Source organism: Medicago truncatula, chromosome 1 (assembly GCF_003473485.1).
Source record: "Medicago truncatula cultivar Jemalong A17 chromosome 1, MtrunA17r5.0-ANR, whole genome shotgun sequence".
NCBI lineage: Eukaryota > Viridiplantae > Streptophyta > Magnoliopsida > Fabales > Fabaceae > Medicago > Medicago truncatula.
The window spans coordinates 12,687,730-12,759,818 of NC_053042.1; the positions used below are offsets into that span (position 1 = coordinate 12,687,730).

Consider the following 72,089-nt stretch of genomic DNA (forward strand, 5'->3'; position numbering starts at 1 on the left):
CCTCTTTTACTTTCTTGCTGCCTTCAAAGTTTGCACATAGAGAAGCAAACATAGCCTTCGCAGTAGATTTGTCACTCATCTTCATGTATTCGGTGCGAGGTATAGAAGCCACAATGATTCCTCTTATCTTGTGGTGTTTCTTATAAAGCTTCTTCTGAGCAGGAGTATGTATTCTTCTGTCTATAGCAGCTCCTTCTTCATCCAAATCCAGATCATCAACTCCATCTTCCAGTATGTCCCATAACTCTTCATCCAATCCCATGATAAAGCTGTACATATTAGTTTTCCACCATGAAAACTCTTCTGCATCTCCATTAAACTTTGGAGCTTTTCCAGAGTCTGTTTTCTTGTCAGCAGTATCATAGTCATGCTTGACACTTGTGTATTTTGTAGTAACTGATTCCTCATCTCCAGACATGTTTTTCTAATAGATCTTGAACTGTAACACGGTTAAGTGCTGTGATAACAGAGCAGGCTCTGATACCAATTGAAGGTGAAAAACACAAGAAGGGGGGGTTGAATTGTGTTTTCTTTTTCTCTTAAAAAATACTTCTTCTGATAAAACTTCAGAAGCAGTTTGATTGCTTCTGATGAAATGATCAGAGTCAGATTGCAGCGGAAAAGAACAGAGCAGAGAAAAGAAAGACAAAGACACAAGCAGTTATCCTGGTTCCTTCCACGACACGGAAGTAGTTCAGTCCCCCTTGCACTTCCAAGGAGATTTCACTATAATCACAAAGATTACAACTGCTCAATACTCTCTAAGTATGAGACTTCACAAAAATGCTCAAGCACACACGCAAGAGTCTTCCAATGCTCAAGCACTAAGCAAGAGACTTCTAATGCTCAAGCACGCAGGCAAGAGACTTCTAATCAAACAAAAATACAGAGAATTGAGTTTGAATTGAACACTTGATATACAATCAGTGGTGTTCACAATACAATACAGAAAAGACTCTAGACTTTGAATTTCTAAGATGTATCAAATCAGTGCAGAAATTCAGTGTGCTTTGTAGAATCAAATTGACAGAGTTTTGGCGCTTTTGAACTTATGTATCTCTCACTTTAATCTTCAAGTCTTCACTCCTTTATATAGAGGCGTGAAAGAGACGTTGAGATAATCAGCACGTCTAAAGAGTCGTTTGAAATCCTTTGATTATCCACCAGTGATCCTTTGCCTGATTTGGGTGTAGTCCTTTGAAGAATAAGCTTCAAATTCATTCCCATCTTGAGTGTACAAATTCTGCAGGCATGGCTGTTGTTTTGTCTTGTAGCGTAGACAGAAAACAAAGTAGTGGAGGTAGTGGTTGTACACTTGTACTTTGTCAACTCTATTAACGAGAGACAAGTGCTCAGTGCTATCCATATATCCGTTGATACCTCCCTTTCAATTCTTCGTTCTTCTTGGATAAGACTGAATTGAGAATCAGCTACTTTGAATCTTCAATTTGATTAAAGGATCAAACGTAGCTTCTGGTGAAGATATTGCTTCTGATGAAAACTTTTGCTTCTGAAGACCTTCTGCTTCTGATGACGTCATTACTTCAGAAGCACTTCAGCTTTAGGAGCAGTTTTCTTCAGATGCTCAGAATTTCTTTTACATTCCATTGTTCTTCCAAGACCTATTGAAATAACTTGAGTAGCCTTTGGTCCTGTACACTTGAACAATTATTAGTAATAACCAATTGACAATTTTTAATACCTTGTTATCGTCAAAACTTAATAAGGTTCATTGTGAAACACATTTTGTTCCAACATCATGATCTATGAGAAAATCGAGGCTTGGATTGATGGACCCAATGAAGAATTTAGTTTAGTGGATTCATGATCTTGCTTGTATTTAATTATGTTTCAATTATTACCACTATTGTTTTACTTTGTTGTATTATGTTGTGGTTAAATTATGTTGTTGAAATTGTTGTGGTTTAATGGCAGATTTTTCTCCTTTCGCATTATGAACACTTTTAGATTATATAATCTAAAATATCCAAAAACTATTTCGGATAATATATTTTAAACGAAAACAGAACAAGGATTTTGGATGGCGTGAGAGATGTATAGGATGGAAATGATTCTATATATTTTTCCTCTGATATGCAATCAACTGTACCCGCCTATAAGCACTTTGAAAGTACACATACGAAAAGAAGAAAGAAAAAGGAAAAAGAAGAAACAAAATACAATGTTTGTCCATCCAAGAGGCACTCTTTAAAAACTTGAAATGATAAGCTTTTATAAAAAGTTTGTTTATTTAATTTAATGCGTTGAAAATTGAAATGTTTAACTTTTTTTTTAAAAATAATTTCTTAAATTAGAATGCTTAGAAGAGTTAACCTGAAGGCATTTGTTAGTAAGACTCTTTCTAGAATTATTTGCAATTTTAAAAAATATGGTAAACTTGGATCACTTAAATGCTTATATTTGTATAAGATCAAACATTAGAAAGGGCTTTAAGACTTTGACCCTCATTTATGAGAATTTGCCTCTGAAACTCAATTGTGAATTGATTAAGAGATGGGATTAAGCTTTATTCGGTACATTAAGAAAATAAGTTAGTTGGTTTGCATGGACCTTTTCATCATTTGATTGATTGCTAAAAAGAATAAAAAAAACACTAAATTAACCGTGTCTGACCTAAATTTTAAGATGATATCATAGCCCTTCTAATATCTATTATGCCACCCACCATCAGGTCACTCAGATCATGCGTCAGATGTTTAGAACTTGACGTGAGGGGAGTGAGTTGAGAGTATTACATTGAATAAGATATGACTTGAAAACATCTTTATAAGTGGGTCATTCCACACCTTATTGTACATTGAGTTTGGCCTAATCTAAATTTTCAAGAGATATCATCATATGAGTATCTATTTCTACTTGACCCACCTATTTGCAACATCAAATGATTGTTTTGTAGATTTTAAAATCAAATATTTTTTTTTGCAAAACTTTCAAAAAAAAACTTTATGCACATTTGGTGAGCACCAGGTCAAATAGTACACTACTGTCAACAACCACCCTGTCAAACAATGATTTAGTTGGCTCCCCTGGCAACATAGCATTGGCATCCCCCCGAGTAACAAATAGGGGCTGGAAGGAGATCAATTTGGCAAAATTTACCGGTAGGAAGGAGTCTACAGAGATACATTTATCCACACATGCTTGAATTACAAACTTCAGAGGGAGGAAATATAAGCAAGAGAAGGGTTCATGTCCCAACAGTATCTGCATACCAAAGGCCATCATGATCGTTGACATGCATTTGCTTCAGGGTACTCTCCCCCAAAGCGGTTGAAGGTCTTCCTTCCTATCAGCTTTTGCTCACCATCAGACATATTCAAAAACTAGCTATCAAATCACTACAATTGTTGATTGTTCGCCACAGCTAGTTGTAGTCAAATTTTAACTAGTTATAGATCTCTTGGATCTTCTGTGTTCTGTACTACATAATTAGGAGGATACAAAATGGACAATCACCATAATGTTGTACAAAATCGAGTAAAACACAAACATATTCAATGAATTGAAGAGTATGTTAGATCTTTTTGTTGGTGATTTTCAAAATAATGGAATCACTTTAGAACCAAAAGTTGTATCTCTTCATGGGAACCATTCATATACATTGGAACATTACTATTTATTATTAATAATGAACCATGACATTGATTCAAGTATATATGGTTATAACCTTTGGCAAAAGGGTGCTTAATGAATCATGGCATTGATTCAAGTTAAAGAGGTGTTTTCTCTCATGTGAAGAGTCATATAATGCACTATAAATGCTTGACATTTGGGCATTAGTTGAATATACAAAAACCACACAACTACACACAACTTGGACAGAATTTTATTACATTAACAACATAATTCTTCATCATTCTATTATTCTAAATCATCCATCAATTCTCTAATGCATGAGTGAATTGCTGGAACCATAAATCTGTAAAATACTGTTAGGAGATACGCTTGGTGTGGTTGTGCAATACACGTCAAGGAACTCATAGTATCCTGAAGGGGATTCGCCGGTCATTCCTATTGCATCCAATATACATTTATTGGTGGGGGCGAATCGAACCTAAAGGTTAGTGTGGCAACCCCATACGCTTTGAGTTTTACATGCATGATCATTAAACATTTCAGGTTTCAAGTGCAGCAGCCTCTTCCCAACAAACAAGATATATAACAATCTTTAGGTTCGATTTCTATGGCTGCTTCATTGAAAGAAATGACTTCTGACTTTGTTAAGTTGGAAAAGTTTGATGGGGGAAATTTCATCCGCTGGCAAAAGAAGATGAAGTTTCTTCTTACAACATTGAAAGTGGCATACGTTCTGAACATGGCAAGGCCTGAGGAGAAGGATGATGAAACCGTTGCTGAGACAAGAGACAGACAGAAATGGGACAACGATGATTACATCTGCTTAGGACACATCCTGAATGGTATGTCTGACTCTTTGTTCGATATCTACCAGAGCAGCCCTTCTGCAAAAGACTTATGGGACAAATTGGAAACCAGATACATGCGTGAAGATGCAACAAGTAAGAAATTCCTTGTCTCTCATTTTAATAATTACAAAATGGTAGATCATAAGTCTGTTATGGAACAATTATATGAGATTGAACGTATTCTTAACAACTACAAACAACATAACATGAATATGGATGAAACAATTATTGTATCATCCATAATTGACAAACTTCCTCCTTCTTGGAAAAATTTCAAACGAACCATGAAACATAAGAAGGAAGACATTTCTCTTGAGCAACTTGGCAATCACCTTCGTTTAGAAGAAGAATACCGAAAACAAGAAGGTATTAAGAATCATGTTACTCAATAGAAGGTTCATGTTATGGAAGAAGGAAATTCAAGCAAATCTTCCAAAAAGAGAAATCATGAAAATGATAAGTCTCATCATAACCACAATGGTAATAACAACAAAAAGAAAAGGAAAGGTGAATGTTACTTTTGTGGGAAAGAATGACATTTCAAGAATGAATGCAGGTTCTTTAAAAAGAAGAACAAAGAAAAGAATTCAAGGGCAACAAATGATGATTTTGTTGCGGTCATTTCTGAAATCAACATGATTGAAGATGTTGATTCATGGTGGATAGACTCTGGTGCTACTCGCCATGTGTGCAAAAACAAGAAAATGTTCAAGACCATCAATAAAGATGTGAGTGTTTTGTACATGGGAAATGATTCAACTGTGCAAGTCCAAGGAAAAGGGACCATAGAGATTGAATTCACTTCTGGAAAAACACTTACTCTTAAAGATGTATTTTATGTTCCTGAAGTTAGGAAGAACTTGATTTCTATACCATTACTTAATAAGAATGGGTTCAAATCTGTATTTGAGGGAGATAAATTTATCCTCTCAAAGGGGGTGTGTTTGTAGGAAAGGGATATTTGTGTGAGAATATGTTCAAATGTAATGTTGCAAATATTAATGATAATAATAATAATATGATTTCTGCTTATATTGTTGAGTCTTGTGATTTATGGCATATGCGATTGGGACATGTTAATTTTAGAAAATTGGAGGATATGATGAAATCAAATCTAATTCCTAATTTTGAAAAAAAATAAAAATTTGATTCATGTACTACTTGCATGTTGACTAAAATTACAAGACAACCTTTTAAAAGTGTTAAAAGAAGTTCTAGGGTGCTAGATTTAATTCATTCAGATGTATGTGATTTACATGGTTGGCCCACCATTGGTGGTAAAAAGTATTTTGTTACTTTCATTGATGATTGCACTCGATTTTGTTATGTTTATTTAATGCATTCAAAAGATGAAGTTTTAGATAAATTCAAAATATTTAAAGCACAAGTAGAACTTCAACATGAAACTTTCATTAAATGCTTTAGAAGTGATAGGGGAGGAGAGTTCTATCATCCGAGTTATTTTGAATCCACTGGTATTGTGCATCAAGTAACTGCACCATACACCCCACAACAAAATGGAATAGCAGAAAGGAAGAATAGAACTTTGGTAGAAATGGTTAATGCCATGTTGTCCTATTCTGGATTATCTAAAGGATATTGGGGTGAAGCAATGCTAACAGCATGTTACATCCTCAATAGGGTTCCAAACAAAAGGAACAAAATAACCCCATATGAACTTTGGAAACAAAGAAAGCTTACTCTTAATTATTTGAAAGTTTGGGGTTGTAGAGCAATTGTGAAAGTGTCTGAACCAAAAAGAAAGAAATTGGGTGAAAGAGGAATTGAATGTGTATTTTTAGGCTATGCAGAAAATAGCAAAGCATACAGATTCTTGACTATTGAATCGAATGACTCATATTCTGTTAATACAGTAATTGAGTCAAGAGATGCAATTTTTCAAGAAGATAGATTTAACTCAATTTCTTATCCCAAGGATATTGTTCATTCTAATGTTCAAAATTTAGAAAACAATGAATCTGATATAGATACATTGGATGGTTCAGAACTTAGAAGAAGTAAGAGGATCCGGAAAGAGAAAGATTTTGGATCTGATTTCTTCATGTTTCTTGTAGAAGGAACAGGTAAATCCATAAATAGTTATGGACCAATTTGATTTAACCTTGAGAGTGATCCGGTAACATATGAAGAGGCTATAAAATCTCAAAATTCAGCTTTTTGGAAAGAAGCTATTCAAGAAGAAATAGATTCAATTATGGGTAATAAAACTTGGAAAGTGGTAGATCTTCCACCCGGATCCAAACCGATAGGCTGTAAATGGATCTTTAAAAGGAAAATGAAAGTGGATGGTACCATTGATAAATTCAAGGCTAGACTAGTTGCTAAAGGGTTTACGCAAAAAGAAGGCATTGATTATTTTGATACATATGCACCTGTTGCAAGAATTGCATCAATCAGAATGCTAATTGCACTGGCATCCATCCATAAGTTTGTAATCCATCAAATGGATGTTAAAACTGCTTTCCTAAATGGAGAGTTGGATGAAGAGGTATATATGAAACAACCGGAAGGGTTTGTGATCAAAGGTCAAGAAGATAAAGTGTGTAAATTAACTAGGTCTTTATATGGGTTGAAACAAGCACCCAAACAATGGCACCAAAAGTTTGACCAAGTTGTGTTAGCCAACGGATACATCATAAATGAATCTGACAAGTGTATTTACAGTAAATTCCAAAATGGAAAAGGTGTCATGATTTACTTATATGTAGATGACATGTTGATCTTTGGTACAAGTATAAATGAGGTTGAAGAAACTTAAGGTTTCTTATCCAACAATTTTGATATGAAAGATTTAGGAGAAGCTGATGTGATTTTAGGAATTAAAATCATAAGAGATGGTAACCATATTGGTTTATCCCAATCTCATTACATAGAAAAGGTGCTTCAGAAATTCAATCATTTAGATTGTAAACCGATCTCTACCCCATTTGACCAAACTATCAGTTTGCAACCAAACAAAGGTTGTCCTGTGGCACAACTTGAATATTCTAAAGTAATCGGATGCTTGATGTATGCTATGACTTGTACTAGACCTAACATAGCATATGCTGTTGGAAAGTTAAGTCGGTATACTAGCAATCCAAGTAAAGAACACTGGCACGCTGTGAAAAGAGTATTAAAATACTTAAAGGGAACAATGAATTATTGTTTAACATATAGTGGAGACCCTTCTGTTTTGGAAGGATACACAGATGCTAGTTGGGTAACGTATGTTGAAGATCATGTTTCCACAAGTGGATGAATCTTCAACCTTGATGGAGGTGCAGTTTCTTGGGGTTCAAAGAAACAAACATGCATTGCCGACTCCACCATGGCTGCAGAATTTATTGCATTGGCTGCAGGGAGTAAAGAGGCAGAATGGCTAAGAAATTTATTGTATGACATACCAGTTTGGCAAAAGCCAATGGCGCCAGTATCCATACATTGTGATAGTCAATCCACACTATCAAAAGCTTATAGCCAAGTTTATAATGGGAAATCAAGGCATATTGGTTTAAGACATAGCTATGTAAGAGACTTGATTTCTAATGGAATAATTTCCATCATGTTCGTAAGAACAGAGAAGAATCTTGCAGATCCTTTGACGAAAGGTCTGACAAAGGATATGGTGTTGAAGACATCATTGGGGATGGGACTCAAGCCCATATCTAATTGATTACCAATAGTGGAAACTCAACCCACACTTGAGTAGCATCAAGTCTTGGGTTCAATGGTGAAAGTACACTATTAGAGTAATTGTAGTACTTGACAATAGATACATCCCAAAGGTAAAAGTACTTGGACCATAAGAAGAAAAAAGGTAGGATGAGGTTTTCCTCTTAATGGACATATAGCATATATTTGCTGGAATGCATACTTATGGGGCATTCCCGATATAGTCTACCTATGTGAGAATGAAGTTTGGCCGCTTCACGAAGTTCAAGGGCTTGACTCTTAAATTCTCATGAAAAGGGATATATGACACAAGGTCTTCTTAATGTGTCATCTTACAAGTCTCTTTATCAATGGTACCGAGATTCTATGTGTAAGTTATGCACACTTGTTCTAATGGATAGTTGGTTCAAAGCTTGCCTACCATACTATTTGGGAATGAGCGAAAACTTAACTTACTAAGTAATGGTTCAAATCGCGAGATACCATTATCTGAAGGCATGGAATTTCCGGATTTATGTGATTTAGTATTTTGAAAATGGTGGGGGATTGTTGGTGATTTCCAAAATAATGGAATCACTTTAGAACCAAAAGTTGTAACTCTTCATGGGAACCATTCATATACATTGGAACATTATTATTTATTATTAATAATGAACTATGACAATGACATTGATTCAAGTATATATGGTTATAACCTTTGGCAAAAGGGTGCTTAATAAATCATGGCATTGATTCAAGTTAAAGAGGTGCTTTCTCTCATGTGAAGAGTCATATAATGCACTATAAATGCTTGACATTTGGGCATTAGTTGAATATACAAAAACCACACAACTACACACAACTTGACAGAATTTTGTTACATTAACAACATAATTCTTCATCATTCTATTATTCTAAATCATCCATCAATTCTCTAATGCATGAGTGAATTGCTGGAACCATAAATCTGTAAAATACTGTTAGGAGATACGCTTGGTGTGGTTGTGCAATACACGTCAAGGAACTCATAGTATCCTGAAGGGGATTCGCCGGTCATTCCTATTGCATCCAATATACATTTATTGGTGGGGGCGAATCGAACCTAAAGGTTAGTGTGGCAACCCCATACGCTTTGAGTTTTACATGCATGATCATTAAACATTTCAGGTTTCAAGTGCAGCAGCCTCTTCCCAACAAACAAGATATATAACACTTTTAAATCGTGTGAGTGTAAAGATACCTCCTTCAATAGTTAGTTTAGCAAAATTGACTTTTCTTTTCAAATTTATATTGGCTAGAGCTGTCTATACATTAATAGCATTATAATCCAATTCTTATCGTTTACAGTAGCTAAGCTGAAAAAATATCTAACCTGAAAAAAAATAAAAAAAATCTTTCGTGTAGCGCATTTCAGCTGAATGTCCAACTGATGCATTGGAAACTAACATGTGCAATGAGACCTTTAATCTTCTTGAACACTTGTTTCTGGCGAATCACTGGGTTTGAGAGCATCAAGGCTGAGAGAAATTTCACCCCAGTAAGAACCCATTAATGAAAAAAGCATACGAAGAATGGTAAACAAAAACAAGATTAAAATATAAGTATGAAAAAGCTGGAGTACATGGCCAACCTGCATTTCTGAGGAACCCTCCAGGATATAATTGACAATCTCTTTAAACTTGGAGGCAAGGTCAAATAATATCTCCAATCTTGAAGCATAATTTTAAGATCGTGAAGCTTATTATCCATACCATAACAACAATTTGCATGCATTGTACAAACTTGATTCAAATCTCTACTTGGTTCACAAAGCCCACCAAAATAAGCTGTATCCAGGAATTTCATCTTCAGTCCAATATCAAAAATGTAAGGGTCAACCTTGATAAAGTTGAGGACATCCTGATCGTGGTATCCGGGATAGGTGTCTTGTGAGGAGTACCAAAATTTGTAAAACTCTATTGACCTATTATTGGACCTGACAAAGTTGAACCCTCCATTGGGTCTGTTATGTACATCGTCAAAGAAACCTGTGAAATGATCACACGCTATCTGGAAATCTGCATCGTCGTAAAACCGTGGAAATGGGTCCCTAAACCACATGATATCGGCATCCTAGAAGAGAAATACAGACAGGTTTCTAATTAAGACACTTTAGGAATGTACCTAGCTTTTTATATAGATTTTTTAAGATACCTTAGGAATGTACCAAGCTTTTTATATAGATTTTTTCAGTTATTTGAAAAATGTTTTTATCTAAAAAAGAAAATAAGCACCCAAGATACATTGATATAAAAAAACATAGCTGTAAATTTAACTGCAATGGAACTATTTACTGTTATCCTACCACTTGTGATTAGATTTAGAAAAATCTAGAGGATATTTGAAAACTTCATATTTTTTGAAAATGTTCCCAAGGTTCACAAAACAAGGCACTACACACAAAAGGTCAGTGATTGAAAATTGAAATACATACCGTGAACACAAAATTGTATCCCAACTCAAGAACTGAACGCAGGAAATCAATCCTTCTCCACATCATCTTCAAATAGAGAGGAGTCATAAAGAATGCCTCTTCATGAAAATCATTACCTTCACTAACAAGCAAAAAGCAATAGGTGTGTATAGCCTGACAGCGTACAAATGCCTTCTGGTCCAATGCAATAATTACTAAATGATTCAAAAGCCTACGAGTACGAACTCCAATTCTAAAGCTATCCAGGAAAAGATCAATGACTGAATTTGGTGCTGCCCATGCTTCATTTAATGTGGTCAATATAACAGTTCTATCTTCCATGGCAGCCTCATTCAGAATCTTTTCAAGTGGATACTCATTCCTAGTCTGCAGAACAATCAATTCCAAAAGAACAAAGTATGTGAAAACTTCTTGTGGGGGTGAATTACACAAAAAAACCACAATAACAATAAGATCTGTCAGTTGGGCTCAGACTGTCCATTTTGGTACATCTTCCCAACTTCAAACATGAAAAAAGGTTAAGGACAATCCAGTGTGTCCTTACGGTTACGGAAAAGTTCGGCCCAATAATTTCACTTGGCCTAGCCAACTTTCCAAAAGCATGTTATTTTGTCGGACTAGCCCAATCTACTTTACTAAAGAACATGCCCCATGATTGACTGGTTCAACTGTAGTGGTGGAGAGGGAATGGGATATAAAAGTGCCAATGGTAATCAAAATCTAGTTGAAATAATGTTTTTTGTCAGGCATGCTATGTTTATGAAACTAAATTGAGCAAGAAAGAATTTAGTGTTGAAAAACAAACAAGATTGAATTGACTATATTCACAAGACCAAAAAGTGACCTAATTATAGAAACTCTTTTGCATCTTGCAAGGACAATTCTGTCCACTTCCCATCTTACTGACCAACAATACAACTAACTAACGATAATTCAATATCAGGAAAACATAACTTAAAAATTTATGTATCTAAAAATGATTAAAGTGATTTAAAACGTCTAGTCTTGCTCATATTTTGCAATGAAGAAATCAATATATTTCCAAAGCAGCAATCTTTTTTTTTTAAAAAAACTCGGCTTGACAAATTATAACAAAAATCGGCATATACACTTATCTAATCATTCACATTTGATTGCGTTTCAAATATTGTATTTAAATAACCCATCCTCCACCTTCAACTACTCCACAACCACAACCAATCATTAGAAATGTAAAAATCCCAAAAAAAAAAAATTAAAATATTCTCCATTTTCATGACAGTCATCAATCTTTCTCAAGCAAACAATTAGTAACTAGCCATTTTGGTATTTGAGTGAGTCGATGTTGATACAGTGCTTGGGTGTATTAGAACTATAAAAACATAAGGTAAATATTTATTTCAGTCCCTGAATATGCGAAGCATTTTCACAGTAGCCCTTGAATATATGAAAATTACAAAACCATACCTAAATGTGTCCTTTGTTAGTCATTTTGGTCCTCAAATGTGTCTTTAGTTAGTTAGTTTAGACGTCGAATGTGCTTTTCCTTGGCCTATTTAGTCCATAAAATTACTAACAAAAGAGACACTTGGGACGTGTTGTAAATTCAACACACTCGAGGACTGGAGTGATAACTTCTTTCACATTCAAAACCAAAATGACTGTTTACCCTAAAAACATAACTAAATATCTCTTTTGTTAGTACTAGTAGTTAGCTAGTACGACCCTCGTATGTGTTTTTCCTTGGCCTATTTAGTCCATAAAATTACTAACAAAAGAGACACTTGGGACGTGTTGTAAATTCAACACACTCGAGGACTAGAGTGATAACTTCTTTCACATTCAAAACCAAAATGACTGTTTACCCTAAAAACATAACTAAATATCTCTTTTGTTAGTACTAGTAGTTAGCCAGTACGACCCTCGTATGTGTTTTTTGTATTGTTATCAATTGTGAATCGCAGAAAATAGCGGTTTGTTCAAATTCTGCTATGCAACAGTATTATAATGCCTCTATAGCCTCTACTTTACAATATTTTATACTAATTAGTTTATCACAAGAACAATAATGATTTGCTCAAATTCCGCTATGCAATAGCACCATAACGCTGCTATTTAACAACACTGGTTTTTGGTTTGTTAGTTTGGTTCTTGGATGTCTTGCATTAATAAGTTTGGTCCGCGAAATTACTAACAGAACACACACTCATGGATATTTTCATAATTTTGATACACTCGCGACTAAAGTGACACTCACACATTCAGGGACCAAAATTACTATATCTTGACAACTAAGAAGTTGTTTGTTGTTCAAATATCACTCCTCAATAAACGAACAAAAAGAGGGAGAAGGACACTTCCTCCTTTTGAGAGTGAACTTCATCAACTATATGAAATTATTCATCATATTACAAAATGATACTATACTACAATCTAAACCTTGGCGCAACTGGTAAAGTTGTTCTATGTGACTGAAAGGTCACGGGTTCAAGTCCTGGAAACAGCCTCTTGTGTAAAACAAAGTAAGGCTGCTTACAATACACCAAATGGTGGGACACCTTCCCGGACCCTGCATATGCGGGAGCTCTAGTGCACCAGGTTGCCCTTTACTACAATCTAAATTCTATATATTGTTTCAATTTATCCAATTTCAGCCTCAACAACCATCACATTTTATTCTTACTAAAACCAAATTAAGATAATCTAATCAATACACATTCTAAATCACAATTTCAACAGAAAAACGACGTAACTCACCGTGGCGGAATCGTTGGAAGCGGAGGGAAAAACGGTTGGAAAACGGAAGGAATAAGAGGAAGCGAAGTAAGAGTAATCAGCGTCTCTGAAGAGGAGTAAGGTGGAGAGAGAAACGGCGGCGAAAAACAGCGCTACGATGAGGATGTGATGGGGATGGAGGGAGGGGGATTCCGGCGGCGACATGGAGTTGGCGGAGTTAGTGGCGGTATGGAGGTGCGACGACGAAGAGGATCGTCGGCGATGAGATGGTAGCGTGCGCGGCGGCGGGTGTGATAGCGGCATTTGGTGTCGGCGGTGCGGTCATGTTCGGTGGTGTCGTATTTGTAAAAACGACGGTGAGAGTTTAAAAATGGAAAGTGAGTGGGTTATAAAGGCATGATGATTGTGATAGTACTAGTAGGTAGATACACATTAAGGAAGTGGGGTAAGAATTTGCTACTTGCAAGTGTAACGTGGGATTTGACATATGGGTTCCACTATAATTGTAGTCGATCGTCTGATTGAAAATGAATAGTCGAGATTGAAACATCGCGAAAGAGTCAATCTCGACAGTGTAAATTAGAGTTGTTGGATTGCAAATCTACGAGTTAAGATCACATAATGCATGAAGCAATTAAAGTAGGCGAAGAACCATATAAATAAGGGATGGTTGGTTGTTTAATTACTTATTGTTATGTCTTCATTTTTGAATTTTGTTTAATTAGGTTTCACCTAAAAAGATTGTTTAATTTGAATCTAATTTGTGTTTGGTGCGATCACAACTGTGTCACTACATGTAATCAGTTGAATTAGAATTATTCGATTAAATTATGTATTAAAATCTAAATTGTTCGATCTTGATCAGATGAATCATATATGACTGACTTAATGCAGTCACAATAGACATGATCTAAATCTTTTTTAAGGAGCAACCTAAATCCTAAATGTGTGGGACAAAAGATTTTATTATTTAATTTGATAGAGATGATAGTCCTCTTAAAGAGGGGTTGCAATAGACCCTTACTCGTTCACGTGTACACATCAAATTATATATTTTTTAATATTAATGATTAATATATTAGAAAAAATTATTAATGCTAAATAAACACTTAATTAGTAGTCTAACTCAATACCTCCATAAAAATATGATAGATCTCATAAACAATCTTATTTTGACAACTCAAATTGGAGCTTTGTAAATCTTAGATGAGGTAACTTTGATTCCCACCAAGACCAGAAGTGGTGTATCTAGTGTTCATCCTAAGGTTCCAGCCCTCCAAGAAAAGGAAGATCGGGCAGCTTTGATTGTTGAAGAAGAAGAACAACAATTGGCGAAAAGAATCAAATAGGAAGTTCAATAAGTAGAAAAGGTTGTTAGAGGTTTAATGTTTGTAAGAGTGGTTTATATATTTTCTCATCTGATGCTCATAGTGATGCATGAACAATGGTCTTATGTAACTTCTCGTGCTCGCTATAAATAATTTGTCACATTTATTGTTGATTACAATCACTTTTAGTTGGATATATTTTCTTGCGACTAAATTTAAAGTGTTATCTATGATTATGAATTTTTTGACGAAATTAACGTGCTAGTCTAACATACAAATACAATTTATTCAGATGAATAACAACGGGAGTATAATTCAAGACTCTTGTCGTCCAACACAACAAAAATAAAATTGAAAGGAAAAAAACAAGTTGCAGTAGCAAAAACAAGGATGCGGGAAGTAGATCCCTAATATTTGAGCTGAGAAAAGGATCCTATAAATTTGGTACTATCAAAATGGAGGAAAAGTGTTCAAAACCAAGCATATGTATTTCTTTTGCAGCGACTGCAGTCTTATACAATCACGATAATTTTCACATGTGTTCTATTTTGCACAACCAAAAAACAAGAAGCTAATGTTAAAAGAAATAAGCTTAAAAAAATCAAAACTGAAAGGGTGAAAAGTAAAATCTTCTTAGTGAAAAGACAAAAGAAAGATGAGTTCAGATCAATAGTAATGAGAGAGATAGTGGAGAAAGGTGATTAAGTAGTGAAGATGATCATTGGTTGCTCTTCGGTTAGTTAGCTCTCCTCTACTTTGTAATGAATAGGAGCGCCATTTGTACTCCATTTCTACTTTGTCTATTAATGTTAAATAGATGACTATGAATCCTTGTGAATAATGTGTTTAGATGTCATTGATTATTTGAAATTAGTATGTCGTTTATTTTCAATTGATTATGCTTTAATTGATTTGAATGACCGCCTGCCTTATTCTTATGAATGGGTACGTAGACGGTGTGCAGGATTAGTTGCTTAACATTACTTGCTGAGTTGCTTGATGATAGCGGAAGCTTCCTCCTTTATCTGTTTTGGAGTTTAGTAGTGTCGACCTCTGAAAATGAGTCGAGCTGAGTCGAACTTAGCTAAGCTCGGCTTGACTCGATAAAAATTAACTCGGCTCGAAACTCAGCTCGAGATCATCACGATCTTTTTTTCTTTTCAAGCTCGAACTCAACTCAATTCGAGCTCGCGAACAACTCGTTTCAGCTCGATAGCTCGATGAACCAAGAGAGAGACAAAGAAGAATATGGTTTAAATGAGCACAAAAACAACTCATAACCCTCTTAATTGTCTAAAAACAGTTTAAGTAAATGGATAACAATATTATTAATTTAATTAATTAATTAATATCCCTGTAATTCCAATGCTATTTTGAATCACTGTGCACGCCTCTTTTTATAGATCACTTGCTTTGTATCCATCATAAAACTGCATTTAATTTTTTTCTCGACAAACAAGCTTAAATCTATCAAGTGCATATGGACTATGTCATACACTTCTCTATCAAAATTATCGTTGTGGGCATTAACATTATTTTTACTCAATTGGACGTTTTTAGTTTATATTGTTAAAGTGGTATGATAAATAACTTTGACAAAAAAGGTAGAAATAACCTTTCATTTAAAATTATTGTAATTGATTTAGGAAACATATATATATATATATATATATATATATATATATATATATATATATATATATATATATATATATATATATATATATATATATAGTTGTCTCGTGAACCAAACGAGTCGAACTATCCATAACTTAAGTTCGGCTCATTTATTTGACGAGCTTAATTTTCGACTCAAGTTCAAATCATTTGGTTCATGAACCAAGTTCAATGAATCAATTACCGAATCGAGTTTCGAACTATTTTCGGGTTGGTTCGGTTCATTGTCAGCCCTAGATGTACTTGAGGATGACTTAATGTCACTGAGATTTTTATGTTGATTGTTGAAATTTTCCGCTGCGATGTTTATGAAACTAAATCTTTGCATGTTTTTGAAATGAATGATGACGTAACGTCTAAACTTTTTGAATATTTATTCTTTAAATTGCATGATTATTGTTTTCGGGGTTTAGAGCGTTTCAGTGCGCATATCTTCTTGTGATGCAAAAAAGAACTCGTAGAAACCTCGGCTAAGGGAAAGCATATGCCATGGTCCTTTGACTTTCCATAATTTATGAAGTTTGGCAGTGATGTCTTTGGTTGCATAGGGTTTGTCGCCTTTGTTTAATACCAAACGACCACGAAAGTTAATTTTATAGAAATCTAACCCCCGGGAGTAAGCGGTGGGTGTAATTGATATGGATAGCGTTTCTCCACGGATAGAGGGCAGCGGGAGAGGATCAGCCGTTGACAGAGTGCCACGTAAAGCTTGTGCGAATGAGGGTTTTGCAGACGGCACAGGTGCGGCAATCGGAGCAGGAGCAACAATTTGTGTCGGAACAGCTGTAGCATCATTACTATTGCAGGATGGAGTCGCCGCATGGATGGAAGAAGGAGCAAGCTCCGCCTGCCAGTCAAACATGACCAGGCACGCAGAACTACCAATCAACTAGGGTAAACACGTAATGATTTGGAAATTCAATTCTCAAATGAATTTCCCAACTAGCACTTCACGTGAAATTGAAATCCCGATGGTGAATGGAACTAGAACTCACCGTGAATGAAACTAGCACTCACCTTGAAATTGAATGAACGATAAAATAAAAATTTATTCAAATTTATTCATTAAATAAATGCAAGTATAAATAAAAAGAAATTAAGAAAATTAATATTTATTCGAATTTATTTATTAAATACAAAATCAGAAAATAAAAGTAAATATAAATAAAAAGAAATGAACAAAATTAATACATATAACATCACATTTTATTAATAGAATTCATACAATAATTCATACATTTGATTCGAATTCGCTGAATCTACTTATTTTCTTTTTACCCTCTTGGGCTAAAAAGTGATCAACCTTGGGTAAATAATGAGCAGCCTTCTTGGGGGAAAATACATCATCAACTATTGGGCTAAATCTAAATCTGGTTCTTTTTATATCTCAAGAAGATTCTTTTTACCCATGGTAAAAAAAATTGGGGTAAAAAGAAGCAAATTTAATTTTATCCCAAGGGTTGATCACTTCCTCAAGTCAGCTACTCACTATTTACCTCAAAATTTACCACTTTATACCTCAAAGGGGTAAAAAGAGACTAGAGACTATTGGAAGAAAAAAATAAAAATAGGGGGAGAGAGTGAAGAGGAGAGAATGTGAGATGGTGTGAGGAAATGAGGAAGTTTGAAGGGGTATTTATAGGTGGGAATGGTAGTATAGGTTATAACTACCATAAGTGTAATAAAAAAAAAACATGTAAAGGTTGTAAAAAATGTGTAGATTGAAGGTTGAAAAGCTGACTAAAGTCCAAAAAACGTGTGTTTTTGAGCTCTGACCAACCGGCCAACCTGCGTGAGTTAACACGCGCACAGGCCACTGGAGCGTGACTTAAGTCACGTAGCGTGACTTAACTCACGCAGGGGTATAATTGGCAAATCAGCTGGGCGCGAGCAAAAATGTGTTGGTAAAAGAGCAGAATTCAAAAGAAAATGAAGAGGACGTTATTCTTCTCTCTTTTGGTTTTGCTCGAACCATTAATTCAGCATGAGTTACTTCACGCTGTCACTTTTAAGACCGGTTCAATTACTTTTTAAATCGGTTCAACCGATCTTAAAAAGTATCAGCAAGAGTTAACTCACGTTGAAAATACCGAGCGTGGGTTAACTTACTTGAATTTAAGGGAATGATCAATTTCATAACTGAGAAGAGCAATTTTCTAAGTAAGAAGCCAAGAAAACATGAAAATGTACTGGTTACTAATTAATTCCTTTGTTAGCCGCACACATACATGTATTTATCCTTCTTTTTTAAGGAAAACATGTATTTTTCTTTAAAACTCTTATACTACTGTTATATATTGAAATATGAAAAAAATAAAATAAAAAAATGCTTGATTTAAATCAGATTTTGTGATAGCCTTAATTTGTTTTGTCATGCAAAAGTATCTAAAATTTGATTTAAAAGTGATTGTTTCAAATGACATATTTCAATAGTTGAGTGACCAAATATAACAAATGCATTCCTTTAAAATTCAAATGTGCAATTCTCAAGCACATAAGGTTAAAAATTAATCCCATGGTAAGGAGCTCCTTCCAAGGATGCATTCAGGGAATATTGGGTTCAATTCTCAGGGGAAACAACGCTTGGTCAGTGCGTATGTCTCTACGCACGAGCCAGATTAGTCGCTCACCTTTGGTGGGTTGGAAACCGATGCGAAAGGCAAAAAAAAAGTTTAAAAATTAATCCAGTAATTGAGTTAACAAAGCTACTAGAAATTTCATTAATTAGGATTTCACCTTTTGTTTCCCTAAGCTGACATCAAATTTCAGCATATATACCATATGTTTTGTTCCAAGAGGTATAGTACCTTTCTAGAATGTTAGTACTAAGTCCAAATGGCCAAACATGCATCCATATGTGTATTAATAATAATATTCAAATGGCCAAAGATAGGTCCAAATTAGTTATGTTTTTTTGGACAGTGGAACAACCCATATAGTTGCTAAATCCAGAGTTTCTCATATCATTGGCTGAAGAAGCATTACTTCTCTGAGGGGAAATATGGGGCAATGAAATTGATAATGACAACTCACAACCCCTTATATCTTCCTCATCTTCTGCACGTACACTCTTAGTCTTGCCAATTTCATTCACATGTTTCTTTTCATTTAACTTGGTAACCTGCAAAAAGAAGTTAAAAAAGAATAGAGATAAGAAAGTGACATGGATATTATGAAAAAAATGTACTCTTACCATCTCAAAATCAATGTGGTTTAAGGTTTTAATTCACATAGATTTCAAAAAACTATATAAATGAATAAAAGTCATAATTTTCTTAAATTATTTTTATCAATTAATGATTGTATTAATTAATATCATAAGCACATTTTTTTTAAGGAAATACTCCATCATAAGTACATATTAAAGTATAAATTAAAATAATTGTTTATATTCGGTGCACACATTAGATTAAAAGAATTAGTATTAACATTATACTAAAAAAATAAAACCTTTAAAAAAAATGACAATTGTTTTGAAACATTTGTTCTATGCAAAACTACTCTTATTTGGTAAAAAAAAAAATAGTCTTATTTGAGACAGAGAGGTATTAAATATGGAAAATTAGATTTATAGTTAATCCAACATATGATGACTTTTCGTTGAAGATATATTTTTATAGGTGAATCTTAATAAAGTTGATGAAAATTTCATGATATTTTGATTTGGTACTTTTTTATTAGTTAGGGAAAGAGGAAGCTCACTCTTTTTGTTTCCTTTTCTCATTAGTTCCCTCTAAGGAGTATTGAGTTAATCAGGCTATCGGACATCAAATATAAATACTTCTCTTTATTGAGTTAATCCTATTTGTTACGCTACCAAACACTAAATGTAAATACTTCTCTTATGAGTTAATCCTATTTGTTACGCTATCGGACACTAAATATAAATACTTCTAAATACGTTCTTTTATCGAGTTAATCCTAGTTGATTCCTTATGTTGTAAGAGACTAACTTCTTCCACTAAATTCAACCAACGTTGTAATAGAAGTGAATCGGGAACTAAAAGGGGTCTATTGTTGAATTATTGGAACACTATGTGTGTTTGTGTGTGAATTGAAAAATTCCTACAAGTCCCATATACATCTATTATTGAATGAAATTGTAAAATGATGATATCTAAAGAGACCAAGGAAGGGAAAGACAATTAACAGAGATAACAAACAAACTAACTAAAGAAAACATTATTAACTAACTAATCTTATCTCTAGTATCTTTTAACTGTAATACTTGTCCTTTTCATTTTAGTTAAGGTAGTACTAAAGTCTTATTAGTGAAAAGGTGTTTTTGACATAAATGCAACAAAAGGACCACTCTGAATTTCCATTAGAACATGCCACAGAAACTCTCAATTTCAATTCAATTGCTCAAAAAAAACTTTCAATTTCAATATTTTAACAGGACCACTGAACGTGAGAAAGTCTCAATTTTAATAATTTGGTTGGACCACTGAATGTAGAAATGATTAGTGTACAAATTCGATGCAATGATTATAATTTTTTGTCACAATGCAACTCATGGTCAATATCCCCAATAACAACTCTCTTCACATAAATTTTATTAAAAAATCATCAAGAAAATACCAACAAGGGGACCCCAAAAAATTATATCCACTTTGAAAGGTGAAATCTACAAATTTTTCTCATTATCTTAAACCATCTTAATTAAGTAACATTGTGACAATGAAATGGGAAAGGTACACAAAATAAAAAAGTACAGGGCATCAAACTGAGGTCTGAATGATGGAGCTTGAGAGCCCCCGCAATATTATTTATTTTAAAAAATTAAACTTTAAAAGAAGTGATATATATTTGAATTTTTCTCAAAAAAATAATTTGATATAAATTTGGTATATGAATTTTTACTATGTAAAAACTTGATCACTAAAGTCTAACGCAGGTGTTTGGTGTGCAATGTGTGTAAGTATGTAAGTCAGAGTTACAAGTTCAATTTCTATTCATAAAAGAATATAAAGTAAAAACTATTTTTAAAGTCAAATTTAATTTTGACCTAATTCTTTTTTTATATATATAATGCTAAAGTAATCTAATATCTAGATTTTAACCAAAGTTATGTTTGATTCTATGAAGCACTAACACCAGACATGATATGGACACTGATACGCCAACACCATTTATAAATTGAAAAAATCACATAATTTAATGTAATTTTATGTGTGATATCGTCTTAGTGTCAGATGTAACACGTGTTCGATATTGAAACACGCCTAATTTGTGAATTGTATGCGATTCCTATCATCATATCTTAATTGGAAAATCTCCACCATGGTAGTGAAATAATGCCCATAACCTAACACCCCTACCCAAAAAGCAAGTAGTAAAGTAATAATAGTAGGACAAGAAAGCATGGATTGATTTTGTATGGAATAAGTACCTGGAGCAAATCAGTTTCTTGTTTTGGTAGCACAGGAAAGATTGTGCAATATTGTGGTTGAGGAGTATGCCATATTGGACCAACAAAACAAATCTCCTTTATTCCCTTCTGCTGTTGCTGAACCATGTCCTGCACATAATCATAAAAAGTAGTGTATGGATTTGGAACTTCTTCACATATTCTTTCTCTGCATTCAAGGATTCCTGAGAGGGAATTTCTCTTCTCGATTCTAGCTCTGATATATATCAAGAGAATCCAAATGTTAATCAAATTATATTATTTTTAAACCATAAAATGGAAAAGTAAAGCCTAAAATCAAGCAAAAGTCCAACCACTTTTTCTTAATCGAACAATCACTAATATGGCTGACTTCGTGTGGTCACGATATTGTGATCGCACCTATGAAGCACAGATACGGACACCGGACACGACACGGACAATGACACGCCGACACAGCTAATAATTTGAAAAAATCACATAATTCAGTGTAATTACAAGTGTCAGTGTCGTGTCGGTGGGACACGCCTAATCCGAGGAGTACAGTCCGTGCTTCATAGGATCACACACAATATAAGCCCGGACTATTTTAAACCATGCCCCCACTATACTACTTTTAAGTCCTTTGAAAAGTTTGAAATTATTTCTAAAGAAGAAAATAAAGCTATGGTGACCTTTTTGGGGAGAAATTTCTGTAGCTAAAGAGAGAATCAGATTCCATTCCAAGAGATTCATGATCACCAAATCCATCATCATCATGCTCCTGAAAAGATTGTTTTTTATGTACGGAAGTAGTCCTATCTGTCAAATATAAACCAACACATATTAAGGAAATTAGATTGGTAAGTTTGGTTAGTACATGTTCCAAATAGCATTAACAATGTTTTTTGATTTGAAGTAACACAAACTATAAATGAACTCATATTAGATACTAAAAAGTTTCATGAAAATATCATCATAAGAAGATTTAAAAAGGACATTTTCAGTAACTATTCTAACATCAATACATATATAAGAAAGCTATAATAACAAAATGGGAGTATAAAGTTGCAGATTTTCCAAATTTGTGCATGAAGCTAGCTCATAGGCTTTGATTTTTAACCACAAAAGTCATGTAAGCATGCCTAGCTTGAATGCATAAAGCATCATGCATCAAATGTATCATGACATTCTAATGAATAAAATTTTAAACAAAACAATGATCTGAAAACACTCTAATAAAGAATAATAAATATTAAAGCTTTATACTAAGGAAGGTGAGAGACATTGTTTTGTACCTTGTTTGCATGAGTCACCTCTCATACTCCTATACATCTGGTTTAAACAAAACAAGAGAAACCCAATAAATTAACACTGCAAAAAAAAAAAAAAAAAATACCAAATAGACTAAAATATAATTTTGAAAGCATATAAAAATCAACCTGCAAATGGCTCTTAACATGTGAAATTGTTAGCCCTTTAACATCCATCAACTGAAGAACAAGTTTAGGAGTAGCCTCTAAAAATGAAAAAAGAAACATAAATTTTGACAATTTTTTTTATCAAAAATTCTATATATAAATGAAACAAGAAAATAACATCTAATAAAGTAATGTAGAAATATACATACTTTGATGACCACCAAGAGTTTCAATGGCATAAACAAAGCAACGATGAAGTTCAGGTGTCCATCTTAAACGAGGAACCTTTGATCTTACATATTGTCTCACAACACCTTCCCTTCCACAACTACTCATTCTTTCAAATCCAAAAGGGTCCTCAAAAAAACCCTCAAAACACTCTTTCTATAAGATTCTACTTTGCTTCATATATAAGAGTATGAAAAGTAATAGAAGAAGAAAACAGAATCATGATTGTGAAAGGTTGAAAATATCGAGAGAAAGGGACTTGACAAAGGAAGAGTCTGCAAATTCCTTAACATGTCACTGATAATACCTTATGCCCTATGGTAGGTGCTGTCCCTTAATGTGTCCCCCCCTCCCTTCCCTATAGCCTTAGAAATGAAATCTCAAAAAAGCATTTAACTTTTTCAGAGGTGAAAATCACGGGGAGGTTTCTGATATTGTATATGATTGTGCCCTATGCACCAATATATAGGTGCTTTTAAGTGTCTTTCGTTGTTACCATTATACAAACTGTCAAAGTTTGACCTTTGTTTCTCTTTTGGATTGACTAGTAAATACTAGTAATAATGTATAAGACAAGATCGTAATAATCACTGTGTAAGAATATAATAGATCCCATCAAAATACTTTTTATATTTTGTTTTGTCTTGTTTTCTACTATACTATGTGTGTGAATGTGATATATCATAATATTCTTTGTATTGCAGACAGTTCTTTATCAGAGAAAATACGCACACTTATCACAATCAATATCTCATTTTATATTAACATTATGGAAATGTTAACAAGGATATTGTTTAAACATTTAAAAGTAATAATTTTTACATTAAAAATTATGTAGTCGTAACTTTTATATGTATTTGACTTATATTTTTAAGATAAATTTTATTTTTGTTACTTCCTTACATAATATCTAGGGACATATGTTAAGTAAGATTACTACGATCCTAACATTATTTTGTTTTGTCTTGTTTTCTATTATACTATGTATGTGAATGAGATATATCATAATATTCTTTCTATTGCAGAGAGTTCTTTATCGGAACATACACACACTTATCACAATCAATATCTCATTTTATATTTACATTATTTATTTACTCCCTCGTTTTTACAATGGGTGTTCTTACTTTACCAACAAAAACTTTGTTTCAAAATGATTGTAATTAGGTTTTGGTTCTTTCATAAATTCATTTTAAAAGAAAGTCTAAGTTGGTCACAAACACAAATAAAATATATTTAGGCACACTTAATTCTACAGGCAAAATCAATTCTAATAATAAACACTTCCAAAATTAAATCCAAGCATGCACTTAGTGGAGAGTAGGGTCAGTCCAAAGAAATGCTACAAAAGCAAGGGATTTAGACCCCAAATTTTTTTACCTTGGTATATTAGGCCCCAAAAAAAGTAATTAAAACATTATATATATATATATATATTTTTTTTATTTTATAAAACTTATTAACTTTTATCTTATTATCTCTCACACACTTCAAATATTTTAATTTAACATTCGCTTTATCTTTCAAAAAAAAAAAAATTAACATTCGCTTTAGACATAAATACATTGGGTATCTCATAAGTCTTAGCTATTGGCAAAAATGCCGAAATTGTTAGGCCGGACGTCATGACTGAGGATCGAACCCCGGTACCTCCACTTTGTGTGTTTGAGTTTATGATGGTTTTGTCATCCCGTCTATCAAACAAAACAAAAAAATAAATTAGGTAGACCTTGGTGGGTGAGGTGGTATCTTTAGGCTTTATTTTCGAGTTTTGAGGGGAAGGAAAGGAAAGGCTAAGAAGGGGAGGGGAAGGAAATGAAGGGAAGGGAGAAAGGAGGGAAAACCTTCCCCTTGTTTACTATTTTACCCTTTTTTTTCTCTTAAAATTAATACATTATGTTATACTTTGTAATTTATCTTCTAATTTTTTCAAAACAGCTTATCTCATGAAAAACAAATTATTACGATCTTTTTTTTAAATAAACCACTTATTCAAAACAACTTATTTATGCAAAACAACTTATTACGATCTCTTTTTTCAAAAACAGCTTATTTATGCAAAACAGCTTATTACGACATCTTTTTCAAAAACCGCTTATTCAAAACAACTTATTTATACAAAACAGCTTATTACGACATCATTTTCAAAAATAACTTATTCAAAACAATTTATTTCTGCAAAATAGCTTATTAAGACCTCATTTTCAAAAACAGCTTATTCAAAATAGTTTATTTATGTAAAACAGCTTATTACGACATCATTTTCAAAAACAGTTTATTCAAAACAGCTTATTTATTCAAAACAACTTATTACGACATCTTTTTCAAACACAACTTATTCAAAACAGCTAATTACGACCTCTTTTCAAAAAACAGCTTATTCAAAACAGCTTATTTATGCAAAACAACTTATTACGATCTCTTTTTTCAAAAACAACTTATTTATGAAAAACAGCGTATTACGACATCTTTTTCAAAAAAAAGCTTATTCAAAACAACTTATTTATACAAAACAGCTTATTACGACATCATTTTCAAAAACAACATATTCAAAACAGCTTATTTCTGCAAAATAGCTTATTACTACCTCATTTTCAAAAACAGCTTGTTCAAAACAACTTATTACGACATCATTTTCAAAAACATCTTATTCAAAATAGCTTATAAGTTGTTTTTTGAAAAGAGGTTGTAATAAGTTGTTTTGCATCAATAAGTTGTTTTGAATAAGTTTTTTTTTTAAAAGAGGTCGTAATAAGATGTTTTGCATAAATAAGTTGTTTTGAATAAGTTGTTTTTGAAAATGAGGTCGTAATAAGTTGTTTTTGCATAAATAAGCTGTTTTGAATAAGTTGTTTTTGAAAATGATGTCGTAATAAGATGTTTTGTATAAATAAGTTGTTTTGAATAAGAGGTTTTTGAAAAAGATGTCGTAATAAGCTGTTTTGCATAAATAAGCTGTTTTTGAAAAAAGAGATTGTAATAAGTTGTTTTGAATAAGTGGTTTTTTTTATAAAAAAATATCGTAATAAGTTGTTTTGCATAAATAAGTTGTTTTTTGAAAAGAGGTCGTAATAAGCTATTTTGCATAAATAAGTTGTTTTAAATAAGCTGTTTTTAAAAATGAGGTCGTAATAAGCTGTTTTGCATCAATAAGTTGTTTTGAATAAGTTGTTTTTTGAAAAGAGGTTGTAATAAGTTGTTTTGCATCAATAAGCTGTTTTGAATAAGTTGTTTTTTGAAAAGAGGTCGTAGTAAGCTGTTTTGCATAAATAAGTTGTTTTGAATAAGCGGTTTTTGAAAATGAGGTCGTAATAAGTTGTTTTGTATAAATAACTTGTTTTGAATAAGTTGTTTTTGAAAAAGATTGTAATAATTCATTAATGTATAAAATTGGAATTTTGAATTATTATGAGGGCAAAATTGTCAATTTGTATGTTTAATCCCACAAAACCCCCCAATTTGGGGGAACTTTAAAATTGGACAAATGAAGCCCTTCAAAACCCCCCCAAAATATTTCCGTTTTTTTTTAAACTCGCAAATAAGGATTTACCACTCCATAAGTCTTTCCTTCTCCTCCCTTCCCCTCCAAAACCGAACTCGCAAACAAAGGCTTAGTGCTACGACGGTTCAGATTGGAAGGTAGTTACAATAATTACAACAAAATCATCTCTAAGAAAAGCGAGGCAAAATTTTCTTTCGATTACGTGCATTTTCTTTCGTTCTATGATGATTTTAGACATTGTTGCTAACTAGTTAGATATTTTCTACACCGCACAAGAATCCAATGTTTTGATGTTAGATCTCACAAACTATTATCTACAATTGAGAAGATCGTAGATAGCATTAGTTGGAATTCTAGGTCTTTGTAATTTTTCTTTTCATCACCAAATATTAATAATTGTAAAATTTACTTCTAATTTTTAGATTTATTAAAGGTAGCCCTTTGTACTCTTGGAAATCCATATCTTGGAGAGTTTTTATCTCAAAATTGCTAGATTGGATGAAAGGTCAATTCTAAGTTGGAAAAATTGTATGTCCGATTTATAGTGGTGTTGTAGTTGCATAATTTTTGCCAATTCTTGTGTGATCTTTTTTACAAGTGATGTCTGGTTTCCGTTTTCATGATGTGAATTGTAGAATAAAATATATGACTTAGATGAATCAATGGTAAACTAAAGTCGATTCTTGGATCGAATACCGAATTTAAAAATAAAATAAAAAAAAGATAAACAGTCATTTTAGATGCGGGACATCAATTTATACCTTCAAGACAAATATAAGCAACAAGCATTGTTTCAAATTATTGATAATTGATGTATCTGGTTTATATTATAGACCGGTTACAATAGTTATTCAATGAGCCTTTTTCTTTTTACTTATATTTAAGATAGGAGGAGTAAAAGTGAAGGCTTTCGATTTTTCTCAAAAAAAAAAAAAAAAAAGTGAAGGCTTTCGAGTATGTTAATAATGAGAGCAAGAATCGAATACTTTAAAGGAAAATATTGACTCATTGCGTAATGTGGAACAAGAATCTTAGCATATTTCGTGCAAGAGAGTTACGTTCTACGATTAGCAAGAAATTGATAGTCGTTAAGGCACCACAATATGTGAAGGAAAATTCAGTTGATAACTAAATATTTGTGCACCACAAAGAATATTATTCTAGGACTTCTGTATGTTATTATTTCATTCTCATGAATAAACAATTTATGAATTATTGCTAAAATGAGGAGAAAATAATTCATTTTTTCTTTGTGAACTGTCGAGCTTATTAGATTTTTTTTGGCTCTCAAATATCTTTCTATCAACTAGGTCTTCCTTTTATCTATTATGGTGTCTTAACCACTATCAATTTCTTGTTAATTAGCACTTCCTCTAATTCTATGTTTAAGAGAGTTGAGTCAACATAAATTTATGTATATGGTTTAAAATTTGAAAGTAGTACACAAAGAAGCCATAATTTCTTTTTAATTAGTAGTAGTCCTAATTTTCAGAAGTCCTAATCAGTGGCTGCACAAAGAAGTCCTAATTTTCATATTTGAATATCAAACTAAAAATCTGAAATCTGAAATAGTAACTCAATTTATATATTACTCAATTCATATAATAGATAAAATATTCTCTTTCTCACGTCCTATTTCTAATGTTTTGTTTGAATGAGAAGAGAAAGTAAAAGGAAAGAGTGTTAAAGAAATGAAAGTTGGTGGAAAGTGAGAAGAAAGTAAAATGATTTTGTAGTTGTTTGATTGGAGTGATAGTAAAAAGAAAATAAAGGAAATATAGATATATGTAGTTCATATTATGGACCACATAGATTATTAATTGAATGAACCTAAAAAGTCAAATTTGCTTATAATAGCTACGGATGGAGTAGTTTTAATGAGGACCAAAAAGTTCTGGATAATATTTATATAACTGATAAATAATAGAGCAATAAATAAAAGGACCACAACACTCTGGATGAATATAAAAGTTAAGCAGTAGTAATTAATAAAGATCAAAATATTCTCGATAACAATTATATAGTAAAGTTATAAGCTGAATAATAAATCAATATTAATGGTTAGTTGAAGGACCAAATAACTCTGGATACATAGCAGTTATATTTGATTAGGACAAGAATATTATAGAGAATTAATAAGGTTAATTAAACGTGATAGTGTGTGTTTAGTGTTTAACAAATAATAGAGACATAAAGGAAGAAAAATCGCACAAGGTATTTAACCTGACTCACCAAAGTCGGCTACTTCCAGTCCCCATACTTCGTGTGAGATTATCCATCCACTATAGTATCCAACTATCAGAAACTTCTTAATAACACTATATGTTCTTGATCACACTAGATCAATTCGTTACACTCTGTATTATCAACCTCAGCAGGCTTATTACAATTCTTTGCTTTCGCACAAGAAAGGTTGGAACAATTTCTCTCTCAAACTATTGTACACAAATAGACTTGAGAACTAGATTACAATTTTGTAAGATGAAGGGATTTGTTGGATCGATATTTCTCAACACATGATTGAGATTTATATAAACAAACTCAAAAGGTTATGATCCAAATATAGTGAGAGAGTAGGAGCTTGTTTGTTTGTGAAGAGCTTTGGAGATTTGTGATAATTTCACTTGAAAGATATTTGTATACTTTTCAAAATTCTTGCTTTAAGACTTCATAGCCATCCTCTATTTATAGATGAGAGACTTGATGCCACTTCTGAAAAATATCTATTTTGAATTAATAAAAAGAGATTTGAGCTCCAAGATAATGTTTGGAGAGAAAGTATGATATTTGCTCTTTCATAACGTTCTCTGCGTACAATCAGATTTGAGAACTTCTTCAGACGTTATTGCAAGCTGTAATGAGCTGTGGAAGAGTTGTAAAGTATTCCAGCCATTTCATGAGACTTTTTTTTTTTTGAAGGAAAGCCATTTCATGAGACATGTTGAGCCCATTTAATGTCATATGCTTTTATCACAAAGATTACATTTGATATGCACTTTTCATGGATCCTTTATTTCTTTTCTTAATGGGTCGAAATTCTATTGAGCTTTTGTGTTGAATTTGTTCTTTGTGCTTTTCATGGCTCATGTGCAGTAATACCTTGATTTGTTTATGATGTCTTGCCTTTTAAAGTCTTTTAGTCATTTTGATTTATATGACCATATTTAAAGAGAATGATATTTATTCTTTAACTTAATTATGCAAATCTTGACTTTTGTTCAAAAGCTCATATTTGTCTCTTGCATTGTTTATTGTTTGGATTAATTAAGCAAATGGTCCCTATAAATATTTAAAATTTTATTTTTAGTCCCTACAAAATAAAATTGCACTTTTTAGTCCCTGTAAAATTTTCCGTCATCATTTTTAGTCCTTATAAAAATTTTCATCAGCATTTTTAATCCTTGTAAAAAAATTCCTTCAATATTTTTAGTCCCTAAAATGCTAAAGGAAAATGTCACAAGGACTAAAAACTGAGATTTTATATTATTGGGACTAAAAACAAAATTTTAAATATTTATAAGGACCATTTACTTAATTAACCCTTATTGTTTTGATGAAATTGCTTTGTTATCTTTGTGAGGTCAGAATGTTCTCAAGAACGTTCTTAATGAAACAATATCTCAAAATACATTAATAGACAACAAGATAAAAATTATAAATGTGGTTGTTATCTTTAAAATAGGGGTGTTCGTGGGTGGTTTGGGTTGGGTTTGGTCAAACACAAAACCAAACTAAATAGGATACTCTAGTTTGGGTGAGGTAAGATGTAACACCCCGTTTTCCCAATATCAAAATTTCATTAAAAACATAGCATTTATCAGAGTAAGCATCAAAACAACGGGATATCACATATAACATAATCCAACAGTCAAATAATAATTTAACCAATATCTTAAACATTGCAGCGGAAAATCATAATCATAATTCGTAAAACGTTTTGGCACGCAGGCCCAACAAGTATCTCAAAAGAGTTAACCAAAACAGTAAATATTCATGGCAGTTCACGTAAAAGAATGAAGCATGTTATAGCATAAAACCCCATCCCGTTACGTATCAGAGCGACCTAGACGAAACAGTGAAGGCAAGGCCACTCACGACGGCAACTGCACACTAAGCACGATCACCTGCAAGTTACCCATACGAAGGGCAACATTTTCAAGCAGAAGGGGTGAGATTTCATAATAAAATAACATTAATCAATGTAATTGCGAATCATAATTAACATCATAATCATTCCATTATTAACTTTGCATAAATGCTAAACAGTTATCACGTAATCATATATCCAATTCATTATGAACAACGTAACATAATCAATAAGCACTTATCACGTAATCACATATTCGTTCATTATCAACAGGGCATCTTAATCATGACAATGTGACAATGCTCCTAGACTCCTTATATGCATGTGGTACCAATCGTCATCATAAGTATTAATATACTTTAATCGTGCGGAGGACAAAGCTCCTATAAAACGTGCGGAGGACAAAGCTCCTAATATTCGTGGTGAGGACTAAGCTCAATGATATGCTATGCATGGACACATATGAACAAAACATCGTAATCAATTATCAACATGCATCCAATAATTTGGAGCTAAACTTCATCATATAATTATGCACTTAGTTAAATAACGGAAGCAGCATAAACAGGTCACATAACAAGATGATATCATTATATCAAAGCACATAATTTGTATCATTATCACATCTCCTTATCTTGCATGAATATACAATACAATAGTTCATATTCAATTAATATTAATATAACTTAAACAACTCTACAGTCTGCATTAAACGACATCACTAGGTCTCATTACCAGCTAGGGGTTCACTCTTAATCAACAAGTGCGACACAGATCACATAAACACATAAACAAGTTCATCCTGGTTGTACTCGCGAGGCGAGAGTACTTACTCGCCATGGCGAGTACCTCTCAACTCCCAAACTAAGCTTGTTCTGGGTTCCCTCTGATCCTACATTCATTCCTAATCAATACTAGGTATGTTCAGGCACTCATAGGCATCCAAGGTCCAACTAAAAAGGTCGAAACACAAAATATGACATGCACTCTGCCTAAGCTCGCGAGGCGAGGAGGGGTTGCTCGCCATGGCGAGTTGAACCAAACAACTCGCGAGGCGAAAAGGAAGGGCTCGCGTGGCGAGCGATGAAGATCATCACTCGCGAGGCGAGGATCATCACTCGCCGTGGCGAGCGATGAACAGAAGCACGGGCAGACTAGGGTTTTTCTCAAAAATCCTTCACACAACATGGTTCAAAGCCTAATTTTGATTCAATAATCCATCCTAAACATGTTCTAAGGTTAAAGGACGGTTTCTACATCAATCTAAACAAGTTTTACCGTTTGATCATCAATTTTTAGGGTTTTGACCTAATTCCAAAACTTCTCTAAATCAATCCTAACTTTGTCAACTAATCATCAGAATTACAACAATCAATGCTATTGAATTATTAGTCTCACCCTTACCTTGTATGAAGAAAATCGCAGCACTCTACCTTGGTTCCTCTAGACTTGGCTTTTTCTCCCTTTTCCAAAAGTTTTCACGTACAAAGAGTTTCTAAAATATTAGGTCTTCTCCTATTTATATCTTTTTCTAATTACTTATCTTATCTCACTTCCTCCCCCAAAACTATCTAAAATATCAAAACAACCCTTAACTAAATATTTAATATTATTTTCAAATCTTTATTTTATTTAACAATAAAATAATTCTCATATCCTTATCAAATCTTCCAAAACTCATAACTTAACACGTCATCGATCAAATCATCATAAATCATCAAAACATATCAAAATCATGCATATACTATATAATTATAACATAATGGCCTAAACTCGATTAAATAACGATTAAACGAAAGTGGGCGTTACAACTCTCCCCCACTTAAAAGATTTTCGTCCTCGAAAATTTACCTCAAGCAAACAACTCTGGATAAGACTCCAGCATCTTACTCTCAAGCTCCCACGTCAAGCTTTCACCAGTCGCTCCCGTCCAAACGACTCTCACGAGAGGTATCTCCTTGCCTCTCAACGTCCTCACTTTACGATCATCAATCCTCACCGGTAAAGTCTCTACCGTAAGGTTGTCTCTAACTTGCACATCGTCACTTTGGATTACATGAGATGGATCCGGAACATACTTCCGAAGTTGCGACACATGGAAAACGTTGTGCAAATTCGCAAGATGCGGTGGTAAACCCACTCGGTAAGCCACCGTTCCAACTCTTTCCAATATCTGATACGGACCAATGAACTTCGGGGTCAACTTCTTTGACTTCAAAGCACGTCCTACACCAGTCATAGGGGTGACTCTCAAAAACACGTGGTCTCCTTCCTGAAATTCAAGATCTTTTCTACGCTTATCATGATAACTCTTTTGTCGACTCTGCGACGCCTTCATTTTCTCTTGGATCATCTGAACTTTCTCAGTAGTTTGCTGAACAATCTCTGGTCCTAAGACCACTCTTTCTCCTGATTCAAACCAACACAACGGAGTTCTGCATCTCCGACCATACAAAGCCTCGAACGGTGCCATTCCAATACTAGAATGATAACTATTATTATAAGTGAACTCGATCAACGGAAGATGACTATCCCAAGTTCCTCCTTGCTCAAGAACACAAATTCTCAACAAATCCTCTAGCGACTGAATTGTCCTCTCCGACTGACCATCTGTCTGTGGATGATACGCCGAACTCAATCTCAACTTCGAACCCAAGGCCTCTTGCAAACTTTTCCAAAATCTAGAAGTAAATCTTGGATCTCTATCTGATACAATGCTCGAAGGAACACTATGCAACTTCACAATCTCTTTGATATAAATCTCTGCCAACTGGGCAACAGGGAAACTAATATTAATAGGTAGAAAATGAGCTGACTTCGTCAACCTATCAACAATAACCCAAATTGCGTCGTTCCCTCTAGGAGTATTCGGCAAACTCGTCACAAAATCCATCGATATACTATCCCATTTCCATTCTGGCACATCTAAAGGTACCATCATCCCAGCAGGTTTCTGATGCTCAACTTTCGACTTCTGACAAACTAAACAGGAATACACAAACTGTGCCACATCTCGTTTCAAACCAGACCACCAGAAAATCTTCTTTAAATCATGGTACATCTTCGTAGCTCCCGGATGAATACTCAAGCTACTTCTATGACTCTCTTCAAGAATCATCTTCTTAATCTCTTCATTGTCTGGGATACAAATCCTTCCTCGGAATCTCAACACATCTTGATTATCGATTTTAAAATCAATGTCTTCAGTCTGATCTCTAGCAACCAGCAAGTCCACAAATTTTACATCAACTTTCTGTGCTTCTTTGATGCTTTTCAGAAATTCACTATCAATCTTCAGCATACCCAGTTTCACACTCTGAGGTGACCATTCGCAAACCAAACTCATATCTCTAAACTGTTCAAGCAATTCGAACTCTCTGACCATCATGGCGGACATATGCAATGTCTTCCTACTCAAGGCATCTGCAACAACATTAGCTTTACCTGGATGATAATTCAAACCAAAGTCATAATCTTTCAACAATTCGAGCCATCTTCGCTGTCTCATATTCAATTCCTTCTGATCGAACAAATACTTCAAACTCTTGTGATCACTAAACACCTCAAATCTCGAACCATACAAGTAATGTCTCCATATCTTCAATACAAAGACTACAGCCGCCAACTCGAGATCATGCATAGGATAATTCTTCTCATGAATTCTCAACTGTCTTGAAGCATAAGCTACCACTTTACCTTCTTGCATAAGTACACCTCCTAAACCCAACTTGGACGCATCACAATATACCACAAAAGGTTCATCTGACTTCGGCAAAATTAACACTGGAGCAGTCGTCAAACGCTTCTTCAATTCACCGAAACTTTTCTCACAATGGACGTCCCACACAAAAGTTTTACCTTTACAAGTCAACTGCGTTAGCGGAAGAGCTAACTTAGAAAATCCTTCAATAAACCTTCTATAGTAACCAGCTAAACCCAAAAAGCTTCTAATTTCAGTAACGGACTTAGGAGTCTCCCACTGTGATACCGCTTCAACTTTAGACGGATCCACTGCAATACCATCACCAGAAATAACATGGCCTAGAAAACTCACTTCTTTCAACCAGAATTCACACTTAGACAATTTAGCATAAAGCTTCTTCTCTTTCAACACTTGCAAAACAATCTTCAGATGCTCAGCATGTTCTTCTTCAGTCTTGGAGTAAATCAAAATATCGTCGATAAACACAACCACAAACCGATCCAAAAATGCATGGAAGATGCGATTCATATACTCCATAAACACTCCAGGTGCATTGGTCACACCGAAAGGCATAACTTTATATTCATAGTGACCATAACGCGTTCTGAAAGCTGTCTTCTGCATATCTTCATCTTTTACTTTAATTTGGTGATGACCTGATCTCAAATCAATCTTGCTGAAAACTCGTGCACTCACTAGCTGATCCATCAAATCATCAATTCTCGGAAGTGGATACCTATTCTTGATAGTTACCTGGTTCAACTGCCGATAATCAATACACAACCGCATACTACCATCTTTCTTCTTTACTAGCAAAACCGGCGCTCCCCAAGGTGAAACACTTGGTCTAACAAACTTCTTCTCAAGCAAGTCTTCCAACTGTTTCTTCAACTCAGATAACTCAGAAGCAGACATACGATAAGGTGCCATCGAGACCGGCTTCGTTCCAGGAACAAGATCAATAGAAAACTTAACTTCTCTCTCTGGAGGCACATCAGGAATCTCATCTGGAAAAACTTCGGGAAAATCACACACCACCGGTAGCCTATCAATCACTGCTTGATTCTCAACAGATAAAGAAGCCATCAATGAAAACATCAATATACCATCGCGTTCCAGTTGCTTCAGCTGCTTAGTAGATAAAAACTCTGCACCACTTTCCTCTTCGACGGAAGAGAAATGTACTGACTTGCTAAAACAATTAATAAGAACGTGGTTGTACTCTAACTAGTTCATACCCAAAATCACATCCATACCACTCAAAGGTAGACAAACTAAATCCATTTCAAAATCGCGACCGAACATAGACAAGGGACATTTCAAACATACGAAGTAGTCACCGAACCCTTAGCTGGAGTTTCGACAACCATCTCTCCATTCATATCAGACAAATCAAGACCCAAAGCAGAAACACAATCGAAAGCAATAAAACAATGCGTAGCACCAGTATCAATAATAGCAACTAAAGGAGTATTATTAATATAGCAAGTACCTCTGATCAAACGATCCTCGTTTTCTGTCTGAGTACCAGTCAAAGCAAAGACCCTACCAGTAGTCGGCGCCCTCTTAGGCTGAGTACACTGTGAACTAATGTGACCCTCTCCATTGCAATTAAAGCACACAATGTCCGAACGATTGCAATCAGCTACAACATGACCTTTCTTGCCACACCGGACACACTTCTTGGTTTCCTCAGGGCAGACGTTGCTCTTGTGGCCTTTCTCACCACAATTGAAACACACAATCTCTGCAGCATCCTTCTTCTTAGGCCGCCTGACATCGACCATCTTCTGTTTCCCTTTATCAGCAGGGGCACTGTACGGCTTAGGACGACTCTGCTGTCCCTTGCCCTTTCTCTCATTCACTACCTTGTAGTGAGCCTTCGTATCCTCTTCATAGATCCTGCAGCTATTAACCAAATCCTGAAAAACTCTCAGCTGTTGGTATCCAATCGCCCTCTTGATGTCGGGCCTCAAACCGTTCTCGAACTTGATGCATCTCGAGAACTCAGCATTCTCTGCAGTATAATGCGGATAGAACTTAGACAGCTCCACGAACTTGGCAGCATACTCTGTCACGGACATATTTCCTTGCTTCAGCTCAAGGAATTCGATCTCTTTCTTCCCGCGAACATCTTCCGGAAAGTATCTTCTCAGGAACTCCCTCCTGAAAACAGCCCAAGTCACAACAGCTCCCTCCTGCCCAAGGGTAGGCAGAAGAGCAACCCACCAGTCATCAGCTTCCTCGGCCAGCTGATGAGTACCAAATCGCACTTTCTGATCCTCCGTGCACTGCATAACCCGGAAAATCCTCTCAATCTCCTTAAGCCACGTCTGGGCTCCATCAGGGTCGTAACGTCCTTTGAAAGTCGGAGGGTTCTTCTTCATGAACGTCTCCAACATCCTAGCTTCAGCATTTGCACCAGCATTCACGTTAGGTTGTTGTCCCACAGCTTGGGCAACAGCTTGTAGAGCAGCAGCTAACGCAGCATCGTTCCTTCCAGCCATTCTGATATTCTACAAAAGTAGCAACAACAACATAAGATAGTAATATAAATATTACTAAGACTCGACACGACTCTCTAATTGACCGGACGGACCAACCTGCTCTGATACCAATTGTAACACCCCGTTTTCCCAATATCAAAATTTCATTAAAAACATAGCATTTATCAGAGTAAGCATCAAAACAACGGGATATCACATATAACATAATCCAACAGTCAAATAATAATTTAACCAATATCTTAAACATTGCAGCGGAAAATCATAATCATAATTCGTAAAACGTTTTGGCACGCAGGCCCAACAAGTATCTCAAAAGAGTTAACCAAAACAGTAAATATTCATGGCAGTTCACGTAAGAGAATGAAGCATGTTATAGCACAAAACCCCATCCCGTTACGTATCAGAGCGACCTAGACGAAACAGTGAAGGCAAGGCCACTCACGACGGCAACTGCACACTAAGCACGATCACCTGCAAGTTACCCATACGAAGGGCAACATTTTCAAGCAGAAGGGGTGAGATTTCATAATAAAATAACATTAATCAATGTAATTGCGAATCATAATTAACATCATAATCATTCCATTATTAACTTTGCATAAATGCTAAACAGTTATCACGTAATCATATATCCAATTCATTATGAACAACGTAACATAATCAATAAGCACTTATCACGTAATCACATATTCGTTCATTATCAACAGGGCATCTTAATCATGACAATGTGACAATGCTCCTAGACTCCTTATATGCATGTGGTACCAATCGTCATCATAAGTATTAATATACTTTAATCGTGCGGAGGACAAAGCTCCTATAAAACGTGCGGAGGACAAAGCTCCTAATATTCGTGGTGAGGACTAAGCTCAATGATATGCTATGCATGGACACATATGAACAAAACATCGTAATCAATTATCAACATGCATCCAATAATTTGGAGCTAAACTTCATCATATAATTATGCACTTAGTTAAATAACGGAAGCAGCATAAACAGGTCACATAACAAGATGATATCATTATATCAAAGCACATAATTTGTATCATTATCACATCTCCTTATCTTGCATGAATATACAATACAATAGTTCATATTCAATTAATATTAATATAACTTAAACAACTCTACAATCTGCATTAAACGACATCACTAGGTCTCATTACCAGCTAGGGGTTCACTCTTAATCAACAAGTGCGACACAGATCACATAAACACATAAACAAGTTCATCCTGGTTGTACTCGCGAGGCGAGAGTACTTACTCGCCATGGCGAGTACCTCTCAACTCCCAAACTAAGCTTGTTCTGGGTTCCCTCTGATCCTACATTCATTCCTAATCAATACTAGGTATGTTCAGGCACTCATAGGCATCCAAGGTCCAACTAAAAAGGTCGAAACACAAAATATGACATGCACTCTGCCTAAGCTCGCGAGGCGAGGAGGGGTTGCTCGCCATGGCGAGTTGAACCAAACAACTCGCGAGGCGAAAAGGAAGGGCTCGCGTGGCGAGCGATGAAGATCATCACTCGCCGTGGCGAGCGATGAACAGAAGCACGGGCAGACTAGGGTTTTTCTCAAAAATCCTTCACACAACATGGTTCAAAGCCTAATTTTGATTCAATAATCCATCCTAAACATGTTCTAAGGTTAAAGGACGGTTTCTACATCAATCTAAACAAGTTTTACCGTTTGATCATCAATTTTTAGGGTTTTGACCTAATTCCAAAACTTCTCTAAATCAATCCTAACTTTGTCAACTAATCATCAGAATTACAACAATCAATGCTATTGAATTATTAGTCTCACCCTTACCTTGTATGAAGAAAATCGCAGCACTCTACCTTGGTTCCTCTAGACTTGGCTTTTTCTCCCTTTTCCAAAAGTTTTCACGTACAAAGAGTTTCTAAAATATTAGGTCTTCTCCTATTTATATCTTTTTCTAATTACTTATCTTATCTCACTTCCTCCCCCAAAACTATCTAAAATATCAAAACAACCCTTAACTAAATATTTAATATTATTTTCAAATCTTTATTTTATTTAACAATAAAATAATTCTCATATCCTTATCAAATCTTCCAAAACTCATAACTTAACACGTCATCGATCAAATCATCATAAATCATCAAAACATATCAAAATCATGCATATACTATATAATTATAACATAATGGCCTAAACTCGATTAAATAACGATTAAACGAAAGTGGGCGTTACATAAGATAACCAGCCGTTATACTATTAGTTGGGTTTTATCCACTAATTTTTTGGGTTGAGTTGGATTGGGTAATGGGCTAGTAGCCATTTTGTAAATTTTATCAATTTCATAGCTTTCTCAGCTTTCTTTCTGATTTTGGGAGGAAAGGTGTTTGTACATCAGTACATGAGGCTCACCCAAATCCTTCTTTCCATCCTATTTGACAAGGTAACCAAACAGTGGAAACATTTTTCGAGAAACTTTCTATCCTTTGTGAATCCTTTCGGTCATCTTTCTCTTGTGTCAAACATAGTGTAAAGCTTGAACTATATATATATATATATAGGCTTATTTGTTTGACATATGTGTTCTTCTTAATAGGATTTCTTTCATTGTTAAGCATTTATGAATTAATCCGACAAGTAGTTTTTTTTAATAAGATCAGAGTATGCTGTCATTTTCCTCATCAACTATGGTGCTTAATACAATATTTTAAAAATCGTATCAAATTGGCTGGTTCAACTAGATGAGAAGGTAAAAGATATTGAATAAGATCTGAGAACACTATCATTTTCCTTATCAACTAGGGTGTTTTATACAATGTTTTAAAAATTGTATCAAATTGGTTGGTTCAACCAGATGAAGCGGTAAATCTCATTGTACACACATTTAATGAATCAAACAAATTTTTTCACTTATATTTTCCTATGTTTATTTTTTTGTTAAGTAATATAATGGTTAGAAATTTATCTTTAAAGTGAATAAATGGGGTGTTCGGAGTTCGAACTTCGACCCTCTATATTTTATGCAATGTTCCTAACAACTAATCTATATATTATTAAGTCCCTTAAAACTAGCTCAAACTTGTTTTTCCTTTTTTTTTTTTTGGCTTTCGCATCTGTTTCTGACCCACCAACAGTGAGCGACTAATTCGGCTCATGCGTAGAGACATGCGCACTAGTCAAGCGTTGTTCCCCCTGAAAATCGAATCTGATATTCCTCAGATACGTCCTTGGAAGGAGTTCAATGTCACTGGAGTCCAAACAACTTGGTTTGTTTTTCCTTTTTAATTTATAGACAAAATGATAAGTATCATTTAAAACTCACATACACACAAGTCTAAAGGCTCAAATTTAAATCCACATTAAAATGTCTAACCTAATAATATCTACATTACCAACCAAGCTAGGTTGGAGTCGAGTGAAAAAATTGTAATTACCACAACTTTCTTATGTAATTTAGTCAAATTGAATTTTATGTTTAGAGAGGAATGTACTAGAATAGGCCAATATATATGGATGTAGTATGTTACCTTTCAGAATCAATCTATTCTCATCTCTATTTACAACTAGATCGCTCTAACCAATTGAATGCTGCTGATAAAATCCATATGAAGTATCAACTCAGCCAATAGTTGACAATTTGCAAGAAAGGATAGGTGAATGAGAATGAATCGCTGTAAAGATGTCAGAAACTGTAGACTTGTGGGGCAACAAAAGGAAAGGCAAAAGGAATAGAAAGAAAGAAGACTCTGATCAACTTCTCAGGATTTTCCCTCTTGTCTCTTGTTTTTTTATCTGTGATTTTGTCAGTCTGATAATAATTAATGATGGAAAATTCAGAAGGTAAGAAGGAAAAAAAAAATGGAATGATGGAATTTACTGCACCAATGGTATGATGGTCTATGAAACGGTCCAACCCTCATTAAATTTAATCTCATCATTACGTTATCTTATTCTATTGTGCATTAAATTAAGCCATATGGATTGGAGCATGGTGTGATTCTACAGTAATGAAAATAATTTTAATTTAACATGTGTGGTAAAAGCTGAAAAGTGCCAAGCAAATACAGGGAAGTGTTAATCCGACTTTCAAACATCCAAATTACATTTTCTTTATTTTTTAATCATAAAGACTAGAGCTGTCAAAATGGGCCGGGCCGTAAGGGCCGGCCCGAAAGCCCGAATAAAATGTAGGGCTTGGGCCGAATAATTGGAGCCCGAAATTTGAATAGGGCTTTTTAGCCCGGCCCGTAAAAGCCCTTGGCCCGTTAGGGCTAGCCCGTCCGGGCTCCGGGCTGCCCGGAAGCCCGCAAAAAATACAACTGTTTTTTTTTTTTTTTTTTTGTGTGGTCTGTGTTGTGTGTGTGACTCAGCCCGCCCCAATTTGGAGATTTGACCCGGCCCGGCCCAAGTGAATTGAAAAGAGAATAAAGTACAAACCCTAATTCTAATTCACTCAACAACTCTCCTCTCTCTCACTCACTCTCTCTTACGTGCAATACGTATACGGCCGCCGCTCAACACTCTCCTCTCAGTCTCACTCTCCTCGCCGCTCCACTCTCCTCTCACTCTCTCATTTTTACGGCCGCCGGCGCCGCTCCATTTCTATCTAATCTCAGCCCTCAGGTCAGGTCGGAGGTCGCACAAGCTCACCATCTTCAGAACTCACTTCTCAGCCCTCAGGTCGCATCGCAGCCATCAGGTCTCAGCCTCTCGTCTCACTCTCAGCCCTATCGTATCGTTTCACTCTCATCCCTCAGGTCACACAAGCTCACCATCTTCAGAAGCTCACTCACATCTCACACTCACAGCTCAGAGGTTCGATTGCTTCCTTTCTTCGTTTTATTGGTTTTGTTAGTTTCTTTGTTTCTTCTTTTTTTGCAGTTTCTTCGATCCTCATCATTTTCTTAATTTCTAATTCAGGCTCAGCAGCTATTGTTTCTAATTTAGGCTTAACAGCTACATTTCTAATTCAGTTCGTATTTCTTTTGTTATTGAAGTGAACTGTGTAGTATAATATACTTGGCTAAAATTGAAGTAACAACAACATCGTGTCGTGTTACAATTACAATGTATTTCTTTTCTTAATCTTCATCGATGAAGTTATTACAATGTATGTAAATTGAAGTATAACATTAATAGCTGCTGAAATATAATATACTTATGTAATCATATTTAATGAATTGATATAGAGTAGTTATTCTATATGTAATCTTTAATGATTGAATTTCTGGTTTAGAAGTCGTTATTCTAGGCTTATAATTTGGCATATAATGTTGCAGGAATTACAATCTGTTTGTGCTTCAAATATGAGGGATAATGATATTGATAGTAGTGGAAGTCATGAAAATATGTGCGTTGATGGGGAAATTGAGAGCCAAGCTCGGGAAATTCCACCGGTAGCACTAATTGATCAAAATGCACAAGAAGTGTCTTCTGATCCAAAGGATAAGAAGCGTAAGGGCAAGGCTAAGGCTAAGGACAAGGATACGGGCAAGGTCAAGAGCCAGGGTAAAGCCCTAACATCTGATGTGTGGCTATATCTTGTGAAAGTTGGTATTGTAGATGGAGTAGAGAAATGTAGATGCAAGGCGTGTCACAAATTATTAACTTGTGAATCAGGAAGCGGAACTAGTCATTTAAAGCGTCATGTACGTAGTTGTAGCAAGACTATAAAAAATCATGATGTGGGTGAAATGATGATTGATGTTGAAGGAAAATTAAGAAAGAAAAAGTTTGACCCTATGGCTAATCGAGAATTTTTAGCTAGAATCATGATTACACATGGTGCACCATTTAATATGGTTGAGTGGAAGGTGTTTAGAGAATACCAGAAGTTTTTGAATGATGATTGTGTTTTCGTTAGTAGAAATACAATAGCCAAAGAGATTTTGAATGTTTATCGTGATGAGAAACAAAAGCTGAAATCACAGTTAGCTCAAATTCGAGGGAGAGTTTGCTTGACTTCTGATTGTTGGACGGCATGCAGCAATGAAGGTTATATTTCTTTAACTGCTCATTATGTTAATGTGAATTGGAAGTTAGAAAGTAAGATTTTAGCATTTGCTCACATGGAACCCCCACATAGTGGGCGAGATTTAGCTTTGAAGGTTTTAGAAATGTTAGATGATTGGGGCATTGAAAAGAAATTTTTTTCCATCACTTTAGATAATGCTTCTGCAAACAACAGTATGGCTAACTTTTTGAAAGAGCATCTAGGTTTATCAAATAGTTTGTTGCTTGATGGAGAATTTTTCCATATAAGATGCTCAGCTCACATCTTGAACCTCATTGTTCAAGATGGACTCAAGGTAGTTAGTGATGCTTTGCATAAGATTAGGCAAAGTGTGGCTTATGTGAGGGTAACAGAAAGTCGAACACTACTTTTTTCAGAATGTGTTAGAATTGTTGGTGATATTGATACAACCATAGGATTGAGATTAGATTGTGTTACTCGATGGAATTCCACTTTTATAATGCTACAAAGTGCGCTTGTTTATCGTCGTGCATTTTATAGCTTAAGTTTACGGGATTCAAATTTTAAGTGTTGTCCTACAAGTGAGGAGTGGAGAAGGGCTGAAATAATGTGTGAGATTTTGAAGCCATTTTTCACTATTACAAACTTGATATCTGGCTCTTCATATCCTACATCAAATCTGTACTTTGGTGAAATATGGAAGATTGAGTGCCTCATAAGATCTTATTTGACAAGTGAAGATCTTTTAATTCAAAAAATGGCTGAAAATATGAAGGTGAAATTTGATAAGTATTGGAGTGACTATAATGTTGTTTTGGCAGTTGGGGCTGTTCTTGATCCAACCAAAAAGTTTAACTTTTTGAAATTTGCTTATGAAAAACTTGACCCACTCACAAGTGAGGAGAAGTTGAAAAAAGTTAAGATGACTTTGGGGAAGCTTTTTTCCGAGTACATCAAGAATGGAATTCCTTCTAATCTAAGCTCTTCACAAGTCCAGCCTAGCTATGGTGGAGGAACTCGAATTACATCATCTTCATATGATGTAAGTTCATACATTCTTTCTTTATTTTATTCTTTTATTAATTATTTGTTTTTGTTTGTATGAATATTTTGTAACTTGGTTAGGTTGGATGATTTGTAGGAATTTGAAGAATATGAAAGCCAATCAAGTAACAACACCGGAAAATCAGAACTTGATACTTATTTAGATGAGTTGCGGATGCCTCTATCTCAAGAATTTGATGTCTTAGCTTTTTGGAAGGAAAGAAGTCGTAGAAGTCCAAATCTTGCAAGGATGGCTTGCGATATATTGAGTATTCCAATAACAACGGTGGCATCAGAATCTGCGTTTAGTATTGGCGCCCGAGTTGTGAATAGGTATAGAAGTTCAATGAAAGATGATTCTGTTCAGGCTCTCTTGTGCGCACGTAGCTGGTTACATGGTTTTGAAGGTATGGTTTTTATAGTTCTATCATTTTTACAATTGTTTTATAGTTTATATTATTGTCAATAGAACTGGCTGAAGTGGTTTTAAGGTACTGAACCATTAATATGGTTCAAATCAGTTCAGTTTATTTACCATGTATTGATGTACACCCCTATCAAGTGACTCAACATGTTGCTTGAGACCAAACAATTACAGAGATTAAAAGCAACATGTCTTTTAGCAGGGGAGTTCATGGCATAGTTCCTGAATTGAAGCATATTAACTGTTACATTAAGTTTATCAAGTTTATGTAGCAATTAGTTTGATATTAACGTAAGTTGAAACTCATGTCCTTCAATAAAAGCTTGTTACAAAGTTCTGGAATGCAATGTATAGTTAAACAGCATAGTGTGATGATGACATGTGCAAAGAAGTCAGTACTGTATCTCCTAACTCCTATTATTCTGTTTGACTATTATGATACTAAGATATTGTGAATTGTTCCGGCTAGCCTATGGTTCTGTCACAGTCACACAGTCAATACTAAGATATTCTCATAGTAATTGATTTATTTTTAATTATCAATACTGAAGTGATTTTTTAATCTCTATATTTAACAATCAAATTTTGTAATTTGTAGAATTATACGATGACAACAATGATGTTCAAGAAGATGAAACTCGTGGAAGTGGACAAGCATCAAATAGTACTGTGGATATTGTGAACCTTGAAGAAGATTAAGTGACTTTTTGGATTAAAACTTTTGTTATGTTATTACTTATTTTGGATAATTAGTATTTTGAATTTAGAATCTTCATTCTGAATAATTGGTGACTTGTGTTAATGTTACTATAGATAATTGTTATTATCTTGGATCAATCATTTGTTCACTATTAGCCTATTTATTTGTGTATATTTAAGTTATTATGTTCAATCCTTAAAGAATGGGAAGAAAAAAAAAATACAGATACGGGCCCGGGCTGGCCCGTTAGCCCGGCATATTTATGTATGTTTTGTACTTAAAAGAATGGAAAAGGGAAGAAAAAATACGGGCCAGGGCTGGCCCGTTAGCCCGGGAGCCCGAAGAGGGCCGGGCTCGGGCTCATTTTTTGCAGCCCATATTCAAACCGGGCTTTTTAGCCCGGCCCTTAAAAGCCCTTGGCCCGGTCGGGCCGGGCCGCCCGTTTTGACAGCTCTAATAAAGACGGACACTTATGTATCTGTCTTTTTGTTTTTTTATTATGCTAACATTTTTAAATTATAAATAATCTTTTTAATAAAATTTGATTATCATTCAAAGTATAATAAATATAAAATAAATTTTTATCTTTTTTAATTTTTTTTGAAGGAATATCTTTTTTAATAACATTAAAAATATATATTATTTTAAAAAAATTTGTTTTAGGATAATGTTTTTTTTTTAATGAAAGAAAATTTTGTTTTAGGATAATGTTAAACAACATCTCAAAAACATTGGTTAAACAATTAAAAGAAGTAAGTTTTTATTAAAAGAGGTATGATTACTATTTAATCAAAAGTAACGGACTTCCATCAACAATAAAGAAAAAGGAATGATAAACGAGGAAATAAGATTTCCCGAACTTGTTAATCGAATTCCATGGAGGCTAGCTTTTTTTTTTTGTGCAAGCTAGTTCATGTGCTTTGATTTTGAACTAAAATAATCATCAATTAAGGGAACAACGATTTAAAGCCTATAGTTTAAGATTCATTGCATTAAAGCCTACATACATCATTTATTGAATGAATTTAAAAAGTCAATTTTTATTTATAATAGTAACCGAAGGGAGTACATACATACCTTCGCCCATGAGCATCTTCAGATCAGTGCAAACGTACAAAAATCGTCAATTAGTAAAACAACAATTGAGTAACTTTACAGGCCTAGCTAGCTTAGCTTCAATGCATGCATAAAGCACCTTGTACCAAAAAAATTATATACTTGTACAGAAAAATGCATAAAGCACACCTACAGACTACAGTGGTTCGACTATGCATGCTTGCCTTCACTCATAAAGCATCTATAGATCCGTCACGTATACTTTTTTTCTAAAGGAGGTGGATACCTTGTTCATCAATGAAATTGTGATCAAAGTTAAAAGGATAAATTTGTAAACATAACATTTCATTACTTTAAATGTGTTTAATAAAATCTGATATATTTACCAAGATTTGGAAACAAGCATGACAATATGGTCGCATTTGCTTTGTCAAAAAAATATATATATATATATGTGGTCACATTTACTAATCTATGAGTTGCGTCATTTGCGTGTCTTCTCATAAACTCAATACTAGAGTTTACATAATATTAGTTGAAGATAGTTTTATAATTATGAAAAATCTAGTCAAAGCACTTATGGTATCAGTTACCCATCCTTTAGATTGACGTATAAATTTTTTACAAACGTTACATCTTATTTCTTAGAAAAAATATACTAAACAAGATGATTAGGTAGAAAGTGTGTTACCTAAACAAAATGAAATTCATGGGATATCCAACGAATGCACATTACTCGTAAAGCTGGATTGCATGGTGCATCACCTTGTAGTGGAAAAATATTTTAGAGAATACATGATGTGAATCTAAGATAAGGTTCAAGAACAAAGATCTTTTCATGATTCAATTCAGTTTTTCCAAACAATTTTTCTCAAGAACTAACCTAAAAAACACAAATAAGGATTAGAGTACGATTTATTAATACATGCAATCTTTCTACTTGAGCATGAACTCGTGAAAAGAGATTCGGGTACAGTGAGTTAACATAACATGCTCGAAGAAAGATTGTGAACGTTTAGTTGAACCATAAAAAACAAGAAACTTAACTTTCTATAGTGTACCATTTGTTTTTTTTATTATATTGTTTTAGAATCACAAAACATTTTATATCTAGAGACATATTTGTCCTCATCCAAACATTTCAACAAATGTTGTATTTATGATTCTTTTTTTGACAAATGTATTTATGATTTTTGGCATCTTATAATAATACTCACATTGCCCTCTATTTTTCTTTTCACATTTATGAGAATATTCTTGGAAGAACCATGTTCATTGTCATCTCAAAAACGTATATTGTCTTCCACCTTTAAACATCTGACAATAAGGTAACCTTCTAACTTTGGATTTATCTCATGAGTGTTTTCTACAATCAACAATAAGATTGCAAACTCCTTTTGAGTTGGATCAACGATTGCAGTTGCTTGAATGATTGCAAAGTTGCAGAATTGTTGTCTCATTTTTATAATTTTATGGCAAAGTTACGCTTGTGCTCCCATAATTTCAAATAACAATTTAATTCTTCATCTTTTTTATGTCATTTTGGTCCATTTATGTTTTTTTTTTAAATTCATATGCAAACATAGTGAAGGACCATAAATTAGAAGACTAAGAGCTCATAGAAAAATAAAACCTTAGATTTGGAATTTAAAATCCATATGCAAATAAACCAAATATCATGAAAACAAGATAAATGACACAATAATTATTTGAAATTAAGTTAAGGGACAACAAAAATAATTTTGCCACTTTGATCTATTTACAGTAACGATTAGTCACCAATGCAAACAAAGTTCACTATCCTTTTAAGTATTTGGGTCTTCCAATTGCGGCTAATTATAAGAGATTGTCTACTTGGCAACCTTGTTGGATACTCTGATAACTCGCTTGAATTCACGGAGTAATAGGTTTGTTAGTCTGGGTGGGAGGGTGATTCTTTTAAACTCGGGTCTTAACTCTATTATGATTTTTTTTCCTTTCCTTTATGTAAATGCCAATTGTGTTTGCTTGTGAGGATTCAACTTAATTTTTTGTGGGGAGGGTCTAAAGGGGAGAGAAAGATTACTTGGGTCTTATGGATAGATGTTTGTAACCTAAGAGTGATGGAGGGTTGGATTTAGAGATCTTTGATTTGTTAATATTGCCATTTTGAAATTCTAGCAGGCTAGCTTTAAGATGTTTTATACGATGTTTCAACATCAGATACGAACATAATGTCGAGTAAGATGTTTTAACATCGAGCTAGCAGAAAACAGACAGATCAAGGCAAATATAACAAATGTTGAATTTTAGCGCGTTAGTTAGAAGCTGTTCTATGTGATGTTTCAATTTCAGATGCACAGACAACATATGTTCCGTTTAATGTTCCAACATCGTGCTAGCAGTAAACATAAACGAAACAAAATAAAAGACAAGAAAGTAAAAGGCACAACAAGTTTGTTAACCCAGTTCGGTGAGAAACACACCTACTCTGGAGGCTACCAAGCCAGGAAGTAAATCCACTAGCGTAGTCCTTATTCTATAGCTCTCAGCGAACTCCTCGTTTACACTAAAGACCTAGGACCTACCCATATTGATTTCAACCTAGAAACTCCTAGATCTGAGATTCCATCTCACTATCCTATGGTCAGTCACAGCCCCTGTGACATATCAGACCTAAACATAAACAAACGATGAAGTTACCTTCAAACAAACTACCTAACATCGTGCTTCATAGCTTTAGTGTAGTGTACATGAGTTTACAACTCAACAAACAGTCCTTAGCATGTATCAAGATGATACAAGAAAGGCTCACAATAAAACAGAACTAAACTTGCATCAACACGATACAAGAGTAGAACACACAAAGACTAAAAACCCTAAAAACTAAACTTTTTTAGTTTGACGGCTTGAATGAATAATTAGGTCTTGAAGTCTTGAATATATACTGAAGCAATACGGGTCAAATAAACGGTTTGGGCTTTAGAACAAAGCAGATCGTCCAGCTGATCTGCAACACACGAATCAGTACCAAAAAGGAAAGTCCTAAAAAGTAGGAACATCTTTAGGAACTTCCAAACATATCCAAATGATTCATAAAATATTACCAATCTTTTACGAATAATAAAACAACTGATTATGTGCAGATATGCGCGTTGCTTGGTCAATAAGATAAGGAAATATGGTTTCCTTAAATAATTCAAGGTGCGCGTACAAGTAGGCTCGAACCCAGGCACACTGAACCGTGCCAGGATGTTGGAACATCGTATCCAACATCATATATGAGTATTTGTTTTAGCAACAATGAAGCCAACACTCAAATACCCAACAATCTCCCCCGTTGGATTTATTTGTTGTTAAAACAAACTGAGGTCATGCAGACAAGGTAGAGAGATACCACGCATACATTTCTTCAATCCACAACCATGAAGAAAAGTAACACAACTGCAAAACGGACATGTTGAGACATCATCCAGTGTAACACCCCGTTTTTCCAACATAAAAATTTCATAAAAATAATCAGAGTATTCACATAAACGGAATGTCACATTCTTTTCTTAAAATCATAAACTGAATAAATAACTATTTTTCCTTTAAAATTCAATAACAAAATCTTTAATACTTCGCAGCGGAATTTATTCAATAACTAAAACAATCTTTGGCACGAAGGCCTCTTCAGAAATGTCTCATAAAAATCCAATCTAAAAACATAGTCATAAATCTTCAAAAACAATACGTAAGGAATAGAAAAGCAATTACAAAAGATCTCATCCCGTTACGTATCAGAGCACCTAAGACACACGAGAAGGAAAGCTCACACGACATCAACTATTCTTGGTTACCTGTTAGTTAAATAACAACAGCAACACATCAGTATACAAAAACAGCATGACATAATAATATCAAATGCAAGTCAACAACGTCTCAATTATTCACATATAATTCAAGTAATGCATATACAATTGTATCCCAATATAACAACATCAAATCATCATAAATCATCATATTCATCAATATATACAATCATATAGTAATTCATTAATTATGAACAACATATTTATCAACCTATAATAATTCATCAATCCTTGACAACATCAACATATACATTCATATAATAGCAATTATTTTATATAAATATACAGGGCAATTAATTGACTTCGGCAGCTTCATGTAATCTACTATAAATTTATCACAAAACATGTACACATATGCTATATATAAATATAAATCCAGTAAGTAGCTTGAAGGGCATGTACACATATATTAGTGTACAACATTATATGGAATTATTGATGGGATTAGTTATTTGGTCACCTAACAAATAACGTCAACCAAATTCAATATTAAATCATCATATTAATTTCTAACTCTATACTAGTATCCCTATGTTATAATTCCAAATCAATGACATATTCCATTTTATTTTTAAATTTAATTTCTAAATAAAGAAACCCCATCGGCTAATATATGTCACGTTATCATAAAACTCTTTCACAAAATTATATTCACCGAATTCAAATGGTAGTTCTTGAACTCAAAATTAATTCTGAATTAAATTCAGTCACACATAGAGGCATACAACATGGACATCTTAACATAGAGTAAAGTCATAATATACACAGATCACATTAAAATTAATGATTCAATCAGAAACAAAGATAAAGCATACAATTATCGCAACGTAAAAGAATATGAATTTAACAAGAATCATTAAAAGATCACGAAAGAAACAATGGAAAACAAAAACCCTTCACTATCATATGTTGATGCAACCCTAATTCTCAAATTCTCAAAAACTAAACCTACAACATGTTAAATACAATTTTCAGAATCATAGACTCAAGATTATTGATTGTTAGTCCCACCCTTACCTTATAACTCAAAATCGCCGCTTTCTAGGTCTTTCTCCCTTCTCTTGGCTTTTTCTCCCTTTTCTCCAAAATTGATCATACGTTCTGTTTTTTCTAAACTAGGTTTCTCCTATTTATAACCTTTTATTCTATTTTATCTTATTTCTCTTTCTCCTCAAAACTCTCTCAAATCTCATAACAATCCTTAAACTCAATATTATTTTATTTTCAAATCCTATTTCAATTAAATAATATAATAAGCCACCTAATAAATCATATAATCATATAAATATATTCTAAACTCTTCTTAATAAATTCTAGACTCAATTAAATAATTAAATAAAACAAATAATTCAAAGAGGGCGTTACAACTCTACCCCCCTTAAAAGAATTTCGTCCTCGAAATTCAAAGCACGCAAGAAAAGGAATTCAATTATTTTTTTTAAATATCTTATACTATATATAGCCAAATAGAAACTTCAAACCAAACATACAAACCACATTAAAGTTAATCAATCAAACATGATCACATAATAAACATAACCATTAATCAGAAACACAACGACAATCAAGACAACATAAGACAGTATTACAACTGTTACTCAACAAGACTCGACTCAACTACTTGGCCGGACGGACCGACCTGCTCTGATACCAATTGTAACACCCCGTTTTTCCAACATAAAAATTTCATAAAAATAATCAGAGTATTCACATAAATGGAATGTCACATTCTTTTCTTAAAATCATAAACTGAATAAATAACTATTTTTCCTTTAAAATTCAATAACAAAATCTTTAATACTTCGCAGCGGAATTTATTAAATAACTAAAACAATCTTTGGCACGAAGGCCTCTTCATAAATGTCTCATAAAAATCCAATCTAAAAACATAGTCATAAATCTTCAAAAACAATACGTAAGGAATAGAAAAAGCAATAACAAAAGATCCCATCCCGTTACGTATCAGAGCACCTAAGACACACGAGAAGGAAAGCTCACACGACATCAACTATTCTTGGTTACCTGTTAGTTAAATAACAACAGCAACACAGCAGTATACAAAAACAGCATGACATAAAAATATCAAATGCAAGTCAACAACGTCTCAATTATTCACATATAATTCAAGTAATGCATATACAATTGCATCACAATATAACAACATCAAATCATCATAAATCATCATATTCATCAATATATACAATCATATAGTAATTCATTAATTATGAACAACATATTTATCAACCTATAATAATTCATCAATCCTTGACAACATCAACATATACATTCATATAATAGCAATTATTTTATATAAATATGCAGGGCAATTAATTGACTTGGGCAGCTTCATGTAATCTACTATAAATTTATCACAAAACATGTACACATATGCTATATATAAATATAAATCCAGTAAGTAGTTTGAAGGGCATGTACACATATATTAGTGTACAACATTATATGGAATTATTGATGGGATTAGTTATATGGTCACCTAACAAATAACGTCAACTAAATTCAATATTAAATCATCATATTAATTTCTAACTCTATACTAGTATCCCTATGTTATAATTCCAAATCAATGACATATTCCCTTTTATTTTTAAATTTAATTTCTAAATAAAGAAACCCCATCGGCTAATATATGTCACGTTATCATAAAACTATTTCACAAAATTATATTCACCGAATTCAAATGGTAGTTCTTGAACTCAAAATTAATTCTGAATTAAATTCAGTCACACATAGAGGCATACAACATGGACATCTTAACATAGAGTAAAGTCATAATATACACAGATCACATTAAAATTAATGATTCAATCAGAAACAAAGATAAAGCATATAATTATCGCAACGTAAAAGAATATGAATTTAACAAGAATCATTAAAAGATCACGAAAGAAACAATGGAAAACAAAAACCCTTCACTATCATATGTTGATGCAACCCTAATTCTCAAATTCTCAAAAACTAAACCTACAACATGTTAAATACAATTTTCAGAATCATAGACTCAAGATTATTGAATGTTAGTCCCACCCTTACCTTATAACTCAAAATCGCCGCTTTCTAGGTCTTTCTCCCTTCTCTTGGCTTTTTCTCCCTTTTCTCCTAAATTGATCATACGTTCTGTTTTTTCTAAACTAGGTTTCTCCTATTTATAACCTTTTATTATATTTTATCTTATTTCGCTTTCTCCTCAAAACTCTCTCAAATCTCATAACAACCCTTAAACTCAATATTATTTTATTTTCAAATCCTATTTCAATTAAATAATATAATAAGCCACCTAATAAATCATATAATCATATAAATATATTCTAAACTCTTCTTAATAAATTCTAGACTCAATTAAATAATTAAATAAAACAAATAATTCAAAGAGGGCGTTACAACTCTACCCCCCTTAAAAGAATTTCGTCCTCGAAATTCAAAGCACGCAAGAAAAGGAATTCAATTATTTTTTTAAATATCTTATACTATATATAGCCAAATAGAAACTTCAAACAAAACATACAAACCACATTAAAGTTAATCAATCAAACATGATCACATAATAAACATAACCATTAATCAGAAACACAACGACAATCAAGACAACATAAGACAGTCTTACAACTGTTACTCAACAAGACTCGACTCAACTACTTGGCCGGACGGACCGACCTGCTCTGATACCAATTGTAACACCCCGTTTTTCCAACATAAAAATTTCATAAAAATAATCAGAGTATTCACATAAATGGAATGTCACATTCTTTTCTTAAAATCATAAACTGAATAAATAACTATTTTTCCTTTAAAATTCAATAACAAAATCTTTAATACTTCGCAGCGGAATTTATTCAATAACTAAAACAATCTTTGGCACGAAGGCCTCTTCACAAATGTCTCATAAAAATCCAATCTAAAAACATAGTCATAAATCTTCAAAAACAATACGTAAGGAATAGAAAAAGCAATAACAAAAGATCCCATCCCGTTACGTATCAGAGCACCTAAGACACACGAGAAGGAAAGCTCACACGACATCAACTATTCTTGGTTACCTGTTAGTTAAATAACAACAGCAACACAGCAGTATACAAAAACAGCATGACATAATAATATCAAATGCAAGTCAACAACGTCTCAATTATTCACATATAATTCAAGTAATGCATATACAATTGTATCACAATATAACAACATCAAATCATCATATTCATCAATATATACAATCATATAGTAATTCATTAATTATGAACAACATATTTATCAACCTATAATAATTCATCAATCCTTGACAACATCAACATATACATTCATATAATAGCAATTATTTTATATAAATATGCAGGGCAATTAATTGACTTTGGCAGCTTCATGTAATCTACTATAAATTTATCACAAAACATGTACACATATGCTATATATAAATATAAATCCAGTAAGTAGCTTGAAGGGCATGTACACATATATTAGTGTACAACATTATATGGAATTATTGATGGGATTAGTTATATGGTCACCTAACAAATAACGTCAACCAAATTCAATATTAAATCATCATATTAATTTCTAACTCTATACTAGTATCCCTATGTTATAATTCCAAATCAATGACATATTCCCTTTTATTTTTAAATTTAATTTCTAAATAAAGAAACCCCATCGGCTAATATATGTCACGTTATCATAAAACTCTTTCACAAAATTATATTCACCAAATTCAAATGGTAGTTCTTGAACTCAAAATTAATTCTGAATTAAATTCAGTCACACATAGAGGCATACAACATGGACATCTTAACATAGAGTAAAGTCATAATATACACAGATCACATTAAAATTAATGATTCAATCAGAAACAAAGATAAAGCATATAATTATTGCAACGTAAAAGAATATGAATTTAACAAGAATCATTAAAAGATCACGAAAGAAACAATGGAAAACAAAAACCCTTCACTATCATATGTTGATGCAACCCTAATTCTCAAATTCTCAAAAACTAAACCTACAACATGTTAAATACAATTTTCAGAATCATAGACTCAAGATTATTGAATGTTAGTCCCACCCTTACCTTATAACTCAAAATCGCCGCTTTCTAGGTCTTTCTCCCTTCTCTTGGCTTTTTCTCCCTTTTCTCCAAATCCCCTCAAAATCGCCGCTTTCTAGGTTTCTCCTATTTATAACCTTTTATTCTATTTTTTTTTCTTATTTCTCTTTCTCCCCAAAACTCTCTCAAATCTCATAACAACCCTTAAACTCAATATTATTTTATTTTCAAATCTTATTCAATTAAATAATATAATAAGCCACCTAATAAATCATATAATCATATAAATATATTCTAAATTCTTCTTAATAAATTCTAGACTCAATTAAATAATTAAATAAAACAAATAATTCAAAGAGGGCGTTACAGCCAGCATCATCCAAAACATGTTGGAACATAATATCCAACATCACAAACATGGATATTTGTTTTAGCAATAATGCAACTAATACAAATAACCAACACCTTTTGAGAAAGTGGCGTTGGAGGTTGATCACAGGGAAAGGCTGGTTGGAAAGATATTATTAGAGGTAGATATTTGAAAGGGTCTTCGTGGGATCATTGTGTGGGTGGGGGGAGGTTTGTAGGTTTAAGAGGCGTCTCAAACTGATGGAAGGAGATATCCTTATTCGGACCAAGTCAGAATGAGTCTAATGATTGGTTTTATGATAGTATCTTCAAAAAGGTTAAAGATGGTCGATCTACAGATTTTTGGAAAGATCCATGGTTGGGAGCTATTCCTTTGAGAATTCGTTTTCCTATGTTGTTTCAAGTTTCTATTCAGAAAGAAGCTAATGTTATTGATATGTCTGTGAGAGAGGGATCTAAATGGGTATGAGATCTTAAGTGGAAGAGGGATCTTTTTGAGTGAGAACTTGTGATTTTGGGAGAGTTGCTCAAGGATTTAGAGAGACCAATCTTTTCTGAGAGTGCATACTTCTGGGTTTGGAGCAATGATTCATCGAGCATTTATTCAGTAAAATCAGCCTATAATTTCCTTAATATGAGAGCTAGTGTGGTGGATGAGAGGTCAGAAGAAATTGTGCGACTTCTTTCAAGGGTGTGGTAATCTTGGTCTCCTCTCAAGGTGATTGTTTTATTTTGGCAGCTACTTCAGGATAGGATTCCGACTCCACAAAATCTATTTTCTAGGAGAATTATAGTTGATCATGGGGGTATTTCTTGTGATTTTTGTAATGAGTTTGTTGAGTCGGCCAATCACCTTTTTGCAAGTTGTCCTTTTTTAGGCCATGTGTTGTATCATGTGTTCAGGTGGTTGAAGTGAAAGTTTGTTTTACCTTCAAATTTAACGAGTATTCTTAGTTTTATGTTCGAATTAGGTGGGGGAAAAAGGTGAGGTTTGGTTTCTTATTAATTTGGAAAACTGTTGCGTAGACCTTGCAGAGATCACGAAACGCTCACATATTTTTGGGGAAGGAGACGTTTGTGCTCCAGTTAGTGGATATTGTTAAATTCACCTCTTGGAAGTGGTTTTTAAGAAAACATTATGATCACATTTGTTCCTTCTATGAGCGGGATCATGAACTCATTCAGTGTTTACACTGTTAGTGACTTATGGTTGATTTGTCTTGGATTGGTTGACTGAGGGGGTTCTGTTGCTAGTCTTGCTCTTTATCGACTATGGTTGAGTCTTCGTCATAGGAGTTTTGTTGGTTTTCCGTTGGTGTTTTAATTTTCGCTCTTGTTTTTCTATGGAAGGGATTCTATGTGTTTTTATTATTGCTTGACTTGAGTACTTCTTGTACTCTAATTTCTATGTGATTGTATTCTTACATGAGATTTCTCCTTTTTATTTATAATATATATATATATATATATATATATATATATATATATATATATATGAGTTAGGATCCGTTGACACCTGGTGTCAACGAATTCGTTAACATCAAATCACATCCGTTGATTTAATTTAATCCAAAGGCTCTTGAAAATTCACTAAACAATGCATGTGAACCATCGCCTACATGATCTTTTGTTCCATGATTTTCCATCTCCTTTGCCGTGCTTGCATGTTTAACCTAATTTCATATTTCAATTACAAATCAATTATATGACTCATATAATGGAATTAGATTGACAGGATAAATGGTGTTAATTTCTATATGACGCATATCGTGAAAACAAACATGAAACTAAATTCGATTCATATAATTTTATTTCTATATGAGGTTAGTTTCCATACGTCAACGAAGTGAATCCAACAATTCTACTTCGTTTCTTCTTTCATGAAAATTCAAAAAAGTGCATCCAAGAATTCATATTATTTTGTATTGGTGATATGGTGTGGTAGACAGAATCGATTCAACAATTAAATAATTGATTTGTAATTGAAATATGAAATTAGGTTAAATATATTCATATTTTAATCTTTGATTCAATTAATCTATACCACAATTAAATAGTGGGATTTTGATTTGCATGAGCAGTACAATAGATTGGTGAAATGTTTGAGCATGTGCAAGGAAAGGAGATGGAAGATCATGGAATAAAAGATCATGTAGGCGATGGTTCACATGCATTGTTAAGTGAATTAACAAGAGTCTTTGGATTAAATTAAATCAACGGATGTGATTTGGTGTTAACGAATTCGTTGACACCTGGTGCCAATGGATCCTAACTATATATATATATATATATTGGTCATTAAAAAAAAAGTAACGATTAATTGAGGAAACTGAAAAATTTTGAAGATGTAATTGTGAAATTGGAAAAATCAAAAATCTAAAACAAACAAAGGACATATAGTCGTTGTTGGTCAATTGAATTTTTAAAAATATCAGATAAAGCGTCAAACTATAATACAAAGAGTCTCACTTTTTTTTCATGCAATGAGTTTTTTTTTTTCCTTTCTCAAATATTTTTTTTATCTCTTTTCACATAGGTTTTATTTTCGTGGCCTTTGAGGCTTTTAAGAGGCTTTTCTCCTTTAGTACATATTTTTTGGGTATAAAACCCTTGTTTGGATCGCTCGACCCTCTAACCGATCTTAAAAGAAGAACAAATATGATGATGATTTTTTTTGAGAGAACAAATATGATGATGATTGATGTATAAGTTCCTCAAAATGTTAAACCTTTCCATTTTAAATATTAAATAACCATCAAATCGTAACTTCTAATAAATCTAAATAACTTTTGAACAATAAAAACACCTGTAAAACAATCGATTGCCCCTCGAAAAAAAAAAAAACAATCTATTGAGATTCTATTCTATATTGACAGACAAAGTTATCTTTTATTTTTATTTTTACCTCTTAATAAAAATAAAAATAAATTTTCCTCTTTTGTACCAAAAAAAATAATATAATAAATTTAACAATTCCATTCTAATTCTAGTAAAAACGGCAAAACCTCAAACCGAAAAACAAAACCCCAAACAACAAGCTGGAGTCGCCGCACTGAGCATCTCGACTTCCCGGAAAACGCACCGGAGTTCGCCGCCTGCCGCCGTAAAAGCCCCCGCACTGAAGTATGGATGTTGTTTTGGCCTCTTCATCTGTTGACGATGGGATAGGTTGTTGGGACCTTCATACAGGTGCTGAGCAGCTACGTTACAATTCATGTTCTTCACCTTTCCATGGCCTTGTCTCTCTCGGTTCTCGCTTTCTTGCTTCTTCTCAGCTTCATCACCCTTCTTCTGCTTCTCTTTTCTTCTGGTCCTTCTCCAAGGTAAGGATTATTGTGACATTGTCTCACAGTTAAGGACAAAAATGATGAATTACTCTTATAGTTAGTTATTTGAAAATTTATTAGATGTTAAGTGATGAGTGATGATAATACTGTTACTTGTATGATGATGAGTTTGCAGCCTCAAGTTGAAGTTAAGAGCTTTCCTGCTGAAGCTATTAAGCCCCTTGCTGCTAATCACCAAGGCACCTATCTGGTCGGTGGAGCTTTGTCTGGTGATATATATTTGTGGGAGGTTAGTTTTCACATTCGCTCTTGATGCTTCGATTTTAATGGGAGTGTTAATTCAAATTAATGCTTTAATTTATCCTTAAGTGTAAGTTTAGATCAAGAGGTTTAAAAGGGACAATTTTGGAGGACTAAGACCCTGTTTAGATAAACTACTTAATTAAGCGTTTAGACCTTAGGGTATAAACACTTATCATATATGTGCTTATCTATAAAGTATTTCTATGACAAGATAAAATATAGTCAAACTGTTTTAATAAGCTCACAAGAATGTCGCAATAGGTGGCTTCCCCCACCAGAGGCGTAGCGTCCCCTAAGTGATAGCGGCTGCCACCGCATTCACATAATAGGTTCACATCTTTGATCTTGAAAAGCGAAGCGCTATTCAATGCGAAGAGTTTTTTAAAGACACAAACCCTAAAATATCCTTACTTTTGAGTCATTACAGAGGATTGTTTGGTTTTTTGCTCACGAAAAACCCTATTCCTTCATTTTGAGTAGTTAACATTGAAGAAGAGGGAAATGTGTTTGCAACAGTGGACATGTCATAAGCTGTTTTCGTAAGTTCTCCAAAACAGTCTTACAAATGCTTATGCTAATAGATAAACTCAAAATAAGCCAATCCAAACATGACCTAAGTCTATATTTTGGTGTATATATATATATATATATATATATATATATATTTTGAGATTTAAGTTAATTGCAAGAATAACATAACAGATGATCATATACTATTTTAATCACGCTTCATTTATCTTTAGAAACATTTTGTAGCTTCCTCAATTATTAAAAAAGGAAAAATAAGTCATCCCCTCCTACCCTTCAAAATTTTACATCCATTCATACCCTAAATTTTTTGCGGTATTAGGTAGTGAAAAATCATGTATTGAAAGTGAGAAATTGGTTTGTTTGTCTCATTTTACTGTACTGAGTTGCATGCATTATTTGTAAGGTTGAAACTGGTAGATTGCTTAAGAAATGGCATGCTCATTTAAGGGCCGTCACTTGCCTGGTATTTTCTGATGATGACTCACTGCTGATATCTGGTTCTGAAGATGGATATGTAAGAGTTTGGTCGCTTTTCAGGTATTTGATAATTGATATACTCATCTTGACCAGTGTTGTCAACTAATGGCTATAATGGCGCAATAGCGCTACTACGTAGCTGAATTTTAACAAATTACTATTGTTCTGCAATATGCTATTTAATACGAAGTGTTTCCAAATAGCGGCTATAGTGGCGCTATAGTACTGTAGCGTAAGAAATTTGAAAAAACCAATATTTTTCGCGATCTGTGATTGACAACACTGATCTTGTCTTTTTGCCTTTTATTTTGGGATAATATACTGCTTAATTATTACCAGTGCTAACCATTTTGCGACACATTACTCTGCATGTCATGGTTCAGTTTATTTGATGATTTGAGAAGCCGGGAAGAAAAGAATCTCTACGAGTATAGTTTTTCGGAGCACACCATGCGTGTAACTGATGTTGTGATTGGTAATGGAGGGTGCAATGCAATTATAGTTTCAGCATCAGACGATCGGACTTGTAAGGTTTGTGTTACTCTTTTTGTCACAGTATTGTTTTAGGAAAAAAGATAATCAAAAGTATGTATGTTTACAATTGCCTGCTTCATTTTCTACTATTTGAAAATTTTAGTCATTTATGGTTACTTGTAACTTTGGCATATTGAAGCTTTCCTAACATTTATATATATTTATATGAAATCATGTTTTTCAAATTAATGTAGCTGACCCAATTTTGTCGGGCAAGTCCAGTGTTGTCAATCGCGGATCATGTATAATAGTGGTTTGTTCAAATTCCAGCTATGCACCAGTGTTATAGTGCCACTATTTGACAACATTTTGTATGAAATTGCATATTGCTGTACAATAGTAATTTTTCAAATTCCTCTACGCTACAACATCACTATAGCCACATTTAACGACACTACCGCAGGGCTTGGCTGTTGTTTGTATGATTTGTAATTCACACATCTTGCTTCTGGATTCTGATTGATTTTATGTATTTTAGGTATGGAGCTTATCGAGGGGAACACTGCTAAGAAGTATAGTTTTCCCTTCAGTAATTAATGCCATTGTATTGGATCCAGCTGAACATGTGTTTTATGCCGGGAGTAGTGATGGAAAAATATTTATTGCTGCACTTAACACTGAAAGAATCACTACTATTGATAATTATGGGATGCATATCATTGGTTCATTTTCTAATCACAGGTTATCCTTTTCTCCTAGTTTTCCAGATCTTAAACATGGTGACCTTTTGATGTCCTTTCTTTAATTTTCTTTTCTTTCCCATTTGGTATCTTCATACTAACTTCCTCATTTTAACAGCAAGGCAGTTACTTGCTTAGCATATAGCAAAGGTCGGAATTTGTTAATTTCTGGGTCTGAGGATGGAATAGTTCGTGTTTGGAATGCTAAAACTCACAACATTGTCCGCATGTTTAAACATGCTAAAGGTGTGGAATAAACTTTGCGAAATATGGCATACTCTTGGTTTAGTATTGCTTTTGCATGACAGGTGTTCTGATTATATCTCTGTTTAGCAAAGCTTGTATGTTATGTTGTTTACTTTTTCCTATGTAATGAACTTTTCCTTTTCCTAATGCTCAAGTTGTTTTTCCTTGTCAATTAGAATCTGTGAGTGAGAGTGATAACTAACAATTAATGGGTGGTGTGTTTTAGCAAGTAACATAGCACATGATAAGTTGATAACCATCCTTTGTCTGCGTGCAAGATTTTTCGTGTGACCTGTGCTACATTACATCATTTGCCTATGGCTAGGGTTCTTGATTTTTCCGTTTGAATAGACTTTTTCTCAGCTTCAATTGTAACTATCATTCAAATTAGTCCCTGACTTATAATAATCAATGTTTTGTTTCTGAAATCGTAACGTGTCAATAAAAAATATCCCACTGTTAAGTTCAGTTGTTAGAGAGCATGATGTGACACGTTAAATGAAGATGTGACACTTGACGTGATTTTCCATTGAATTTTGAGCAAGGTAAAACAAAGGGAAAGTAACTCATCGCCTTTTACCTAACAAATTATAGTAGACAATTTCATCTCTGAAGACTTGACACTGATGTGGAAACCATGTGGACTGCCGCATCTTCATTTAACGTCTCCCGTGTCATGTCATGCTCTCTAATGACTGTACTTAACAAAGGGACCTTTTTAAATGGCGTGTTACAATTTCATGGATGAAATTGCTAATTCATAAAAATCAGAGACTAATTTGATCAATAATTACAATTTTAGGGATGGAATCACCTATTCACTCTTATTTTCCTCCAATATACTCTGAATGATTGTATAAATGTGTTTTTATGTATGCTTGATTGTATAAATGTGTTTTTTATGCTTAACTTCTATGCTTATATATGGTTCTATTCTAGTTTATTCTTAAGATGGCATGTTTTCATGACTGAGTCACCTTCTTAAGCATGCATTTTTTACATATTAATCTCTGGATGCTGCAGGACCTATAACTAATATTATTGTTGTTAGACAAGAAATTGACCCAAGCAATCATACATCTTCTAATTTACAAGCAGCCACAAAGAAACATGGGTCTTATTTACTCCCTCCATTAGAAAAATATGCAAATTCAACAGATTCAGATTTAAAGACTGCTATCAACCTAGGTGGTATCAGGGGATGCATGGATGTTTCATACAACAGTTCTAATTTGATATCTAATCACATTAAGGAGCTTCAGGTTTGTGTGTCTCTGTGACCTATAGTTATCAGTCTTTTTTATTTTTAATTTAAAGGAATTGCCATCTATGTAGCACCAACATTCAGATTCAGATTGAACATGTTACTGTTGATGTCTTTAAGTGTCTGACATTGATACATATGGTGAAAAATTCAGCTGCTTCCATTTTTTTACAGTGGTTATGTGTCGTTGTCGTATCCGGTATTCATATCTATGTCAGTGCTGGATAGATAGCCATTAACTAATTTAATTGTGACTTAAAATCTCTTTTCATCTCTTTCTCAGCAACAAGGTTCAGCCACCGCTTCTGAAATCGAGATGGAGAAACTAAAGCATGAGTACCAAAGGACAATGGAGATGGCTAACCAATGGAAGAAAATGTATGAGAACTTGCACGAATTTGGTATAAAGGAGCTATTGGATGGTGGCCAAACATGAACCTTCGATGAAGATGACAAATAAGACATGTTTTTCTTGCCAAGCACGTTTTCAATTTTGGGGTAGATTTTGTATATCTATAGCATCACAAGCATCCCTTCTAGTTTATTATGCTTCCTCTTATTATTTTTGTTGGATCCTTACAAGTTTGTGTTATCTTTTTCTCTCCTTAATTTGTACTTTTAAGATTATTCATCCCTTTACTGATAAGTTAAACAAATTCATAAGATTATTCATCCTTTTATTGATAAGTTAAACAAATTCATTTGATACGTGATAATATTAGAAGAGAAGTGCTAGCAAAAATCTCTTTTGAAAACCCTCTCTAATACTCACTCTTTTATTGGTTTAAATCATTATGAGTCTACACTTTAAAAATAGAACTCACTAAAAGTGTCTACATGCAAATAAAATCTCATAGAAAATGTCTTATCTTTAAGATAGATTTCCAAAAACCTATGACACAGTCAATTAAGTTTGTTTGGATTAAATACTTGGTACATTTGGTTTTAATGTTGGCAGAGGTCTTAATCGTGCTAATGTATTCTCAGATAGTATGCTAATTTAGTAATTGGGTACCCTATAAAGGAGATCAATATCCATAAGGGGCTCAAACATAGGGAACACGTTTGAAATTTCCTTTTTTATATGTCGTCGAGGGTTTATATGGGATGATCCATTTGACAGAGTCTTTCAATATATTTAGTCGTTTATAATCAATATTAAATTTTTGGTCTCTCACTTGCAACATGCATATGATTCCCGTGTTCATTTTGGGAATTAACTATAGAGAAGCTCCTGTCTTTAAAGACAGGCTCAGGCTAGCGTGAGCAACCAACATAGGTCTCTCACGGTGCAAACTGATTGGTGTCCATTAGATATATTATTATTAAATGCTGCGTTCAAGATGTTTTACTTGAAACCTTTTGCAACAGTGTTTGTTAGGCATTACAAATTCTATTAAAAGTACCAGGTCATAAATTCAGATAAATCATTTGCAAAATTAGTGGGTTGGCACGCATTGCAAATAAAGACAAAAAAATATAGTCTTAAAGAATGATAAAAAATTAGTGAGGCTTACGTTAACCTCTCTTATTTAGAGGGTAATTACCCTCTCATGATATCAATCAACCAATCAAAATGTAACATACACGTAGGCAACATTAAATGTCAAATAAATGAGTCAATTTCTAAAAATAAAAGAGTTAATCTTAATCATTAGGTATCTTTTAATACTTTTAATTTTTATTTAATTATATTAAGATGTTCAAATATCTTAATTAATTTACACTACAAGACTTATAACAAATAAAATTTTACATCAAATTTCTTTCATCTGGATGTCCTTAAATTCATCACTTACATTCATAAAATTTATTCCATTCCAAAACCCCGAACTTGAGAACAAAAACATCTCCTTCATTCAAATTTCTTCTTCTTTATTCTTCCCTATTGATCAATTCTTGTTTTTTTTTTTTCATTCTTCTTCCCATTTTGATGGTTCAATTTTGTCGTTCCAAATTGTCGTAGTTTCAAATTATAATGAGAATTGTCGTTGTTTCTAGAACCGCACTATCAACAAAGCCTTTAAGTCCAAACAAAAGAACAAAAGCCTCATGACATAACCATTTCAGCAGTAACTGGAAAAAAAACTAGCAAACTCCCACAACATCACAGCTGCAACACCTGCTAACAGTCCTCAAAGTACAACGGATGACTTACTCAATTGTTATAATTAACTACCTCACAACCAAGAAAAATCAAATCAAAAAGAAAAATCAAGTCACCATACTTGATGTGGTTCTGGAAATAACGGCAATTCTCACGATATTTGGAATCAAACGAACGACGACGATTCTCACGAAAATTGAAAAATGCGGCAGTTTGGAACGACAAAATTGAACAATCAAAATGAAAACAAGAAATTTTATGAATGTAAATTATAAACTTAAGGAAATTCAAATAGAAATTTGATGTGAAATTTTAATTGTTCTAAGCCAGTATTGTAGTGTAAATTAATTAAGATTGAACACCTAAATATAATTAAGGCAAGATTACATTAGGGGTCCATTATCTTATTTATTTGTAACACTTTGACCCTTCATCTTTATTTTTTCTCATTTAGGTCCTTTATCTCTCTTTTTCTATAGGGTTTTGATTTTTGTGTTTAAAAGAAGATTTGAGATGAACATAACATTAATTCGTGATATTTGTAGATATAGTTGTGTAGAATTTTTTTTGATTCAATGAAGATGATGAACATCTTCATCATATTTTTGGATTTTTTTTTTATTTTTAATAAAAATATATTTTAAAAAAATAAAATTATGTATTTTTTAATTAAAAAAAAAAGAGAAAAATGATGTATATGTGCTTTTATGAGAGATAAAAGACCTAAACGGAAAAAATAAAGATAAAAGACAAAGTGCTACAAATAAATTAGATAAAGGACCTCTAATGTAATCTTGTCTATAATTAAATAAAAATTAAAAGTATTAAAAGTTACCTTATGAATAAAATTGATTTTTTTTTTTTTTATAGAAAAAATTGACTCATTTATTGACATTTAATGTTGTCAATGTATATTACATTTTGATTGGGTGATATCATGAGAAGGTAAAGATCCCCTAAACAAGAGAGGGTAATCTAGAAAAAAAAAACCTAAAATATTTAGTCTTTTGTAATTTTTACAAAATTTAATTACTTTTTGTCCACGTTTAAATCTGGTTATGTAGTTAGGTACATTGTTCAAACTCAAATATCGTAACATACCAATGCCTTGACAAAGGCTATGTTTGGTAAAAATAAGCTATAAGCTAGCTGATAGCTGAAAAGTTAGCTGATAGTTGATGACTAATAGCTGATAGCTTATAGCTGAAAAGATTGCTTATTAAAAATAATGTGTTTGGTAAAATTAGCTGTCGATGTGGCTGATAAGTATAAAATGACATAAAAGGACATGATTTTTTTTAATATACATATAGACACACACATTTTTTTGTAATGTATTTATTTTTTAATGTTTTTAATTGGGTAAATAGTCAATTACCCCTGAAATTGTAAGTTTCGTCAATTACCCCCTTGAAATTAACAAAACGTCAATTACCCCCCTGAAATTGCACAACGTTAATCAATTAACCCCCTCCGTCAAATTCTTCTATCAGTGAACATGAAGTTTTGCAAATACCCCCCTGAAGTTTTGCACTTATGTGCAAAATGTCCCCCAAACTTAAAAATTTATATGTTTTTTTTCTTATCTTGATTCAAAATATATTAAAGACAAACAATTAACATTTAACTTTAATATTTAAGTTTAAAATAAAAATATATCCTCTAAAAATAACGCATAATTAATAACTTCATATTATTTTAGCAAAATGCATGTTTAGTTCAATTTTTAAGATAGAATAATTTTATTCAAACTTATCTTAAGAAACTGTTAGAATTAATTATTCATGAGGAATGAGTGTCTCTAGCTTACTTTGTTGTGAATTGGTGTGTCTCTATCTAAATAAGTCATAATTTATGGAGAATTGAACAACCAAATGGAATAACATAAACAAAATAAAATAACAGACCCCTTTAAGAATAAAACCCAACCAGGGTTACGACAACTTGAATAAAACCCAAACATGTACCATACAAAAACCCAACCAGCATTAATATGCTGCATAATTATACCAACACAAAGGTAAACCATGTCTCTGAATTTCAAACATAGTAGTACTACAGCATGAATAGGGGCAGATCGATTGTCATTTTCATCAAACTAATAATACCTCCACTATAATCAACAAAACAACCATTTTTGTTTAAACCAAAATGGATTAAGAAAAAAAGAACAAAAAAAAAAAAAACATTAAGGAATATCCAACATACGATCCGAAAAACTAATACAGATGAAGTTTTTGAAGAAAAAAAACATGATTAGATGCCAAAAAATACCTTACCGATCTTTAATCTTCAGTTCAGAATAAGCCTCCTGCGTATCGATCACTCCTTCACAAATGTTTTTTTTTTAAGGAACAAATGTTAAATGTTTGGCTTTCAGATTTACTGTGTGACTAGTTTATATTAAATTGCCTTAATTTGTTTTTTATTTATTGAAGATACAAAAATGAAAAAACATATTAAATGTAATTAATAGAAAATTGGTAAAAAACCGGCTTCACCTAATATAAACGGTACATTTGCAAGTTTCACCGTGAGAGACCTATAAGGCTTGCTCACGCTAGAAGGCGCCTTAAAGACAATACTTAGTTGTTTTGAGCTTACTTCAATATCATGGTTTTTTTTTTTTTTTTTTTGAGAGAGAAGAGTGATTGGGGTCAATGTGGAAGAGTTTTTCTTGCAGTTGGGAGAAAGGTTCTTGATATGTAAGGTTAAGTCAATGCCTTTTAAGTATCTCGGGCTCCAAGTAGGGGATAATTTGTGTAAGGTAAGTACTTGAGGGACCATTTTAAGACCCTTATATGGAGACTTAGCCCTTGTTCAAAAATGGATATTCTACAAAAGGACATGTGAGTTGAAAACTTTCCTTTGAATTTTCAGTTCCAAAGGTTGTTTCGTGGGTCTAATAACCAACACAAGCTTCATGCGGTGGTGTGGGGGTATTTTAAAGTTTCAGACTAATGTCATCTTCTTTGATAAGGTTGAGAGCGTGGAAAAAGTGATTTTTTAATTACTCAAAAAAAGTGATTTTTTACTTACTTAAAAAAAATCTGAAGCTATTTGTGTTTGTTAATTACTCAAAAAAAGTGATTTTTTTTTAAAGAAAAATAAAATAATTTTTAACCACTTCATGTGTTGTTACCTTTTTTTTTTTAAAAGTAGATTTTAAAAAAAGAAAAATTAACATTAGTTCACATTTATGCTCTTAGAGACATGTTAACGTTAAATGTGAACCAATGTTAACCTTTATGCTCATGAGAACATGTTAACATAAAATGTTCTTAGGTTCTCCTTTATGTGACTATATTAATATTGTATTGATTCAGGCATATGCTGTCTTTTATATTTTAGTATTTTGATAAAAAAAAAATGTCTCTGTGAACATAACTCAGTACATTATTATTTGTAGAGACTGAAGTTCGAATTCAGATACCATACTTATTCACCTTAAAAGGTGAATTCTAACCATTAAACTACTTGACAAAACTAAATAAATTAGAAGGTACATTCTAGTCACTAAACTACTTTATAAAATATAAACAAAATGTTAACATAATATTGGCATATGCATAATTGGGAGCTGAGTGGGTGAAGCTTAAGTAAGAACTAAGACTTTAGTGGCCATAATCTGGACCGACATTGTGTATATATATATATATCTTGCATGCCATCCACATTGAAAATTAGAGATTTATTTCATTTTTTATGTCAACATAACGAAATCTAATTTATTGTTAAGCTGTCAATATATTAAAGAATGATATATAGCTGCCGTAGCAGCAACTATGTTTTTCATTTTTAAAAGTTATGATAAAACAAAATTTTAAAAAGGGCTACATGATAATACTCTGTAATAAAATATAAACAAAATGCATTTATGAATTAAATATTTTTGGTCTAAATATTTTGATCTCGCCAACTTAGCTTGCTCCTCCTTGCGATACTCAAAATTCTTGTTCTTTGATACTTCAAGCATTTCTTCCTTGGTCATTTAACCTACAATTGAAATGGAAAAGGACCATAGTAGCTATGTTAGTTCTCATAACTTAACTATCTAATATTTACAATGAAATGGAGGAATTTCATGAAACCAATGAAAAAACCAACTCCCAACCAAACCAATGAAAAACCCTATACCACATCTAAAGGGAGAACTTGATGTGTAGAAAGTGCGAGTTAGATGTCCAATATCAATTAGAAAACTTGAGGTTGAACGCTTTATAAGTGAGAGAATCCATAAATTCATTGTCTTAAGGTTTTAGGTGGAGAGCGTTTTAATTGTTTTGCCTTGTGCAGTGTTGTTCTGTCTAGTACTTACCATTTTGCGGATCAAACACACCCTAAGTCTCTTATGAATCCTGGATGTTTAACTCATTGGCGCTCATGTAACTCCTCGAACTTCCCAACGTAAGTAACTCACAAAAGATACTGTAATAAATTTTACATTATAATTTTATTTGTATCGTCCACTGTTCATCAAATATACATGACAAATATTTGTTGAATAGCTCAGAGGTTTGCCCTGTTTTCTCAAATATTTGTTAATTTGCTAACTAAATTTACCTTTATTTTCATTTTCATTACTTTTTTTATACCAAGTGATTCAAAAGTAGTTAACGAGTTCTACTAGAAAATAAATAGTTTAGGAGAACCTAAATTCCGATTCTTGAATAAAAAAATATTTTTTAACCAAATTTTTCTTATCTTTCGTCAAAACTCTTACTAAATTCTAAGATTTTGGAAAGAAAAAAAAATTCAAATAATCACCGGACTTTTCTTACATTTCGACGTATCGCATTCTCATCAACATTCAAGTATTAATCAGACTTTTCTTACGTTTCGACGGATCCCATTCTCTTCAGATAGAATTGAAGAATTAAAAAAAAAATCATCACTTTTTTCTTACTTCTTTAAACATTTTTTGTAAGTTTTAAGTGGGGCAGGGTGGTACGTGAAAGTTTGTCTGGGAGTGAGTCAGAATATGCGAAACAAGATAGAGAAAGTGAAAGAGAGAGAGTGGTGTATATAGCTATAGCTGTTTCTTACTCCTTACACACATCCTATATGTCGTTACATGACAAAAGTTTGGGTCCACAATACCGTAGGCCATACACCCTCTCTCTTTCTCTCATTAAAATTTCATTTTGTAAAATTTAATTCTTACAAAAGCATTCAACAAAATCTGGAAAAAAGTTTTTAAAAGAGGAAAAAAAGGCAGAGAATATTAATAAAGAGTGAGAAAAAAAAAGGTCCAAGTGAAATGGTGCATGTGTGTATAATATGTGTTGGTGTATATGCATGACACCAAATCAATGAAAAGATTCATAATGAATCTACCTCAGAAAATTTTCATTTAAAATAAACCCAACTTGAGAGAAAAATTCATATCAAGTATAGTCATGGAGAATTGATTTTCATTCATTTTTCTTTGACCCTCTTAACTCATCTCTCTACTTCAGCTTCTTGATTTTTCTATAGATATGGCAACATCATTTTCAGCTGCATCTTTCTTTACAATCTCACAAGAGGATCAGAATCAGATGAATCAACAGAATTCATCAACACCTTCATCATCAACAACTCCAACTGCACCACCTCAGAAGAAAAGGAGAAACCAACCTGGAACACCAAGCAAGTTTCTTCATATAATTTATCAGAAATATTTAATTTATAAATACTTTTTTTTTTTTGGTTTCATGTCTTACAAATAATATTTTGTTTTGTGTTTGACCACCTTACAAATAATATTTTATACTAATTTTTTTATTTTTCTTGTCTTAACCCTAATTCAAAAACATGTATAAGTTTATGATTGTTAAATTAAATATTATAAATTGAAGAGCTGTGTCTTTATTAGGTTTTGTCAATTTAATTAAATTATTAATTATTTTGTTATACTTGTTATGATTTATTTTTTTTCTAATATTTTTTGTTTGGCTTTTTTCAATGAAAACAGATCCAGATGCAGAAGTGATAGCACTATCTCCCAAGAGCCTAATGGCAACAAACAGATTTGTATGTGAAGTGTGCCAAAAAGGGTTCCAAAGGGAGCAAAATTTACAACTACATAGAAGAGGACACAATTTGCCTTGGAAGCTAAAGCAAAAGAGTAACAAAGAGCCAAAGAGAAAGGTTTATTTGTGTCCAGAACCAACATGTGTTCACCATGACCCTTCAAGGGCTCTTGGTGACCTCACTGGAATTAAGAAACACTATTTTAGAAAGCATGGTGAGAAAAAATGGAAGTGTGAAAAGTGTTCTAAGAAGTATGCTGTTCAATCTGATTGGAAAGCTCATTCTAAAACTTGTGGTACTAAGGAGTATAGATGTGACTGTGGCACTCTCTTCTCCAGGTAATAAACATATACCTAATAAATCAGTTCCAATTTTTCTATTGCGAGTTTTTTCGCTATCGATTTTTGTTAATGCAATCTTATATATATATATATATATATTTGATAGCATGGTTTAAATTGTGGTCGCAATGACGCTACAAACATTTATATATACTAGCAGAAAACATGATCGATATGGTCGAAATTGCAGTTTCACAGAACCGTGAAACTTTGTAGTGCATCCAAATTTAGATTATAACCGCAAAAAAATTCTTAAGACTATGGAGTGATTGTTTGATTTGGTTTAGTTCATTTGGATTAGGGCTTGTTAGAATTTTGGTGCCCATAGGGAGGAAAAGGCCTAAGATGCTTTTCTTTTTCTATTGAGTTGGTTTTCTTCCATATTTTGATTGAGATTCTGTGTCTTCTCTTTCTCTCGTAAGCTTTCCTTTGTCATCTTGCTCTCGTATTTTGTAGAGTGACCAAGTGAAATGGAAGCAATTAATTGAATTAAGCACCCCCACGTGAATAATCTTTGAAAATCAGAAAAAACACACGGAGGAAATAGCACCTTCAAACAAAAGAGAAAATTATTATTTATTTATTTTTGGGAAAAAAATACTTCAAAAAATTAACTCAACATTTCTATAATTTTACCTTGGAAACACCCTATTTCAAGCCATATTCATATGATGTTATGCATAGGACTTTCTTGACTAAATTCCATGATTTAAGAAATTATTAGTAGCATTAAATTTGTTAACAATATGTTTTTAGGTT

The 72,089-nt window shown here is 33.3% G+C and overlaps 6 protein-coding genes across 6 annotated transcripts in view; 4 read left to right on the top strand and 2 right to left on the bottom strand.

Annotated features, from left to right (window-relative positions):
* The first annotated feature begins 4,069 nt into the window (after window positions 1–4,069).
* LOC120577992 (uncharacterized) lies at window positions 4,070–4,837 on the top strand. The gene has a single exon (XM_039830083.1). The coding sequence runs from the start codon at window positions 4,205–4,207 to the stop codon at window positions 4,835–4,837; it is 633 nt and encodes a 210-aa protein (XP_039686017.1). The 5' UTR covers window positions 4,070–4,204.
* Window positions 4,838–9,322: 4,485 nt separating this feature from the next.
* Window positions 9,323–13,705, bottom strand: LOC25480674 (uncharacterized protein At4g15970). Its single transcript, XM_013586859.3, has 4 exons — window positions 13,309–13,705; window positions 10,573–10,938; window positions 9,730–10,211; window positions 9,323–9,616 (listed from the first exon to the last, which is right to left on the bottom strand). Exons 1-4 carry the CDS (start codon window positions 13,588–13,590, stop codon window positions 9,562–9,564), a joined length of 1,185 nt encoding a protein of 394 aa, XP_013442313.1. The 5' UTR covers window positions 13,591–13,705; the 3' UTR covers window positions 9,323–9,561.
* Window positions 13,706–18,983: 5,278 nt separating this feature from the next.
* LOC25480675 (protein PHR1-LIKE 3) lies at window positions 18,984–23,644 on the bottom strand. The gene is made up of 6 exons (XM_013586860.3): window positions 23,291–23,644; window positions 23,103–23,179; window positions 22,959–22,995; window positions 22,356–22,482; window positions 21,685–21,919; window positions 18,984–19,413 (listed from the first exon to the last, which is right to left on the bottom strand). The coding sequence occupies exons 1-6, from the start codon at window positions 23,415–23,417 to the stop codon at window positions 19,168–19,170; spliced, it is 849 nt and encodes a 282-aa protein (XP_013442314.1). The 5' UTR covers window positions 23,418–23,644; the 3' UTR covers window positions 18,984–19,167.
* An 18,728-nt stretch (window positions 23,645–42,372) lies between these two features.
* LOC120580493 (zinc finger BED domain-containing protein RICESLEEPER 1-like) lies at window positions 42,373–44,781 on the top strand. Its single transcript, XM_039834124.1, has 3 exons — window positions 42,373–43,089; window positions 43,891–44,111; window positions 44,211–44,781. Exons 1-3 carry the CDS (start codon window positions 42,402–42,404, stop codon window positions 44,580–44,582), a joined length of 1,281 nt encoding a protein of 426 aa, XP_039690058.1. The 5' UTR covers window positions 42,373–42,401; the 3' UTR covers window positions 44,583–44,781.
* Window positions 44,782–58,539: 13,758 nt separating this feature from the next.
* LOC25482697 (protein ROOT INITIATION DEFECTIVE 3) lies at window positions 58,540–63,544 on the top strand. The gene is made up of 8 exons (XM_013611288.3): window positions 58,540–58,868; window positions 59,008–59,121; window positions 60,070–60,203; window positions 60,527–60,674; window positions 61,156–61,358; window positions 61,476–61,603; window positions 62,627–62,865; window positions 63,151–63,544. The coding sequence occupies exons 1-8, from the start codon at window positions 58,671–58,673 to the stop codon at window positions 63,301–63,303; spliced, it is 1,317 nt and encodes a 438-aa protein (XP_013466742.1). The 5' UTR covers window positions 58,540–58,670; the 3' UTR covers window positions 63,304–63,544.
* A 6,606-nt stretch (window positions 63,545–70,150) lies between these two features.
* Window positions 70,151–72,089, top strand: part of LOC112422592 (protein indeterminate-domain 5, chloroplastic) — a 5,340-nt gene continuing 3,401 nt past the window's right edge. Inside the window, exons 1-2 of the mRNA XM_024785807.2 lie at window positions 70,151–70,605; window positions 70,931–71,327. Of these exons, the coding sequence (XP_024641575.1) occupies window positions 70,455–70,605; window positions 70,931–71,327 (548 nt within the window). The 5' untranslated portion in view covers window positions 70,151–70,454. The remainder of the gene's footprint in view (window positions 70,606–70,930; window positions 71,328–72,089) is intronic.

Coding starts and splice junctions, on each gene's coding strand:
- LOC120577992 (XM_039830083.1), top strand. CDS start 4,205: ATGGCTGCTTCATTGAAAGAAATGACTTCTGACTTTGTTAAGTTGGAA.
- LOC25480674 (XM_013586859.3), bottom strand. CDS start 13,590: ATGCCGCTATCACACCCGCCGCCGCGCACGCTACCATCTCATCGCCGA. Junction 10,212..10,572: donor GATACAATTTTGTGTTCACG/GTATGTATTTCA, acceptor TTTCTCTTCTAG/GATGCCGATATCATGTGGTT. Junction 9,617..9,729: donor AGGGTTCCTCAGAAATGCAG/GTTGGCCATGTA, acceptor AATTTCTCTCAG/CCTTGATGCTCTCAAACCCA.
- LOC25480675 (XM_013586860.3), bottom strand. CDS start 23,417: ATGAGTAGTTGTGGAAGGGAAGGTGTTGTGAGACAATATGTAAGATCA. Junction 22,996..23,102: donor ATGTTAAGAGCCATTTGCAG/GTTGATTTTTAT, acceptor TGTTTAAACCAG/ATGTATAGGAGTATGAGAGG. Junction 19,414..21,684: donor AAGAAACTGATTTGCTCCAG/GTACTTATTCCA, acceptor TTCTTTTTGCAG/GTTACCAAGTTAAATGAAAA.
- LOC120580493 (XM_039834124.1), top strand. CDS start 42,402: ATGAGGGATAATGATATTGATAGTAGTGGAAGTCATGAAAATATGTGC. Junction 43,090..43,890: donor GACGGCATGCAGCAATGAAG/GTTATATTTCTT, acceptor TTGTTTTGGCAG/TTGGGGCTGTTCTTGATCCA. Junction 44,112..44,210: donor TTACATCATCTTCATATGAT/GTAAGTTCATAC, acceptor GATGATTTGTAG/GAATTTGAAGAATATGAAAG.
- LOC25482697 (XM_013611288.3), top strand. CDS start 58,671: ATGGATGTTGTTTTGGCCTCTTCATCTGTTGACGATGGGATAGGTTGT. Junction 58,869..59,007: donor TCTTCTGGTCCTTCTCCAAG/GTAAGGATTATT, acceptor ATGAGTTTGCAG/CCTCAAGTTGAAGTTAAGAG. Junction 59,122..60,069: donor GTGATATATATTTGTGGGAG/GTTAGTTTTCAC, acceptor ATTATTTGTAAG/GTTGAAACTGGTAGATTGCT.